The sequence below is a fragment of the Acipenser ruthenus genome, chromosome 42 (genome assembly GCF_902713425.1).
Source record: "Acipenser ruthenus chromosome 42, fAciRut3.2 maternal haplotype, whole genome shotgun sequence".
Lineage (NCBI taxonomy): Eukaryota > Metazoa > Chordata > Actinopteri > Acipenseriformes > Acipenseridae > Acipenser > Acipenser ruthenus.
This window is the reverse complement of record NC_081230.1, coordinates 7,659,663-7,725,232: the sequence shown is the minus strand read 5'-3', so window position 1 is coordinate 7,725,232 and position 65,570 is coordinate 7,659,663. Positions and strand designations below refer to the sequence as shown.

The 65,570-nt window shown below is 41.2% G+C and overlaps 1 protein-coding gene across 2 annotated transcripts; it reads right to left on the bottom strand.

Moving 5' to 3' along the window:
• Positions 1 to 7,567: 7,567 nt before the first annotated feature.
• Positions 7,568 to 64,215, bottom strand: LOC117401073 (zinc finger protein GLI1). Of its 2 annotated transcripts, XM_034001512.3 has the most exons (13): positions 63,445 to 64,214; positions 24,409 to 24,514; positions 20,999 to 21,192; positions 20,455 to 20,556; positions 19,796 to 19,991; positions 18,882 to 19,038; positions 17,333 to 17,419; positions 16,379 to 16,519; positions 15,622 to 15,771; positions 14,981 to 15,145; positions 14,393 to 14,635; positions 13,784 to 14,066; positions 7,568 to 13,176 (listed from the first exon to the last, which is right to left on the bottom strand). In XM_034001512.3, the coding sequence occupies exons 2-13, from the start codon at positions 24,477 to 24,479 to the stop codon at positions 10,700 to 10,702; spliced, it is 4,266 nt and encodes a 1,421-aa protein (XP_033857403.3). In that variant the 5' UTR covers positions 24,480 to 24,514; positions 63,445 to 64,214; the 3' UTR covers positions 7,568 to 10,699. The 2 variants fall into 2 exon arrangements, with proteins under 2 accessions (XP_033857403.3, XP_058867354.1); XM_059011371.1 differs by lacking the exon at positions 24,409 to 24,514 and having other exon boundaries at positions 63,445 to 64,215.
• Positions 64,216 to 65,570: the final 1,355 nt, after the last annotated feature.

Genomic DNA, 65,570 nt, shown 5'->3' with positions numbered 1-65,570 from the left:
AAGTTTTCCTAAGATAATATACTCTACGAATATATTAATTTAGGTAATATTCATTTGTGTTGTCATGCAGGCGACTGAAGGCAATGTGCGGATTACAGCGTTACGAATGACTCCGTTTATGAAGCATCACCTTCTGGCATTTTGTATTGGTAGAATCTCTTTATGACTTTTGACAAAAGCCTCATAATACAATTTAAAAACGGATTTTGGTTGGTCCATTGTGTTAAACGGATTTGACTGCATAAAACCCCCAGTAATTGAAAATGAAATTCAATTAATATTGAAATGCTAGATAAAATATATCATGCGAAATAAAAACTTGTAAAGACTTGAAAAAGTTTAGTCATCAAATACAAATAAAACAAATTAAAAAAACAAACTGCTGAATATAAAAACTTTTTATTGCTTTTATATTAAAATATAAGCTTAATTATAATACAATACACTGCAGAACAATATGTTTGAAACCTTAGAAGTGGGGAAAAAAATGTATTAAGATTTTGCTGATCAACAATAATATATAAAATGCATATTTGTTAGTGTAATAATGCTAGATATTCAACCGGTATCTAAGTGCTATTCTCGCGTCTCGCATTACAGCGTTTCCTGCAAACTGCTGATCCGCCCAATATATTCAAAAATATATCGCTCCAATATGTTCATGAACGCCTAATCGGCATATGCTTGCAGTTATGTGAACTACAGAATTTTTGGCAGTAATATTGCACATAAAAATGCTATAGTTACCAGAATTACAAATATACTGTCTGAATATTGCATAGAAAAATAATTATCCAACAATATATACAGATAGACAGAGACTACACTTTAAGTGAAGGCCGTCATTTAAATGTGTGAAAAAATTGTTTTAACCTTTTTACCCTGGCTAAACGTTTCCTGGACATAGCGTAGTTAAGGACACACGTGTCTTAATCAGGTAATTGACCATTTGTTAAGGGGGCTGGTGCTTGTGTATTTTTTTTTCTGTTAAATGATGTGAGCCAGCTCATCTTTTTGTTCGGAGTGTTTCAGAGATAATCACGTGTTCAAATCGAAGTTACAAACTTGGCCAGCAACTCCGGCATAGGTTTCACGTCATCAGAGATTTAGGAATATTTCACAGAGCCACGCTTATCACCATAATACTGTAGCAGGCTAATATTGTCAGAGCAGCTGTGGAACAATCCATGGACTGGGAATGGGGCTTTTGTTGCCAATAGCAATCCACTACCGAGACTCCTTGCTTAATACATACCTTGGTATCCCTGAATAGATAATGTTCTCCTATCTCTAGGAATGGTATAGGGTGTTGAGGCGTTTTGTCCACTTTTGAGCGAATGCTATAAAAGGCTGTTTTTTTTTGGTGAGCATTGCTTTGTGAGGCATGGTGTGTATGCATATGTATCCTGATGTGGTGTAATAGCTAACTCCACAGTGAGGTTCTCCATGAGGTTTACAGTTTAGACAGGACTATATCCCCTTAACTCCTCAAACAGACAGCACAACAACAGTGTACTTTATCAGGGGTGCAGCAATGTAAGCATTAAAACACTGTTAAGACTACTTCCTAGGTACTGGTATTGATTTGATTACAACAGTGTTCATTAACATTTCTTTTCAATCTGTAGTTTACTTTGCTGTATGTGTACACTGTAATTGAAAGTCACAAAAATGACTGCGCCTCAATATTCAAGTCCAAACAGTTGTGTTGGTGCAGGTGCGTCGGTCCTTAGGAGATTGGTAGCAACAAGTGGACTCGCTCACTGCACTTCTCTGCAACGGGAAAGCCCAACAGTCGAAATTATAAGGTTAAAAACATCTTATTAAATGACAAACAAAATGCAAACGTTTCAGTCCTTTAGACTATCGTCAGTACTTCCGAGTCGAATGAATCACAGCGCTTAAATACCTAACAGAGGTGTCAAATCCAGCACACGTGCGGCCCCCCCATTTAAGGTAAAACAATTAGCAATTATCAAAGAGCCATAATTCAGATTTACAATATTAGACATAAAATAGAAATACTATATAGGACTGAATATTAAAAATAAAGCAAAAAAAAACAGAAAAGAAAAAACTAAAAAAAGATAACAGCAAACGAAGTTCGGGGAAGAAAAACACATTCAATAAACAATTGGAATATCCATCCAAAAATACATAAATGGCAGATAACACAGAAGAAACAAATTATACTGGTGCATGTCTGTGTCAATATTAGTATGCGCACACACACACACGGATTCCTATTATATTCTGACAGGGACATTTCAATGATAATATGCAGTGATCTCAAGCAGGATTAGGGTCAATTCCTGTTTTTCAATTCCAATTCCCCTTTAATCCATTCCAAGAAATCACAGATCAAAATTGCAGTTAGCGGTATTCTGTTAAAGGAGTTTTTCACAGTGGCAACAAGTGACTTGCACTGAAGTCGCTGTTAGTCAATTCAATTGGCTTCCAATGCAAGCAGCTGAACAATCACAACTACTACTGATCTTAAGCCAAAGCGTTTGCCAAATAAGTCTTTCATAATTTGCACCCTGTTTTGTTTCACTCGGAATAACGCCTTACAGAAGATTGAGAAATGCGGGGCAGTACGCCTGCCAATATTATTTTAAGGCTGTGATCAATATAGTTATTTAAGAAATGCATCTAGAGGATGCGTAATGGGACTCAGTGAAGGCACATTTTCCATCACAAAAGAAAGTCCATACTGTATACTGTGAACAAAAACCAACCACTGCTGACTCACAAAGAGAGGAAAGATTGATCAATCCGTTACCTTCTATGTATTTTATAATTCCCCCAGGTCACAGTATGGGTTTGCATGATCGCTAGGGCTTGAGGACGTGATCGTGGAACTGATTAAAGGCACCTTTCTGTGTCGTGACAGCTGTGTGAACCTGTAAAAGAAAATCTAGTAAATCTATTTACTACGCAGTATGAGCTGAGACAGACCTGGACAAATCTTAACAGTAAAAAGTCCACGCAGTATTATCAGAAGCTGAAGAAGTAGGGCCAATCTCACATTTAGCTACAGCAGCAATCAGTTTTGTAACAGTGTGTTCTGCAGTAGGATATATTTTTAGCTGCACACATGTTTTGTTTCGTAGCGCAATAACTGACATCCTTGTGCACGATGGCCGTTAACAGTTGAGTAAAAACACCCCCACTCTCCTCCTTTTTAAGCTAATGGTCAGTCTTTCATTCTTCTGCTGTGAAAAAGACTGACCCTTGAGGGTGTTGAGCTCCAGGTCATTTTCCCATTGTCCACGGCAATAAAATTCAACCCAGCTGCCCAGTTCAGGAGAGTTACCTATTGAGGCCCATGCAGGAATCTCTCTGCTTATTGACGGCATGCAGTGCATACTAAAGAGAGAGAAGGTACAGGGGTCCATCCACTGGTTACCCAGAAAATAAGAAAGGGATTCTGCATCTCAACAGAGGTTGTGGGATGCCTTGCCCTGCTGTGCTATTGTCTATTATCTAACATAGGTTCAAAGCAATAGGGGGGTTCTTAATAGCACATTTAAGGGGAGTTAATTGCTGTCTAACCCGCAAGCAAAGGGACTGCTTTCACTCGGTTTTAAGAGGTAAAATAGAGGGGGGTTGCATTTCAAAAGTAATCAATTTTTTTTCTTTTTTTTTTTTGCATTTTTTGGAAAAAGGATAAATGAGATTGGGGAATGCCCCCATCCCCCCCTTTTTAGGGGTCGTTCTGCCTCCATAGAGTTCATTGTCCGTCCGTCCCTCCAACCAATGACAGGTTGACAACAGGGTCACTGCATGGTAGGTGACAGTCCAAACTGGGCCCATAGTGAAAGTCAAGATGCTAACGTAATTGTTCTTTCTTGGTTAAGGTTCTTAGAACTAGGTCCTATTGAACACAAGCAACAATCTCACTTCCAACAAGTCCAGCTGAAGGAATAATGGACATTGGTTTATGCGTTGTGTGTGTAGGGTAAGCTGCTCAAACAGTCTAATTTGATTCCTGTTCTAAAAAGAGACACTACGCTACATATTTACTTATAAATCATAGAAACGAAAATTGTTCTCCAAACTTGATTTGAAGTCTAAAATTTATAATAGTTAACCCAAGACACTAATTCACTGCTTCAGAGTTTAGAACAAGAGGGCATGAATGAAAGCTGAGTAAAAGTATGTAGGAAGCACTAAATGCAAGTTATGAATGAATGGAATAGCCTACCAGGGGATGTAGTAGAATTTGAAACACTGGGAACATTTAAAGACTCAATTCTGTGCTTTTTAAATTCGGTGAGAACTCTTAAAGATCAACTTGGTATTGGTGTGAAAAAACGTAGCTACTACATTCTTCATTTTATGTTTGTCATCACATCCTGGGAACTTTTTTTAAGTTTAAAGCCCCTCTGTGGATTCACTAGAGCTCTCAAAATCATGTCTAACATATGTCCGGACTCTATTCAATAACATGTCCCCATCCTGTCCCTAGTGGATGTCAGAAACCCCACGTTTGCTCTTAGCGCAAGTGTAATAATTCTTGTATCCACTGGGGGCCGAGTGTTGCAGGGGGGCAGGTTAATTGTTACACTCTGGTGTACCAGAAACACTTAGGGGTCAGAAAGGATTCGGAGAGCTTATCAAGGAAACAGGGGTGCTTTTATTTAAACTTTTGACACACGTTTGAATATTTGTGTTAAGATAAAGTATTTCACAACCAAAGTCAAGTTGCCCTTTTTAAAGCATACTTTCGTATCCTCCTTCCTTACTAAAACTGTGGTAAAGGTCACTGAAAGAAAACGGAGACTTTCCAGCACAGGATTGGTAGGGGCTCATGCTCACCTATGGACAGAGAGAGAGAGCTGTTCTATGAAGTTCCCAGCAGCTGAGAGGTAGGTGCTGTGTCTGATTCAGCTGCAGCGGTTGCTGAAGAATTACTGCAGTGGAATTGCAGGAAGGAGGGGGTGCTGTGGTCAGTGAATCAAGGAATCGGTCTAGTATCCTGTGGCCACTGCCAGTCTGATGGAAACCACACCCCCTCCCCTAGCGACTTGCTTTCCTGGGACCTGAATCACTTCCTTGGCTTGGGTCACGGAGTGAGGCAGGCTGGATCCATCATCGCTGGGGCGAGACGCAACACACCACAGAGCTAGGAGAAGTCTAGAGGGAGTAGTGGCTTAATGCATTAGTCCTTCCACCCCTGGAGATCTGGGGTCTGTGATTGAAATCCCTTGTAGATGTACATGTAAGTATGTATGTCACACCTCACATTTTCCGTATATCTATAGAACCATTTATCCAGTTCTCATAAGACGTCAGGGCTTAGTCATGAGCTCTTTTATTTAGTGTCAGTGTTTATCATCTCCTGATCTCTACCTTTCACAAATACCAATCTCCTCTCCAGACGAAGACTCATGTGTGTCCTGCAGGATCTGTATCGGTTTTGAATGTTGAGATATTGCCTATATGAATCATATTCACACTTCTGCAGATTGTATTAACCTTAGAGAGAAGTGGAAATAAGACCCCCGTTGCATTGCAGTTTGATCCATTCCTGGTTTTACTGTGAGTTTAATAAGACACACCTGCTTGTTACCTATATACTGTAGCCAGTGCTGCCCACGGTTGTAGGTATTTGCAACCTGGGTCAGATTTAAAGAGATTTTATTTATTTATTTATTTATTTTTACCTTGTTAATTAGTAACACTTCACTAGTTCCTGGGTATGGTGCGAGGGGAGTGTGTGTCTTATGAAAACAGTGAGCCTGGGAGACAGTCTGCTTCTGGAATGATGTGCGCGCCCTCTAGTGGATGTTATGCCACACTGCAGTGTTGATCAAGGAAAGACAGCACAGTGATACTAAACCATGTGTTTCCATCCTCAATTGTATTCGATATACCTTCTTTGTAAATTAATAGGATAGCATATTGCAGCGTTTGTGAACTGCAATTAGGCCTAATGTAGCCGATTGGAAACAGAAACCCAGTACTGAACTCAAATTCGCAGGAGCTTATACATAGATAGTTTTAGAAAGCTCTTCAAATGTTCCCTTTCTATTTTTGATGTTTACACTCGGAGCTTGTTTTTGCAATAGCTCTGGAGTGTTCAGAGCGCCCTCTTGTGGAAACTGAAGAGGATAACACTTCTGATGTCGACAGGAGATCCCCCTCTAGTGGGGAATGAAGAGCATGACACGGTCCTGAATCAGAATTGTGTACAGGGGTTTTTTAAAATATGCTAAAACGTGTTCTATTCAACAACAAATCAGAATTTCTCGAACAACCCTTTTAGACATTTTAGTTTTGTTTCAAGGTTTTGATTTATTTGCAAAATGTACAAAAATACCTATACAAATATACCTTTTATTTTCTTTTAAAGAAATAATTTGGCAGTAAAAGTTACACAAGTGTAATAACATACAATAGTGCCACGGCAGCAATGATCATCATGTGTGGAAACCAGCACCTCTGTGCAATTTCTTTACAACTTAAAAACACACGGACACAGCGGTTTGTACTGTAGGCTGTATATATAAAATTATGATTAGTGTAATGACTGGATTAATTTTTGTTATGTTTTCAGATCTCTTCTCTAAAACTGTACAGTAGTAACTCGAATGATGGATTTTGCCATTACAAATCATTTCTACATTGCTGTACTTTTTTTAATGTAATGTAAAATCCAGCTGTTAAGACTATTATAAGCATTTCGGTTGTGGCATGGTACTCAGGCTAGGCCCAGTATATTGCACGGTTCAGTGCTGCCCTCAAACGTTATGCAGTTGGTTTTGTACAATAAAGAACAACCCAAGTATTAGATTTTTTTTCCCCATTGGAGGTAACAAATAAAATGTAGCAAAGCCAAGAATTCCAGAGAATGTCTAATCGGGGTGTTAGTTACAGGGTTCAAAGCAACCGAGAATGAAACTCTGGTTTGGCTCAAACACGTGACCTTCCTTCGCTAGACTATGATTATAATTAAGATCCAATTGCTCCCATGTTAGACATATGGGTTTCCTCCTTTCCTCCCTCTCTTAGCCAATTTGTAATTACAGTCGTCTTTCTTTTCAATACAATTACAGACCTTGTGTCTGTCTTGTGATCTTAATGCATCAAATTCACTGTTATTGTTGAATAATACAGAGCAGATTGTAAAAAAGAGGAGAGTGGGCTTTCAATGTACTGTACTAAATTGTATCTGATATTATGTTAAGAAAAACAAAGTTTGTTTTACATTTCGTAATGCAACACGGTCTCAGCGGTCTGAGGGAATAGGCAGTGATTCACAATCAAAAGACATTAACACACACGCTCGGTCAAGTTTTTTTGAGCCTGTTAATTCCTATTTTTCAAATGTGCTTTTCTCAGCTTCAAAAAGTAGTACTGCTCAACTACTAGCACCAATTACTTCAGTTTATTGATCAGAAGGAGACACTTCGATAAACTCTACTTTCTGGCAACAGCTTGAGCTATTTTTTAAAGTTTATTAGCTACTAATGACAGCCTGGGTCTGTATGTTAACATTTGTTTTAAGGGAAGCCCACAGAAGTAGTAGTAAAAGCTATGAAGATGTATTCAAATGGGAAAGTTTGGCTGCACACAAAGGGGAGATGGCAACAATGGTACTAAAGGTTTTTTTTTTTTTATTAGATTTTTTTGCTGGTGTTTTTAAACCATTTCATTTGTGCCATTTTCATTCCTCCTTCCACAGCGCAGCTGTGTGTTCTTCCTATATTCTGTAAAACCATTAAATGCTGCAAAATATATACATGATGCAAAATGAGCTTAATTACACAATTCCGTTTATATACAGTAAATGTTTACATGTGCAAACATTTTTTGCTGTAAATTTGTCCGCAGTGAGACATCTGCAAAAAAGTTTGTTGCAGATATTTCCTGTTTTGCAGTACAGGTCTGCAGAGTTGGAAAACTTTGACCTCACAATGATCTGGTGGGCAGTGATTTTTTTTTTTTTCTCTCTCCTATATCCCTGGGTTGCAAGATCACATCATGTTTTATAGTTTAACCAATCATCTTAAATCGATTTTGCACATATTTTCTCTTCTTGTATTGTTGCTTTGAAAAATATTTTGTCTTTCTGTTAAAAAGACTAAAATCAGAACAGGCATCTATTTATTTTTAAAGCAGTCAAATATAATAGATATGTAAAAAATAACATGTTCAAAAATATGAAGTCACTTGTGTTCCTGTATGAATGCAATTATTATTATTATTATTATTATTATTATTATTATTATTATTAGGATTCTTTTGCCAGTAGAGTTCAACTGACAAAATGTACACTGGAAAAAGCGATGCTACATGCTGCTAAAAACACACGCAAGTTGACCATTGTCTATAAAGTGGTCACTAGAACATGCCATTCTATAGAAAGTCTTGATAAAAAGTTTTTTTTTATTTTATTTTTTTTAAAAAAGCTATAGTTTGTATGTACATTTATTTTTTTAAATGCTCTTTGGTTTACCTGATACAGTATTTCGCATTGCTAAATAAGACATCGTAGTGAATGGGGAATTAAAGAAAGTCTTGAGTTGAGTTCAGTGCCAAATTGTCAAAAGTTTGAGCCTGGAATTTCAAAGTTAGATTTTTCCACCAATCTACTTGCTTACAGCCTTCCGAGTAGAGCGGACATTCCAAAGCGTTGATTGGTTGCAGAGATCCCCCTCAGAATTCTGTCACCAATGGTTACAGCAGTCCACCACGAAGGTACACCACTAGAATTTTAAACACAACCTGTGTTCTCAAACCTCTAGGGGTCAATCTGAGCTCATAACTGCGATGCAGTTACTGTGGTTCCCATTGAATAGAAGAGGGTCTAATTCAAAGACAGGGTTACAAATTACACCCCATGAACTACCTTCTTCGGATACTGCTAGAAAACAAGCCATAAAGAAATGATAATAAAATGAAAAGTGTTTAGCAGGCACCTGTGGACTTGAACATTACAAGGATACAAAGCATTGTCGATCTTCCTGAAATAATTGATCTATTGCAGAATACAGACTACTACCATGGCATTGCCTGACTGGTAGAGCATTTGTCTCGTACAAAGTGAGGTGGGTTTGAATTGCTTCCTTGCACTTTCTATTAACACTTTATTCCAAACAATTTTGAAAACACTATTTCTCATAGTGACATGTTTTAATACATTTAATACACCCAATGTAGTTACACTGGTTTTGTGAGTTACCAAGCTTAGAAAAAAAACAACCGTTTACATGATCTCCTCTTTTGGTTTTCTTCTTTAGATTGTGCCACTGCCTGGGTCTTTACATCACAATGCTGCAAAAACCGGACACAAAATACAGCAGCAAAGTCCTGTGCGGATCAACCTTACAAAGCAGACAGAGGGCGGGACAGCTGATTCTGCAACGCAGGTAGGAACACGCTGAAGCACTTCCGCCAAGGCTTACAATGAATTGATAAACGTTTTTACACACAAAATGAAACGTACAAAACCAGAGACCGGCAATCTGAAATGCTCTTGTAACAGTATCTGCCGACACGAATACACCTTTTACATACAGCTTCTGGTTCAAGTCCGTATTTGACACGGTTAGGATTGTTTGTAGATGGGTTGCTGCAGAATAATTCTGCAAACACAGTGTTGTTTTAAAGCCCAAATGGCGTTGCTTGGTTCTTGTAACGCGTAAGTATAGGTTTTGCTTTTCAGTCCTCCCTTTTTTTTCCACTGTGACTGCACTTTTTTGCTCAAGTACCTGTGTAGTAATAAAAGGTACTGATTTTGAGGTAGCACAAATCCTGCAGGATGCCCTTGTGCAATGCAAAGGCACTTGGAGTTGGGTCAGATACCCGCCTGCGCTGCAACACCTATCCTGTCAACGGTCCCTATCAAGTCCATGTGCTGCATTTGACATCACATTAGATCTCTATTGAATTTACTGTAATGTACCGAAATGACCAAGGTGCGTCGGTCAGAAGGATCTAAAATTAGATCCAGAATGGGTGGATCCTTAATGAAAAGTATTGTAGCTGAAGCAAAGTCTTCGTGTTGCATCTGGTACCATAGTCTGCAATGGTGAATCCGGGTCTTGGTTATGTGCTGTCAAAGTGTGCTTATGGTTAGCATGATCCGAGAACGTGGGAAAGTGCACGGCTAGGGGGAATATTTTCAGCGGGGATGAGGCACTTGTTCATAAACCTCATTACATTCTGAATGGCAAATGGATCATCATCTTGTTCATCTTTCCAAACCCTCCTTTGTTCTCCCTTTTAGAGGCTTACTTGGTTGTGCTTACCACTGTCTGCACTGGCAACTCCATATTTGTCCACCAGATACATATATATAGATACTGTATATATTTATAGATTTTATTTACATGAAATGCATGCACACTTTTGCCTATGGGTTTGTTGTGGTAAGGAGTAAGCCAGGTCTCCAGTATATTGACACCACCAGGGAATGGATTTGATGAATGCTTCTGTAAACTAATACACCCGTTGCAGAACGTAATGTTATTTGTAAGGGAAAGCAAGCTTGGCCGTTTTATTCAACACGGTCTTCATTATGCTTATTATATTGAAGCCTTGCGTCCCCATTGACTGCTCAACAAGCTTCTGTCTTCCCCTGGCTTTCATGCAGCTCTCATGCTGCAGATTGAAGGGAAAGTGCTTTTATTTGTTGAAGCAGTTCCTGGTTTTGGGGTTGGAGGTTGCAGGGTTATAAGCTGTCCTGTTTCTAAGACATGGTGTTGAGAAACTTGTTTTCCCCCGTTAGTGAAGTCATGATGGATGCCATGTCCATGTTGGACAGCCCTGACTGGAGAGTGACAGAGTTCCTTGGCGTGGTGAGACGGGAGGACGTGTGGGACGAGCTGTGGATGCCATTGGGACCGGGCATCAAGGCAGAGTGGTCTGCATCGTCTAGAATGGCTGCAAAGTCTATCTGGGCATTCTCCAGATCCAAGTTATCAAGGGCGCTGGACATCTGCCCCATCTCGGGATAAGCCAAGGATCCTGGCTTCATTTGGTCCATTTGGTTGATTTGCTGGTTCACGCAGCTCCCCTGCTGGGAGTTTTGCCTGGCGAGCTGCTTGCTTATATCCGGGTGATGCATTTGTATCTGCCCGGAATAGTAGATTGTGCTGTTGTTGCTGGTGCTCAATTCTTGATGGGGTTGCACTTGAGGAAGCTGGACGGTTCTCCTAGGGCTGGTGGAAGACTCATGGCCCGGGCTCAACTGAGGGGGGCTGTCTAGGTACCCTTGCTGGTGGGTCATGCTGTTCTGCCGGCTTATGGGTTTCCTTCCTTGTGGAGGCCTGGGAACCATGTCGTGGCTGTAGCACTGGCTGTTGGGGCTCAGCATGTCTTTAGACTGCACTGATCCACTGTGAGACACTGGGCTCATCAGGTTAGCCTGCTGCTGTGATGGTTGCTGGTAGTTGATATAATTGGGACTCATGTAAGGCTGGGAATGGGGGCTGTGCTGCATGATCTGGCCTTGGCTGCCCAGGTCCATGCTGTCTGCTGGCGGAGGCATTTCGTTTTTCTGCTGCTGTTCCCACATCAGGGCTTGCTGGGACTGCACGTAATTCCGAACCATCATCTCCTTCACCTGCATCATGGGGGTCTGAGACCTTCTCCCCTCCTGTACAGGAGACCCAAGCATGCCAGCCGTCATGCCCACGGAGAAGGAAGCCTGCTGGGTGTCTAGCTGGCCTTGGAACTCGCAGCTCATACCACTTGGACGTACCATCTGAGAAGACCGGTCAAAAGTCTGCTGAGGTGCCATGGGCTGCTGCTGCTTCATATTCTGACAGGGGTTCAAGGTTGACAAGGACTGGTGGAACTGCTGCTCTGGTTTGATGGTCTGCTGGTGCATGACCTTCTGGTTGGTGAACATGGTTGGCTGAGTGTGGCTGTTGTTGGGCATGCTTGACCTTGGGTGGCCTGGGTGTTGCATGGCAGAACCTGTATACTGCCCGCCTGACATCATGTTTGGCATTGCATGCGGGTGGTTCTGATGCGAGTGGTCCATACTGCCTGGGCTAGGCTCTCCCCACTGGCCTGCTAGGTTTTCGCTGGCATTCATCTGCAAGAGGTTAGGGAAGTGTTGACTGGAAGGACTCAGCTGGCATTGGTTCATTCCATACTCTGGCTGTTGAATCATGTTGCTTGCCATCCCTCCTTGGCGCATGGCCTCAACTTGCCTGACTTGTTGGTTGCCCATATCTGTACGCTGGCTGTGATACATATTCTGATGATGCACCCCTGCTGCCTGATAGCCTTGTTCGTTGCAATTCAAAGGCTCGTGATTAGGAGACAAGTTCGACCCCTGGTGGTAACCCATATACTGCCCCATACCATCGGTGGGCATCATCAAGTTGGGATCCCTAGGCTGGGTGGCAGCGGGGTTTTCCATACTGGCCATAGCCTCCAGCATAACATTCTCTGTGATGCTAGGGGGCCGTGGGGAGTAGATGTGCCTAGCAACGTTGGCTTCCGACCCTCCGAAATGCTGGAGTGTGGAGGTGGTGGCGTTTCTTCTTCCCATCAGGGACATGCTCATGTTGGTCAAGCTGTTGAAACGCTGGACTTTGGCCACTGCTTGCTGGTCGACCCCTGACTTCACCGGGTCACTGGCTCTCCGGATGGTGTTCCCAGGCGCTTGGTGAGGGTGGATGATGCCCGTCCCGTAGCTGCTGTACTCGTTGGCGCTGTTCCTGCGTTGGATTCCGTGATGCTGGAATGGAGGCATGGGTTGACCATGGTAGTCATTCATGAAACCCATCCTTGCCCCGGGCTGATCCACGTTGGGTAAGGGGGTGGGGGGAGGACCTCCAGTGGCAGCCGCGTATTTGGCCTTCAAGCTGTACTGCTGTGCTGGGGTAAGGTTAGCCAAACCGGGCAGGCCTCCCCCGCACTGCCTGGCCTCTCCCGCCCTGCGGGTACTCTCGGGAGAGAGGGGGTCGCCTGTGTTTTGGGGGTGTCCGCTGACCTGGGACACGTCGCTGGACCGACGGCTGGAGAGGTAGGGAGAGACGACAGATGACCGCCGGCTGACCGTGTAGGCGGAGCTGATGCTGCTTGTGCTGCTGTTCCTCCGATCGGTCAGCTGGTTCATGGACACGAGGTCATTGTTGGACAGCTCCCTCACCCGCCGATTAGACAGCATCGGAGACGGGCCGCACATGGACAGCATCTCTCCCTGGTTACCTAAAAAGGCAGAGAAAGGAAAAGGACAGAATCAACCCATGAATGTGGATACTAACTTTACATCATCGTGACAGAGGTGTGTTTCAAGATGCAAGACCAAAAGCACTGAATAGCTACTTGTGGTCTACCAAATGGTTATTGAATGATGAAAATGTGGAATATTATTGGTTGGTATGGGCACATACATATTGTTTTGTCTTAACAAAATAGTCCATAATTAATAAGTATCTTTACTGTGCATCTTATCTATCTATCAATCATCAGGACTATAACATAAATATCAGGTCATGACATGCATTACATCATCCCCTTAGTGTATCGCTACTAAAAAATAACCACACCTATGGAGAAATTCTCTGATTTAACTTCTCAATGAAGTTCTTATCAGTGTGTTAAACTCCTAACCTTTGGGAGAGAGTTTATAGACCTTCAATTGCACATGCTTCTGTACTTTCCATCTTCACTACAAACTGATCATCCACTGGACTTCTGCAAAGCAATTGCAGGTTTGCAAATGTCCTTTGTTTTAGCATCTGGTTGCAAGCAAGACCTGCATTTTACAGCCTGCAGTGACAGCGCAGGCGGACCCCCAGCGTGCGTTCCTTACCCGGGATGGCGGGCAGCTTGACGTTTCGAGTGGGTGGGGTGGGCCTGCGGATCTGCTTCAGCTTGTCAATCTTGAGGTTCTCAAGCCGCTTAAGGGCCTGGGCGGACATGCCCGCTGTGCCCGCTGACTCCACGCAGGGCGCGTCCTCCAGGGTGGAGAGATCCTCCAGGCTGCCCCCAGCGTTTGCATTCATCTCCACCCCGCTGTCGTTGTTGTTGGCGCTCCCCAGTGGCGAACGCTCGCTACTGCACGAGGACTGGCCACCAGGACTGGGCTGAGATTTCTGAGAAATAGAGATCGTCATATCATTCAATGAGGCTAGAGTTCTCAAAGTAATACATTTGTAAGTTCTCAGTTGATACAGGATGCTGACCTTGTTAATTAAAAAAAAAAACAATAACAAATTTGGGCTGCTCCATTCAAAAGAGGGGGCCCTCAAATATCAATGAACTACAGTAGATTAAGTCTTGCTGGCATTACTGTATATCTATTATATGGGTACATGCTTTTGCATCACTTGTTTAGAGCCATCACATGTCTATCGATTCTCTGCTGCACTTGCTTCACAGTATAGTATTATGTGCTGTGTGTGTTTGTGTTTTCACTCACCAGTGTATTGTCTGGCACCATCAGTTTGCAGTCCTCTCTCTTGCCCTCCTCCTTCTCCATGTGTAGTTCCTGGCCCTGTCCAGAGGGGGGCAGCCCTGCTCCAAGGGGCCGGGGGCCCGTGTCTCCGCGGTGTTTCTTGGTGATGTGAGCCTCGGGCCCGTGCACGGTCTTGACGTGCTTCCTCAGCGAGCTGGGGTCAGTGTAGCGCTTGGTGCAACCCAGGATTTTACACACGTACGGTTTCTGAGAGAGACAGATAGAAGATAGAAGCAACTATAAAAGATCTGAACTCTGGAACAAAGTCCAAATACTAGAACTAGCACTGTTGGAACTACATTCAGTGTTGCTTCTGTAAAGCAGGGAAGGGATTTGGCTTGGGGATCCGTGTTACTGCAGTGTGTAAGCTTGCTTCTGTAAAGCAGGGAAGGGATTTGGCTTGGGGATCGCAGTGTTTCTGCAGTGTGTAAGCTTGCTTCTGTAAAGCAGTGAATGGATTTGGCTTGGGGATCACAGTGTTTCTGCAGTGTGGGAGCTTGCTTCTGTAAAGCAGTGAAGGGATTTGTGTTTCTGCAGTGCGTGTGGTGCTACCTCGTTGGAGTGGGTGCGGTTCTGGTGCTTGGCTCGGTCCGAGGCGTTGGAGAATGCCTTGTTGCAGGCCTCGTGTTCACACACGTACGGTTTCTCCCCTGTGTGTGATCGCAGGTGGGTCTTCAGATTCTCAAGCCGGGAGTACGCCTTATTACAGCCCTCGAACTACAGCAAAGGAGAGTATTAGGAAGAGTCAACACAGGTGCATCTTAGTAACGCCCCTTACTATTTCTAAACCTGAACTATTGCTATACAGTATTGCTAATCACCCCTGGAAACCCCAGCTGAATTAGTACAGAGTTAACTTTGGTTGATTTAGTTTTGGGTGGGTTAAGTCTATACCTTGCAGAAGTGAGTCTGAGATTGTGTTTGTCCTAATTTAGACAGGGCAGAATTTATAACTGCTGTGTTTAGACTACCCACACTCATGCATATAAGAAAAGGACACCGTTTGCCATTTTAAAAAAAAACCCAAAAAAACAATTGTAATCCTATTTCCACCCCTGATCTTTGTCAGATTTTTAGCTCAGAGTTGTATATTCTTAATGAGACTTAATGAGGGGGGCATTTTATGAATCAAGCACAAAATCTAATTTCACGTAGTTGTTCTAACAGCATGAAATCAGCAAGGTCTCACTCACAGTACACTTGTGTGGCTTCTCTCCAGTGTGTCTCCTCATGTGCACCACCAGCATGTACTGAGCTTTGAAGGGCCTCTGCTCCCGCGAGCAGTCCTGCCAGTGACACACAAACTCCTTCTTCTCCCCGTGGATGTGCTCATTGTTAATGTGCTGGGGAGGGCAAAGCATGGCAAAACAATGTTAAACAACAGAGATTTCCCAAGGCTCGAATCCCACTTCATATGGGCCCATTCTAATAGGGGTAGACCATCCCACATTTTTAGGTTTTCTGAGAGGCCTGGGGTATATCAAATCGTCAGACCTGTTGTAAATTCCACTTGCATTAAAGGGTTCTGTCATAGCTGTCTAGATTGTTTAAGTCATCCAGAGTGGAATCATGTCCCTGTCTCCCTGCAGCACTGCCCCTAGTTCATGTTACAAATACCAGATGTGTTCTAAGCGGTACATCGGGCTAGGGAGCGTTGAATAGAGGCAGGGGAGACTTTTTTTTGAGCTGCTTCAAAAGTTAAGCAGAGAAATAACCCTAAATAAGAAATAGAATACAATGGTTTTAGATCATTCTGATATTGCAGATCCGCATTACAGTTTAAGCTTGTCCGATTTTTACACAGCATGCTAGGGCTCGGCTGAATGGTCAGGTAGACCACAGTTGGCTGACCAGCCCCTCTGATCTATTCTAGACCCATCCCGTCCCATGCTTTGCTCCCAGACTGGTCTCCCACCCCTCCCGCCCCATGCAGTGCTCCTCTCTGCTCACATGCACCAGCTGCTCCTGGGTGTCGAACTCCTTGGTGCAGCCCTCCCAGTGACAGTTGGTCTCATACACGACTTCAGCCTCCTGCTTCCCGTCCTCCTTCTCCAGGTCATCCCTCCCGTCCAGGAGTCCCATCAGAGGGTCCTGTGAACAGAGACGGGCCGTCAAACTGGAGTTCCGAGAGAAGACTCTGAGGATCGCTACTCTGCAGGTTTGCATTGGTCTACAGGATTGCGTTTCATAGCAATGATCAAACAAAATAGTACCTTGATGAAAGTGTTTTTAAATCTTAAACTCTTGCTAAGTTATTACTCCAGTGGCAGATATTTGTTTTACATACATTATTCTCTCTTCCCTAAAAACAATAACCTTCAAAATAATTTCTTATTTCTATTCCTCTAAACCACAGGGATGGAAATAAGACTCCCATTGCATAGCAGTTTGATTAATTCCCAGTTTTTCTATGAGTTTAACGAGACACACCGGAACATGTTACCTGTACACTGGGGCTGATCAATCTCATAGTAAAACCTGGAATGGGCGACACTGCTATGCAATAAGAGTCTTGTATCCAACCTTGAAACCACCACACTTTCTAACTGACAACTTCAAGTTTTAAAGACTTTGATTTGCTATCTTTCCACTTGCATTATGAAATCTGATATCGGTCTGCAATCTACAAATTGGGACAGCAACAGAAATCCACACCTGTGTGTAAAAAATAATAGGGGATTTGAACATGATGCACAATATCTCTGCTTATTCACTTTGACAGTCGCCTCTATGTGCCATTTGCCTAGGTCACTTTTACCATCAAAGTAACTTGGAGAGACGACTTCTAGGATTTCTTCCCATCCTATCTGGGGCTGACAATCTCAATTCGAAATGGGTTTGTAGCAACTGAAACCGGTCTAGGTGGAAACACGGGTGAATCTGGGCTGGGGGTCGTCACTCTACCTGTGTGCCTGCAGAGGAGGGGCTGGGAACGTCACACTCAGACCTGTCCTCCATTCCCTTCACACTGCCCAGAGGCTCCGTCTTCATCTGCAATCACAAGACAAAATATCAGCAGCTTATAACCAAGGTAAGAGACACGGGGTGTACAGTACGATACTTTCCTACAGTGGTTTATTATGGCTAATGGACAGCGTTTGTTATACAGCATGTGTGATCAAAGGTGTTGAAGACTAGATTGCAACAGGATTTCATGCTGTTCTTGTCTTACTTCTGGTTTTTGTGAGGGCATAGATGCCACACTAGTAGCAGCTACAAATAAGCATGATGTTGAAATATCATACAGAGTCACAATAGCTAAAGATATTTCTTATTTCAAAGTGGTTTGTCCCCGATTTAGCTTACGGTAAAGAAAGTATCCATTCTGCGTGCATGGATACATGCAATTTCTTTATTTTTTTCTTTTTTTTTTTTTTTTAAATTTAGTCGTTGCCAATTAGTTCTTATTATTTTCTCCCCAATTTGAAATGCCCAATTATTTTTAGGCTCAGCTCACCGCTACCACCCCTGCGCTGACTCGGGAGGGGCGAGGATGAACACACGCTGTCCTCCGAAGCGTGTGCTGTCAACCGCCCGCTTCTTTACACACTGCAGACTCACCGTGCAGCCGCCTCAGAGCTACAGCGTCGGAGGACAACGCAGCTCTGGACAGCTTACAGGCAAGCCCGCAGGCGCCCGGCCAGACTACAGGGGTCGCTGGTGCGCGGTGAGCCGAGGACACCCTGGCTGACCTAACCCTCCCTTCCCCCGGACGACGCTCAGCCAATTGAGCGCCACCCCCTAGGAGCTCCCGTCCACGGTCGGCTGTGGAATAGCCTGGACTCGAACCGGCGACGTCAATACATGCAATTTCTATATAGTTTTTAATACTTGCAAGTTTTACGTACGCCTGACCTGTTGCATTAGATAGAGTAAGAAGATGCAGCTCTGATTCACTGATGTAGGGGATGGCAGCATGAACTGGGCACATCCCTGCCAGGACAAATCAATGGTATATGCGACAATAACCTGCACAGACAATTTCTAAACAGTGGTTAAAGTGCCTTGCCTTTTACAGTGGAAATGTATATATGGAATACAGTATAGGTAGCCCTTGAGATCAGTATACTGGGACACTGAGTAGGGTGAATAAGCTTGAGTAATGTATAGTTTACATAACTATTACTGAACCGTATATAAAGCTTCTTGAAATGAATCACCTGACACATGCCGTCTAGTATCCGATACATACAGTATGGAATACTGGACAGGGGCTGTGCGATAGAAGTGGATATCCAGTCCATGAGTGGGCTTACTACTGGCCACTCTGATCTTATTTAACCTATACAGTTTAAGAAGAGTTAAACATGTTTAATACAATGTCATTCCCATCCTGACACAAAGACATTTTAGAGGGCTGCATCACATCAGTATCATGCTGTTCTATATTCAACACCAGGCTCTGCTGTGTATTATACTGAAGTCCTGGGTGCGTGGGTGCGTGGGTACTCACGTGGCAGTGCTTGTTGTGTGGCAGCAGGCTGGGGGTGGCCGGGTGCCTGAAGGCAGGGTGGCAGGGCCCAGGGGGGTGGCTGAGGGGCGGGCCGTGCCCGAACGAGGAGCCCGGACCCTTGGCATGACTCATGGAGCCTGGGAATCCCATTGACGGGCTACAACACCAAACACACAGGCAGGGAATGAGACCTGCTTCTGGGGTAGCCTGGATCACCAGAACAGGTACGAACCATTCAACCACAGAAGGTTAGCTTGCACTTAGTGAGCACAACGATTTCCGAAGAAAAATCGGAAGTATTGTTCTCCTTCGTTTGGTTTGAAAAAATAAGTTATATAGCATGTACTTGTACCTGTGATTACTGCTGGTTATTTAGAATAAACAGAGTAAGCATGTTAGTGTGTGTGTAGTTGTTTGTTACTTTACTGTAATTGTAATTACTGCAGCGTAATTGTAACTGTAATTGAACACCATATCATTTTAGTGTAAACCGCTCCACCATAGATGGTTAACTTGCAGTTAGTGAGAACAGCAATTTCTGAAGAAAAGTCTGAACTACAGTATTATCCTGCTAGTCAAAAAATACTCCACCCCCTTATAGACATGTTTATCTGCAGACTATGGTATAATATAAGCTTGCATTTTACACACTATATTATAATATATAGTTATTATTAGTTTATTTGGCAGATGCCTTTATCCAAGGTGACTTACAGGTGTTACAGGGCAATACAAGATTACTGTATTTATTTGCTTTGTAAAACAACCCAGCAAGATTAATTAGATTTACCTACTGCATCCTGCATGTATCTACCTATTACAAAAGTTTACAATTGCATCTGTTTTTGGAGGCTGTGGTGCACAGATCGGGGCTGGCTCAGCCGCAGGGAGTATTGCAGAGGGTTCAGACTCACCTCATGGCCCCCACAGAGAGGTGCCCGTAGGAGCCGGTGGTGGAGCCGCAGCGGGAGTTGATGAAGGCGACGAGGGAGTTGGGGGAGGTGCGGATCATGGTCTGCAGGTCAATGCTGGCGTCTGACATGGGAGAGATGGAGAGCGCTCGCTTCTTACTGAGCTTCATCATCGAGCGAGGCGTGGAGAACCGCGACACTGGAAAAAAAAAATCAAATTTTTCTGCTATCCAAGTGTGCTTAAGTTTGATTCCAATAAAGCAATTGTACACAAACGCCACAGAGTTGTTTTTTTGGCTATTTTATAGATTTAAAAAAAACAAACATTTTGCACAGCATGCTTCCAATAGGATTCAAAGTCACGATATAGCTTTTTCAATCTTTCAGTTCAGTAACTTTTCTTTAAATATTAATTCTTAAAACAAGGTTTCAGTGCATAAATAAGCTGTTTATAAAGCCATGCAATTTAATATAAAATGTATGAATGACAAAAAATGATATTTCACAAGCATTAACGAACCTAGTTTCCCCTACATGAAAAAGCTGGTTTTAAAAGCACTGGTTTATCTGGCTCAGCAGGCATTCATGAGAGAGGTGCACGCCAGCTGCACGTCCCAATATACAACACAGCGCAATTCCAATTGCTATAAAGCCTGTCTTACCATCCATAGAGCTCAGGTGCTCTCCCCCAGCCTGGTTCAAGCCAAAGCCATGGTGACTGGCCATCAGGTTATTCTGGTGGTAGTAAGTCCCTCCATTCCCTCCTAGAAACAAAGACACACAGCACAGTGTTTGACTGTAATGCTGGTAAGACTGGATAGCAGAATCACTGGTCTCCAGTGCAATTTACTATGAAACCTGTAACCCTGTGCTGGGTTTGTAGCAGTAAAAGTTTGTTCCATTGGTTGATCGCTGTTCTTCCTGATCTCTTCTGACCCCATAGTAATGAAGGATGCTCCACACCATGTTTACAAGACTAGTCCTGTACCAACCTGAAGGCTCAAGCGTGTGCCCCAAAACTATGTGCAGAATTCAGGGCTGCTGTTGAGATGAGGTTAAAAGCTCTTAAACCACACAGCAGAGGAGTCTCTTTTGCATAGCGGTCAGAGACACTTGCTTGTGGTGGGCGTGGTTGCTGGTTCATGCTGGTACATATGGCAAACCACACAGTTAAAAAGACCCTGACAAATGAATCACGGCACTCACCATGTGCTGTTGCCACGCCCCGGTTAGCCAGCATGCTGGGGGGTGTCTGTCCGTGAGGTGGCCTCATGTATGGCTCCACGAAGGCGTGGCTGTTGGGGTGGAACAGGGCCTGGCTCTCCCCAGGCTGAGAGCAATGAGGAGACATCCTGATCAGAGACACATCAGAGTACACAGGACTGCCAGACGGTGTGAGGCTACACCCAGGGGACACAAACACACTGTTAGGAAACAACACCTAGAACTAGTGCCCTTAATGTCGGACAGCTAGCCATCCACAATGATCAATGCATTGAGAAGACTATTATTCAAAAGCCATCATCAATTAAGTGATGCATCTCTACAGGGCACATACAAAGGTTCTTCAAGCACGGACTGCACTAATCTAATGTGTATGAAGTTTGAAGCAGATTGGTGAAAATTCAAGGCAGGTACAGTGTTCATCATAGTGTGACAGACAGACTGCATTTCGAATGAGGGAAGAGACACCCAGAGCTGGGATGGAAATAAGACTCTGATTGCATAGCAGTCTCACCCATTCCAGGTTTTACTACAAGCTTGATTAGCCCCAGTCTATAGGTAACAAGCTCAAGTGTGTCTGATTTTAAACTTGCAGTAAAACCAGGAATGGCTCAAACTGCTATGCAACGGGAGTCCATAACCATGTGCACACTTCTTAATAAAAAAAAAATTAAAGATATTTCCACTGCTCCCTAGTTTTTCATGCTGCGCATTCTTCACTTAAAGTCTATGGAAGATACAACACATAAAAAAAAAGAGGAGTCCCTATTTTGCTCCACTCTTGAAGTACCTGATGTTTTTATTTTTGGACTGTGAGAGTTCTAGATGGAGCTTAACAAATCCTGTCCGGGAATCCTTATTTATTTACTGAAACTGTGGGAAAACGCACAGCTAAATATATCCCCCCGTGAGGGAATACGTTCCAAAACAGATTCTTGAGATCCTATGGTCTCTTAAGAGTGTAATGAATGTCTATGTCCACCAGAGGGCGCTCACTTTCTAAGCCGTTGAATCGGAAGCAAAAAGCTTCTGAACCAAGCAAAGTTCAGCTTTCTTAACTCGGCTTCGATTACTTTCTCTTGCAGAAAAAAAAAAAAATACAGCCTCAGGGTTTGCATGTTTTGTAAACACAACTAATTGCATTGTTGTACTGGAAACATTTCTTCTACATGAACTGTATACATATACATATTTAAATTTGTAATTACATATTACTCAAACCCTGTGTTCTGTAGTGTTTAAAATCAAGTAAAAACCAAATGGCACACATATTGCTATAGCTTATGGTAATGCATGGTTATAAGCATGGTAACGGCATATTGAGAAGAAGCCCCTTTTCTTGCAGGAGAATTGCGCTGAGATTAGGTGAGACGTGACTAAGGGTGCAGTCATGCGCAACAATCCGCTGCTGGGCTGAGCCGGGGACGTAATTAGCAGCTGTCATAAAGTGAGCTGACACGGCCCTCACAACCTGGGTGGTATCAGGGAAGGAAAGAGGGGGAAGGGATTGGTCAGGGGGATAGGCTATCCATCTAGGAGCGCGCCACAACAATGCACAGCACAGACATAAAAAGCAATGCTGCGCACTGCAAGAAACAGAGTCCGGCAAAGTACGAGGCCGGCCTTTTTTACACGTTCTGGTTTTTTTTCCCGGCACGCATCAAGAGAAAATCAAAAGGCAGTGAGTCCGAATATGCGAGCCTTAGTACAAGTTACAGCAACGCGTCCTTAAGTCAGTAATAGGCGATTTACAAATAAATAATGACCTATATCTGTATTGCTGGTAAACAGTCAGATAACTTGAAAGGCGCCGCTAAAATGTGCTTCTAAAAGTTTTAAAATGAACAGAGTTATTATTAGAATTGTACTTTCGTTTTCCGTACTGGCCCTTGGAGTTCTAGCTAATTCTACAAATGTTAAAAGCGGTCAGCACGTTACCTTACTGTGGTTTTTGTTTGCTTCTTCTGAACTCAACGTTTGCCAAGTTTTTCTTTGCACGATATTAAACAACTTACACATTGAAATGTTTTTTTTTTCCCCGTAATCATTTGCGTGGTTATTTTTCTATTGAAATTACCTTTTGGCAGCACAAACTGGTCTACTAAATCTAAAGTCAATAATTTGGTTTTCTTAAAAGTTTAAAAAAAACAAAAAAAACAACATGAATTGGTCCACTTCAGTTCTAGGGTTCAACAGTTCTTGATGGTAAAGACGCCTCAGTCATGTCATTCTTCAGAGGGTTCAGTGTGCATGCAAGAGAGTGGTATTTACTGTGTCATTACTGTGCAAGGCTTTTCATAATTTTAATAAATGCTGGGACCCTATGCACGTTCCATCAGTAGACTATTTACTCTGAACAAAATATTAGCGTACATGTAATGTAAATGGATGGATACCGTGCAATGTAATGCAAAAATGTGTTACTGTATTTCCCTGACTGACTGGCTAGGCAGACGCAACCTGGTTCCAGTAAGTTGGTTTTCGGTTCCCACTTTTACAGACAAAGTGGGATCGAGGCAGAAGTTGGGGTGGGGGGGGGGGGGGGAGGGGGGACTGGACGACTTGCTGAGGTCGGACTGTAGGTCACGCCTGGGCTTGTACTGACCCCAAGATCTGCTCTCAATTAGTCATGTGCTCAGCTAGACCAGGCCAGACCACACGGCTTGCCTTGAAAATCTCAGAAGCTACACAGAGTTGTTCTTGGTCAGTAACTGGATGGGAGCCCTCCAATAAACACATCAGCATTGCTGTTAAAATGCTGTCAAATATCACCTGGATGGTAATAAGACTCCCAATGTATAGCAGTTTGATCCATTCCTGGTTTTACTATGGAGTTCCGGCACACCTGAACTTGATACATAGTGGCTAAGCAAGCTTGTATTAAAACCTGGAATGGGTGAAACAGCTATGCAATCGTAGTCCTGTTTCCATCCACTAAATATATGAGTAGTTAATGAACCGATGAGGCGATACAAACCTCATTCAAGTAATGTTACCTCAATAACACGGCTCTAAACTAAAGTCCAGTTTATACTTATGTCTGAAGTATGAACCAGAATTAGGGTTCCATTTTTCTGTACAAGGTACTGAAACAAGTTTCTGCACTTGGTTTTGAAAGAGGCCACTGGTATTTGGTACAGTTTTAAGCACAACAGATTATCTGGCCATGTCTTTTTTTGTATTTCTTTTTTTTTTTTTTAAATCAAGGTTGAATTGAATATTCTTTTACTATAGATTGTCAGATTTGTTGGATAATTGGGATTACCTGTAGGTTGTTTATTGCATTGGTTTTGTTTCTGGGCATTGCTGCTTTCACTGGCAAAACCCCACAGTGCATGGAAAAGTGACCACCACAATGCCCCATGGGTATGACACCCCTAGCCCTGACTTACCCCCTGGCGGGCTGACTGGGGCCAGGCTCGTAGCGATACCGGCCCTGATGGGGCTGCATGTCAACTGGCATTGGAGCTTGGAATCCTGGGAAACCACCGTCAAGCCCTGGGGAGGACAAAATCACAAACAGCCAATCAGCCAACAATCTGAAACACTGGACTCAAGCTTGTCTAGCGAAAGTGTCCCTAGCTTGCTGACGCCATTATCAGTTACCCTCAGTCTCCATTTATATACCTCACTGATATTGCTAATGTACCCTCATCTAAACTAACAAATAAGCTGGTGTCCTGGCTTGTGCGCAATGCCATCTATTACCATTTCAGGACTGATGATTTTTAACTCTGTTATTATATTTGGCTCTCAACGTGCCCTGGCTTCTTGTGCTCCCAGTGCATAGCAGTTTCATCCATTCCTGGTTTTGCTGTGAGTTTAAGAAGACATTCCTGAGCTTGTTACCTGTACACAGGCTAATCAAGTATTAAAACGTGGACTGGGTGAAAGCGCTATGCAATAGGAGTCTTATTTCCATCCCTGTGATGTGATTGTTCACATCACTAAGTATTTTTTATAGGTAACATATATAAACCAGGTGTCTCCGTATGCTCCCAGATTCTTGATGATCTCAGTAACTTGGTGCTAAGGAATGTCCTGACCAAGTTTCATTTCAACTGGAGAAGCATTTTTGCTTGGATATATGTGAAAATGTAATTGTGGCAAATTGTTTCAACACACCAAGCTTGCCTGACGCCATACAAGACCGGATTTAAGACTAATATGACTAGTCAGCTGGCCTTCTCTAGCCCAGGCTGCCTGTGTTTACCAATAATGGAACAGCTGACAGAGGAGAGTGCAATATCACAATGGAAAAAAAAAAAACGTTTTATTACCAAAGCAATGGAAAAGGTATTTTTTTTTACTTTTTATTTTAAAATAAAAAAGTACAGTATTTTGAAAAAAATTGCAACACTTCAAAATTGCCCGATGCAGTTTGACAATATTTAAAAACATACATTTACTATGGTAATGCTACCGTTTAAAAAGACTGCTCTGTCTTGTACCAACATATTTAACGATTGGCACTCGATGACTGCTTAAAACAAACAGGACTATTATTTGAACGTCATTATTCAATTCTTTGTTTGCCAAGTAAACTTTTTTTTTTTTTAGAGTTCACCCACACACACAAAGAACCGCACGCTTTCACAAGCGCTAATATTTAAAACGACAGTCATAAAAAAACAGATGTCACTTCATAAGGACTTAAAGATACAGCCCGGCGTGTCAATTATAGAAGAGTCATTTTTCCCAGTGATTTTTCTGTAGGAACCCCCTCGGTTTGATGGTTACAGCTGCGGTTCAGACTGACTCTGACAGTGCAGCGCGACTCTGCACACTGAAAAGCCACCCACCTCGCGAATGAAACACGTGTGAAGGGGTACTTGTATGAGCAATCGGAAAAGCCACAGCATTCACTTGGTAGGATAGCAATTGGACTCACGTTAAAAAAAACACAACAAAATCAACTTCTGATAGAAACGTCGCAACCACATTATAATTACAATAAAGACAACAGCTGGAAAAGAGTTCCGCTTCATTTCAGTAATTAACACACGGAAAACAATGGTCGGTTCGGGTCATAAAAAATGAAATATGCATTGAAAAAATAACAGGCAAGTACTATTGGAAAACCACACAGTAATTTAAACCTATGCGTTTTGTCCAGGCTTGCTATACAACTTACATTTATATATGTCTGTTTAATTGCAGAACAGTAAATATCAATTGAGACGCGTGATTCTTTAGCATTGCTGAGTATTCTTAACGCTATAAGTAAAGTAAACCTCGGAACAGTTAAAATAACTCTTGAGTTATTAAGCCGCGATTTCTATCATTTTTTATGGCCTGTACTAACTAACGAGGTGATGGGTATCATTTAGTACTGCAATTGTAACGCCGGCTTATACAGTAATAAACGTTTTTGTAACGTCGGTGTTAGATTTGTGTTATGTGATCATTACGACTTCTACTTGATGCAATGCTAAACCAGACGTTTTGAACATAAAGCTTACTGAACACCAGAAAGCGAGCTACAGTATGGACTGTATCCATTACGCACTGAATACGCACAACGCACGTACTGATGTCTGTCAGTCAGTAGGGTGTTATAAACTAATCAATCATAGTTATCGGATTGGGAAACAGCGCTTTAACCCAGACTTAGAATTACAGATCAGCATCACCAGTCCTTCAAAACTCAAAACGTGATAGTGTGATCTAGTGCTAAAACTGCGCTCAACAACACAAATATACTACAATTACATTTGATCACCTCAACACTTACAGGGAGTTAATCCGGTGACCCGTATTTTAAATGCATATTAGGGTTAAATGTTTAGCGCTAACTGAATTGTGTACACGTTTAAATATCAACGTCCACATTTCTAATTGACACATACAGTAAAAGCAACAATTCCCCATGCAAGCATTAACAAACTAATCTAAATGTCTTCTGTCTGGTGTTTTTCCTTACCTTGGGGTTCCTAAGTGGACCGAAATAGATTCTTAATGCAAGCTAATGAATTGTCCTTCTGAAAATACAGCATACAATTCTGGAACAAAAGCTAGAAATCAAGAAAATAAAAAAATATATATATATAAATAAACAAACCTTTTGAAGCAAAAGTGGTGCAAAACCCCATTAGTTCCTGCTTTCACCACCAAAGATGAAAAAAAGGACATCCGATAATCACAGTCCAGCCATCACAAATCTCCTTTCAAAAACATTTCTCCAAAGAAGGTGGGAGACCCATCAAACAGAGACCCGTTAAAACTCTAAATGAAAAGGCTGTTGGAAACAATTTGCCAATGTACTGATTTCAAATGAGGTGATCGCTTTGTTTTAGAGAAAGTGCTTTGAAATTCTGTGTTGAAAGACGCTATATAAATTCCAGGATCCATTCTCTTCAGGTTTATAAATCTCTTGACCAGTAACTAATAAATGGCTAATAACTCCAGTCAGTAAAGCACAGCGATAGGCAATCCAACGGCAGTCTCCATACAGTACCTCGGTGGTCCCATTCCTTTGAATGACACATGCCAGTTGGAAGAATGTCACCATTTCAAGGTATTAGCCTTCAACCAATGAACTGCTTCCCTTCGTTCCCCTCACCCCACCTTAGGTCGCATTATTGGTATATTCCATTGACCTTTTGGACCACTCAAGCCACAACCAACAGCGGGGGAGGGGGGTGTAAATGGAAGACACAACTAGGAGTTTTTGAAGTTTATGTAACTGCACAGTAGCGCAGCCTGGAAGTGTTTACGCATTAAAATTCATAAATAAAAAAGCGCGGCCACTTGGTGTTATTGTTCACTACTGCAAAGGCGTGCTTTGTAGGCTTTTGTGAAATGAAAGAGCCCTGACAGAAGCATACACTGCCTTCACCAGAGACTATAAACAAGCAGTGGTGTGTGTCAGTCAGTCTAAACAGGGAGCTCATTGAACCAGACCTACTGCTAATCGCTATGGGTTTGTCAGCACGAACAGAAAGCAGATTCTAATTTTTACTGCCCCCCCCCCCTCAGCTTATTATGTTTACAATCATACCACTCTGCAATTAGTTTGTTATAAGCTTGTCTTGAGTGCAGAGCCGCACTTCAGTATTAGTTGCCCGCTATAAACATATGTACACAGTCTTTATATTATTAATTATCAGCACCATCTAGTCCACAGGAGTGTATTACAAGCAAAACTAAAGGAAACTTGATCCAGAGTGATCACTAGATGGCGCTGCAACGTCTATGAAAGACACAGGTTGATCTAGCCTATGTTGGGAGATACTTGGAACTTGAGGAGCAGCACCCGAACTCCTAGTCAAAGCACCTTTACATACAATTATAAAATGAAACACTTTGAAAGTATGAAGCACTACCGACGCTTGCAAACATCATAAAAAAGGTAAGGGGGCTGAAAAAATATCTGCAAGTACTAGTTTACAAATAAAAACACACACTCAGCATGTAGTGCTATTCAAAAACACTACAGCTTCTTCCACTACACATTACAGGAGACTATATTGTTTTGGAAGGAGTATTTTCCCTGTGGGTCTTTGTACCAATCCCAGTATTTGACTAGCTCTTAAGTGAGGTGGTAGATATGTTTACAGTTGCCTACTGAAGTCTTTTCACAGCTAGAAAGAAACTGGTTGATGAGTGTATCTATGTGACCAGAGCAAACACACACCACTCAGGGATAAGTGTTTAGACACAAACACATTCACAGTTTGAGGCAAACACACACACACACACACTCACACATAGACTGTCCCGCATTACAGGACTTGAGAGGTACTTGCTACACTTGCATGGATCACTGCAAGCACAAAAGTTGGGTCTAAACGAAAAAGTAGTTTGGTCTTAATCCTTTAAGGACTGTAAAGGATTATCGTCTCTGCTGTCTGTGCCTGTGGGATGGGGGTTGGTTGGTTGGTTGTGAAAATCGCCTTTTGTTGTAAGCCACATTTTTTAGGTGGTTATTAAATAACTTATCTGATTTTCAACTGTACATTTACATTTCTTGCACGCACTGTTGATATGACATAGCGATCACATTTTCATCACACTGATTGACAGCTCTAATTTTGAATTTACAGCAGTGGCAGGAATGTGTTTAATGGGTTATTGTAGAGATTTGCAAAAAGTTACTTGGTGCTGAAAATGTTCATTCATATATATATATAAAAAAAGTAGAGAACTTATCTTTCAGTGCTCATAACTTGGCCATCGCCATAGATAGATTTTCACAGACTCTCAACCTCACTGTACATTAACTCATTAGTAAGCGTACATTTACTATTCTTCAAATTCTCTTTTTAAAAGAGTTTAGAATGGATAAATGGATTTGGGAGCGAGACTAGATTTCACAGGTCCTCCTAAGCTGTCATGCTTTTCTATCTCAGTGACACACACACGCACACACATGCAGAGAATCCCACTCCGGCTGCCTCCTGCATTCCTTCTTTCCCAGCCACCAGCACTCCCCCGTGGAGTGAAATTACAAGCGAGGTGGGTGTTCTGGGGTTTGTTATGACTTGGAAGTCGATAATGGCTGATATTATGTAGCCAGCCATTCCTAATGTAGCTCAGCCTGTGGGGGTTGTGTTTTGCTTAGCAGAAAGAGGGCGGGGTTTTGGGACATGGCCAATCAGAGGCCAACTTCGTCCAACTGATTTTTTTTTTTTTTTTTTTTTTCCTCGTTTGGCCTCAAGGCACAGGCCTAATATTCTGTGGTGAACCCAGACATGACATTATTTTTGTTTTTAAATAAATCCTTGGTAACTTAAGTAAAGAATTCCCAACCTCCCATAAAAAAGCTGTATAATTCTTTCAGTAACAGCTAATATTTACAGGCCTGTTTTGGTGGTGGGGTTTCTAGACTAATATTTACAGGCCTATTTTGGTGCGGTTTCTAGGATACTTCCTGCGTCGCCTTGTGGCAATTCTGGCAGTGGTTTCAAGAAGACATTTTGGCAAGAAACTGGGCAGGGAGGGAGAAATCCACCCTCTGTCTTTCTGCTTAACCCTTTAAGCCACAAGGGGCAAATGTGTCCCACAAATAAAATGATGCTAACGTTTATTTTTGTAACGAGGTGCACAAAACAGGGTTTAAATATACCGACAGGTTGGGTCGTCCGAATTGTCAGCTTCCTCCTCGGGGAAACTTGAGCCACTCTCAAATGTATTTTAAGAAGAAACCTTGGAACCTTAAGGGGTTAACTACAGGTCTCAGGACTTCTTGAAAACAAACTGACAAAAGTGACTGTAGAGCCTTGAACTGAAGTAGCTTGCTTGCTGAACAAGTTTCAACCACCATTTACATAACTTCCTTTACTCTGAGCTACATGCTGTTTGAAACCATTAACAGCCACATTAAAAAAAGGCGCTGTTGGTAATTTAGGTCTATGATAATCACTAAGCAATCACGATTAAGATAACACTTCTATATCGAATGCTATTGTCTATAGATCCATGTTGCTTGCTGGCAGCATATATCTGTGTATAATTTATGACCTTGGGTATTTATATAAGCTTATCCATTTTATACTACCTTGGAATCAGAATTATTTTAATTAATGCAGACTTAGGACAGAGGGTAGGACACACTTACACAAAGAGTGGCGAGGGGATGGAATGGGTTATCTAGTGGATAGTCTGATATCTCTGACTGGTAAGTCCTAGATATCTGATAAATGGCCCAAGATTTTTGTTCTATGTTCAAGTCTACACTAATATACAATCAGTCTGTATTAAATGTATATGCCTTTGCATAAACAAATCGCCCAGGTTTCTTATATTACCTATAGGAGAAATCCACATTTGTGTTTTTTTTCCATGTGTGTAAAACTACAGCAGAGCTTAATGGTCATAACCTCACTAAATAACATTGTCTGTACCTAGAGAATGACTGGATCACAGTGAAACTAGGCTACACATTGAGGGACAAACTGGCAAGTCTGGAATCAGATTAAGCAGCACAGAAGGGTGAAATATGAAAGTCGTAAATTCTCTCAAAAGCTTTACTTCTTCCCCCTCGATTCCTAATCTCCCCTCCTCCCATCCTCTCCGCAACCCTCACGTGCATAACTGTGGCTTTCCCCTTCCATGTGTGTGGCTCTCTGCTCCCTGCTGTACTGTAGCACACTGTGCCTCTTGCTTTGCTGGCACTGCCCGCTAACCACATGCAGTCCTTTCATGTTTTGCCCTGTGAAAGTGCTGGAGCCAGCCTGCCGATGGCCGTCAAGGCGGTGGATCACAGCGTGCACACAGCTGGCACACAGCTGCAAAGAGCACAAACTGGAGGAAACAGGAAGAAAAAAAACAAGAAAAAAAGGAGCTGCCGTCGTCAGAAATCCACGTTAACCCTCGAAGGTGCCAAACACCAAGAATATTCTCTATTCTTCATGCCCTTTCTTTGGCACTCATTTTTCAATCTGTGATTCAAAGTTTGGGGATGTTAGATTTTTGTCAGTTTTTCGTTAAGTATATGGAAAACTGCAAAGGGGTATGTAATTCAATATGTTAACGTAACATTATTCAGCACGGTTCATTCGACTTTATTAAGCAAAATGTGTTCATTCTATAGGGTGATGCAACACTTTTGACCACAGCTGTAGTGTCTATGCCACACCAAAGCAAAGCAGGGGCCCTACATTACTTCTACATGTAAGAAAGACAGCCACCTTCTTATATCACCCGATGATGATGCTCTCAATAATAATGTCTTAACCACGTTTCAGTAACAAATGAGTAAGCGCTTCTACTGGATAGAGAGCCACAGCACAGCTAGCTATACACACGCACTGCAAGCTTGAAGCTTCAGTATTTGTGTGTGGTCTACAAACATCATAACTAATACAACATTTCCACTGGTATACAGATGTTTGGAGAGCTGCATATCCGGTACTATTAGTCTTAATTTGACAGTACCGTGACCTTGTGTTGAGGTGTGTGGAGTCAGGACTGGGCTCCGGTCTCCAAGTGCCATGCAAAGAGTTTATGAAATAGGAGTTGTCTACTTATTGTCATAAATAATTTGAAATCATGGAGATGGGAGAATATACCAAAGACATTCCACCCACAAGAAAGTTTCTCCATCTACAAAAGGGAGGGAGCAATTCAGACTCCATGCCTCAAGCCTGCCCTGGACTGCATGGAGCACCCTTTCTCAAGAGCTGAGAGAGCAGTTCAGTCTCCATGACTCAAGCCTGCCCTGGACTGGAAGGAGCACCCTTTCTCTTAGGGAGTGAGGGAGCAATTTCTTAAATTTCTTAAAGGTCTCTATCTAATAGTGTTAATAGTTTTATGCAATAAGAACTGTAATTAAGCTTTTTTTTGATTTGGAAAATCAGCAATTGTTTTTTACCCCATTTTCTCCCCAATTTGAAATGCCCAATTTTAAGCCTGGCTCACCGCTAACCTCCACGCTGACACGGGAGAGACGAAGACGAACACACACTGTTCTCCGAAACGTGTGCCGTCAGCCATCCGCTTCTTTTCTCTCTGCAGGCCCGCCATGTAGCCATCTGAGAGCTACAGTGTCGGAGGACAACGCAGCTCTGGGCAGCTTACAGGCAAGCCCGCAGGCACCCGGCCAGTCTACAGGGGTCGCTGGTGCGCGGTGATCCGAGGACACCCTGGCCGACCTAAGCCCTCACCCCTGGGAACTCCCGTCCACGGCCGGCAGTGGAATAACCTGGACCCAAACCGGCGACCTCCAGGCTATAAGGCGCATTGATTGGAGGGTCAGTGCATCTCAGAAAGGGCTGGCCAGTGCCAAGCTAAAGGCCAGTGTTGATTCCACACAGGAGTCTTTGACAATGCTCAGACTCCCCACCCTGAACTGCAGATCCCTACACCTGTAAGCAGCAGGCAGCGCATTGACTATGCTCTAGTACAACAAGACTTAGAGGTGACGGAAGGGCAGCCTCTACTGTGAAGGCATTGTCTAGGGTCAGACTCTGTGAATGCCATTGTTCACACGCACCCCCCTTTTCTGATCCGCTGCGAATCACAATGGGACCCTAATTAAGTGGAATTTGCATATGTGAGATGCAACAAATCGCCTAATCAGCCCATACAATCAAAGCCCGCGAGAACCAAGAGAGGATCTCAGGGTGAGAGGATATCATGCTCTATTAGGATGTACAGTATCTTCACAGAAGTGTTTGCTAGCCTCTTGTCTGCGAAATTGAGTAACCCTGCTTATTTAAGTCAGTTAAAAAAATAGTGTGGAGGTTGGGAACAGGACTAAGGCAGGGTTTACTGACAGACTCCACCAACATCTACAGCTGCCCAACAATACCGATTCAATTAAGTTTCAACATCCAATATATACTGGTATGTTTGTAAAAAATAAAAGTCTGGCACTAACTGTTGCATAACACACTGAAAACTTGCAAACAATACAAACTCGTAATTCTTTTCTCAGTGTTCCTTCAGCTGATTTTGCCTTTTCTAATAAAAAAAATGCCTGTAGAACAGGGGTCTCCAACCCTGGTCCTGGAGGGCTCCAGTCCTGCAGATCTTATGTCTTTACATCATGAGTGGATAAAGATCTGGAACACCTGTTAATCTTGACTAATTAAGCTAGTAATTGGTGCATTTGAGTAACAGAGCTTGGTCGAAATGAAAACCAGAAGACTCTCCAGGAGCAAGATTGGAGACCCCTGCAGTAGACGGTGTTGAATTTGTGGTTTGTTTCAGAGTCCTGCAATACACATCTCTGACAACAGACCTGCGGGTTCATTCAAAGCTCTCGTTAAGCTGAACTCCGGTGGATGCAGCGCATCGCATAATTGCAGGACGCAAGCCGTTTCCATGCAGAGTTTAGCCAAGCAGGGAAACTTATTACTTCTACAGCCTCGCTCTGAAAAGATCAGTGTGTGTGTGATGTGGGAATACACAGAGATACAGCCAATCCCAATGATCTCTACATTGTGCACACCAACATGGCCATTCATTCATTACAGGCAGACAATACAATACAGCTCATTTAAACCAAGCTAATTAGTTAACAAGACTTTTTATGAATATGGATGCAATAGCCTTTATTATTATTATTATTATTATTATTATTATTATTATTATTATTATGGCCAAAAGTTTTGCATCACCTAGAATTTTAGGATTAAGACATAATACAATGAATAAACTATATGAACATCATTTAGATCTTTTATTTATCATGTAAATCAAAGAAAACTACAAAATGATAAATAAAAAAAAAGTCTGCTGGAAGCCATAATAGTAGTACAGTATTTCATGTTAAATTTAATATAACATTATTTCCGCAGGTTTCATTTGACTTTGTGAAGCAAAATTAGTAAGCAGTAGTTAAACACAAATATCTTTACTTCAGAAGAGCAAAAGTAGAAAATCAAAAGGAGGAATTTGTATTTAAATTGAAGAAAATGCTGTAAATAATAATAATAATAATAATAATCACATTTAATAGGAATGGGAGAAACCGAAGAGACTTATCAAATCTAAATCATAAAAAATAAAATAAAAAAGTACTGTGCATTCAAGCGTAAAATGCCTCATAAAACGATGTTTTCAGTTTGCTGTTTACAAAAATACTTCGTTGGATTGTTAAAAAAAAGGCAAACTATTCATTACTTATTTATTAGTTTAACTAGTGCCGTAACTAACACAAACAAACCAAAAAAAAAACAAAAAACAAAACCCTTGTCCTTTTTGTTACGTCACTTCTAGTCTGCGTGCCTTTGTGTGTTTCCACAAGACCGACAGCAACACACACACACACATGTGCGTGCACTACACCCGCTTGAACAGAAACACAAACAACTGCACAGGCAAAATCAAGCAAATACACAAACACACATCAGAAAGGATATGCTTTCATGCGGTGTACGCACAAGCAGCGAGAGAAAGCAACGTAAAACACACACACACACACGCTGCAAAGCAACTGAAAACAATCTGGATAGGCAGCGTCTCTCTCTCTCTCTCTCTCTAAGTCTGTGTGTGGTATTCCAGACCTCACTGGTTCACAGCAGGCTCTCTTGATGCTTGGGTCATAAAAAGAGAGGAGAGAGAAAGAAGGAGCAGTAGAAATCCCTATTGAAGGGCAGGCCGGGTGAAAAGAAGAAGAGATATTCTCATGCATCAGCTCCCCCATTGAAACACCCCGGCTATGCAGCATTGTAACCCTACCATTCTCCACTTTATTGTCCGGCCTCATTAAGGTAAAGGGGAGGCTGGGATAGAGAGCCGGATAGACTTTTTTTCTACACCCCTTCAAAACATTCACTGAAAAAAAAAAAAAAAACACATCGTTGCCGATAACGACCGCTGAGCTTTATGACCCCCTACAAACTTATTTCTGTATTGTTTTTAGCAAACATACTGGTTTGTAACCAAATCAGAAAAGCCACTTACTGCTATGTAAAGATTAAAGCCATGGTTTTGACAATAATTAAATGTTTAGGCAACATTTTAAAATGTTTAACTGTTGGCTAACATTTAATCTCTGAGCTGTTAACAACCTGGTTTTAATAATTTCAATAAACACTTGTCGATTGTAGTCCATTTATAAAAACGCACCTTTTTTTTTTTTTTCAAACAATTAGAAACAGTATCAAAAGTTATAGTAAATGGATCATGCTAATCAATCTAAAACATATCAATTCTAATACCTGGAGTTTTTGCAGAGTACAGATCAGATTAGGTCATTGTGACCTACAGCACAGGTACTAGGAAAAGAGCGGTTTGTGATTATTTAATCTATAGCCCTGTGGTGGGGGTTGCCCAATTAAGTAACACAAACTGGTGAGAAACTTAAAGATTTCAGCACAATGAAAGGGTTAACGGTGATGAATAGAATCCTTTAATCTGTATGTATTTTTGTTAAAACCTTTTACTAAATAGAAAAAAGGTTAAACTCCTTTAAATGACGTCAGAGGAAGCAGTAGCGAAGGCATCTGAAGAGGGGCAAACGTTTATTGAAATTACAGTTTGTGCAAGGCCCTTTAAACTGCTCCAAGTAACATAAGGGCTCTTGTAGAGTTTGTCTAGTAATTGAGTCCATTGTTGACCCTGTTCAGCGAGTTCTTTCTAAGGCCCAGGAGAGTGGAATAACTGATGTGCTTGTGGTAGCTCTCGCTCTCTCTCTCCCCAAACGTAGGCATTTGTAAAGTGAGTCAATGACACTTTGATTTAGGGCTAGACCACTGAGGTACGCTCGCTACCAGAGAGGCTTAGACCTTTTCACAAACTGTCCTTTCTTCTCCTTTTGTGACGGCCGTGGGATGAATTTTAAATCATCCTCTCCAGCTCCAGAGATTTAGAAGGGCCTTCCCCTCGGCAGCGTAGCTTTAAAATGAATCAAATATAGAAAACATCGGGAAGGGTGGCAATCAGGGGGAAATTAGCAATGGCAAAACACTAATGCTATCCAACAAATATCCAACAATGGAGCCTGTTCAGTTGATCTTAACAGTTGTGGAACTAAATGCAGTCACTGGGTAAACAGTTACCCAATACTGTTTTGTGACAGTTCCATTTTCAGAATCCTCTTTAAAACTAAAACCACATCCAGCTAAATTAATTAAAACTCTTTACTAAAAATGTATAACATTCTGTAAAGGAATGTTTTGTTAAAGACTTTTTTAATCAAATATTAGAGAGGATTTATTAGCATTCTGTAAAGCACTGTTTAACCTTATAGAGGCCTAAAACACATTGTGAACAGTGCCCTTTTATTTACAGAACTACAAACGTGTTCTAAGGACTGTCTGCAAACACATTCTATGAGCTTGGAGTTTTAAAACATGACAATAAAAACTCCAAGGCAGCTGTAGTCCAGAAATGATATCGAATCTTACTCTGTCCATCAGGATAAAAGTAAAGCATGCTGGGAAAGGTCCTGAAGAGGGAAGCGAGCTTGGCGATTGATGTGGTCAGAGTTCAGTCAAGTGCGGCGTTCGCCTGCTGCCTCAGTATATTGTATAAAATCCAGGCTCACCACTTTCTCCCAGACTCGTGTTTGTTGGGAAATCCTGAACAAACTCGAGGTGTTTGTTCTTGTTTTGTCGATTGATTTTTTTTTTTTTTTTTTAATGTTGACTAACGGCGGTCTGCTGTTTGTTTGGTACACCCAGGACAACACTGTGCAAACACACACACACACACACACACACACACACACACACACACAGCTTTGCTGGCGAGATCTACTGCTGCAGTATCTCTTTCTTTCGTAGCAACAGGCAGATTCAATTGAAAAAAACAGCAATTTTGTCCTAAAATTAACAAATAATGGTTTTAACTTACAATAAGGTAATTAGCATGAAAATAATCCAAGTGCATCAACATTTAAAAAATTGAAGCAGTTGAAATTGCTCGAGATCTGCTTATTATAACGTGATATTCGAGAGCTATACTCTATCTGAAAAAGAAACCTCAGACCCACATGCACCTCTCCACTCAGTCCATGCCAGAGGAAGTCGGAGATGAGGGTGGCAGCGAGTCTGTCATCGTTCTCCATACTACAACGCCCCAGTGCATGCTGGACCTCCCAAGCAAAACCATCATCTGCCATTATCAGATAATCTTAATCTGTTTCAGCACTGCAGCTGGGGTAGATTTGAGGCACAGTCAACAGTGCAAAAAAAAAAAAACAACTTTCTTGCAAGTCCTTTCTCATTATTTTTTTTCCTGTTTACTTCTCCAGGTTTTACTTTCACGCTGAATCAAGTTCACTTTTCTTCTTATTAAAAGAGGTTTAACAGACGTGTGATACATTGGGAGGAGTAAGTGGAGCTTTAAGGGAGGGCTTAGGTCGGCCAGGGTGTCCTCGGCTCACCGCTCACCAGCGACCCCTGTAGATTTGCCAGGCGCCTGCGGGCTTGCCTGTAAGCTACGTTGTCCTCCGACGCTGTAGCTCTGGGTTGGCTGCATGGCGGGTCTGCAGAGTGAAAAGAAGCTGACGGCACACGCTTCGAAGGACAGCGTGTGTTCGTCTTCGCCGCTCCCGAGTCAGCGCAGGGGTGTTAGCGGTGAGCTGAGCCTAAATACAATTGGGCATCTAATTACTTCAATTTAAGTCACTAGTTAGTGAATTAAAATTGGCTTCAGAATCAGATGAAGCAGTTGAACAAATCACAAGGAATTTGAAATGGAATTGGAATTGAAAAACAGGAATGGATCCTGTTTACATAGCAGTCAGAAATCAGTTCTGTAAAGACTGAATCGTGCAGTGGCCTCATCACAGAGGTGCCCTAAAAGCAAGACACTGATTAGCCAGACAGACACTTTTTATAGTTTGACCTGAAGTTTCCAGTGACCCTGGAGACCGACTATTAGTGTCCCTGCCAGTTGAAAGCAGGATTGGCTACAGCATTCATTCTCAATTAAGCAAGAAATCAGCTCCTACCGGGCAGTCATTGCATGGAGCTATTATTGTTAATCGTACAGATCATGGACAGCCACAGGAGGCATTGTCCAGCACATAATGGGACCCAAGCTGAGCGAATACCCGAAATATTGATGCGCCTCCCTCCCCATCGCACGTCATTTCAAAGTGCTCGCAGGACAATGCTGAGAAGCCTTTCACTAGGCTGCAAGATACCTTGCCATTGTGTATTGAAGGACAATGATGGACAATAATGACGTCACATTCCCTGGTAAACACTTCCTCCTTCCCAGTAGGAGGGGGGGTCTCCCTCCCTCCCCCCGGGACATTCCTGAACACAGTACTCTATCTGTCACCCGACAGTAAAGAAAAAAAAGTTTTTATTATACATGCTAACTTTCTTACTTATTGTATTGTTTAGTTTAGGATATTAGAAGTACAGCACTATGTAATTCTACTGCTGGTTCCTGGGTATCGCTTCCTGTGCTGTAGGTCACATCTGATTGCAGTTATTGTACTTCTGAAAACTCAAGCAAAAGCAATAATCCCAAACTAAAAGCTGATCAACAGTTCAATTACAATGGGTAAGTGATAGTCCTATTCAATTGAAAAATATAATGCCAGTGCTAATAAGGCAAGACTGTTGTATGGTTTTGGAAGACACATAATGAACCAGAAAGCAGGTAAAAACAAAACTAAAAAGAAAATATCTTCAGCACACCGTCAGTCGTAATGTAGCTTAAGCCAAATTCATTTAAAAGCCTTGGTTGTCACCCATTGAGCGTACTGTATTAAACGCGTTAGCTTAGGACGGCTCAGCACACAACTACTCCAGCCGCATCAAGAGTCACCTGTCTGGTAACGATTCAATGGCTTGTGTCCGCAAAACACTCCAGTTAATTCACCCGATCCCTCCGTAAACACAGAGAACAAACCTCCACTTTTCTTTTAAAAAAAAAAAAAAAAGGAAAAACTCTGGAGCGTACCGTCGGAGTGTACTCTGCTAACTGACCTAAACTCTTAAGAGGCCTTATTGCAGACATCCAGATTGGCCTTTGTAATGCAAGAGAGGGTCTTTACATAACCCGCATAACGAATCCCATTGTCTAGCAACCGGGCCGGGCTGAAGAGCCTGTAAAAAAAAAAAAAAAAAGAAAAAAAAGAAGGGCTTGTTGTTCACCAAGGCCTCATTCAGGACCCAGGCCAAACATTTAAAATGCAAATGTTTATCCAGGAAAACCCCAGGCCAAGGCGGCCTACTGCCCATTTTGAACCGAACAGAGGTCTTCTTTCGGGTTTTAAAGACACAGGGAGAGTATTTTGTGTGGTGTGACTTTGGAACACATTTGCTAAACTACGAATAAAACCACTTGGGAGGAAAAGTACTGTGCAACCACTAACTAGTTAGGACAGAAACTGTGTACAGACTCCTCAAGGTATTGTACCAGTAGTGGGTAAAGTCTTAGGCCAGTTTATCAACACAGGCTTGCTTTTTGTGTTTATGTCCTGATTTTATGGTTGGTTTGTTTATTTCTCTTTTAGATACTGTATTTTTTTTAAAAACATTTTTTGTAAAGAGCCTTGATGTGCAGGTCTGCACATAAGGCACTATATAAAATCAAACTTGTTGTTGTTGCTAGCACAGGAACTCGAACAAGACATTTTACTGTTTGGTTCCAGGAGATGTTTTCATGCAGCATTTACAATGGGCATAGTACAAAACATCCTTGCATTCAGGAAAGTTGCTTCAAAATGTCACCATCATCCAGTTGTTTCAGTGAGTGCAAGTTGGGTTTCATTTGTGCTAGTTTGTTTTGACCTCCAAGCATTGGACCTTAGAATTGTGTAAAACGTGGATTCGAACCAGCAAGCTCCTGATAGTATGACTCGCCCAGCAGTGTCTTTACTAGATTAACCACTGGAAAAGATTTTCATGATCGGAGGCGCAACCTGCAGAAGAATGGCCATTATCTAAAGTGAAAGCGACTAAAGGTCTTTCCAGTAATTTGGAATTGGAGACTGCAGCCCCTCTGTTAACCACACCGCCTGCATCTCCTGTGAACCCCAGGAGTCCGTCCCTCCCTTTCTTTTACATCTGCTATTTTCCATTCCATCCCTGCATGCTGAGAAAGGTGGTCTTCAGTTTAACAGCCACAGGATGATGACTAATAAAAGAGCTATTCTATTTACTTGCTGTCTCCTCCTGTGTTATTGCAAAGCATTAGCTTGGTCAGACTGTCCACCCTCATCCCTGACACAGAGAAACACATTGAAACAAAGCATTTAATAGTCAGGACATATTAACATGGATTATTTGTACATGACCACAGCCAAACAGTGTTTACTGTAAGGCCATGGTCTTTGTTCTGCAAGGAGGGAGTCATGTACCCCAGTGCTTTGATGACGCTTTGGAATCTGGATTCACTTAATCTTTAGTGGCAATGCATGCAGTGGTGCTACAATGGTAATAGGTCACCTGTAATAAATAGCAATGCTAGCACAAGGGAATGAGATCACTGCCATGCGCAGAACGCTACCACAGTAAGTTTGCATGGGTCCCATTTATCATCCCCAAGCACCTGGATATGTAAAGGCTATCTGTCTATGTAGATCTCTTTAAAAGAGGGCCCTTGTGGAGTCATTATTAGCAGGTTTGATGGTCTTAAATCATTGTTTTTCACCCCCCTCCCTCCAGCACTGTTCTATCCTCCATGCACGGGCCACACCTTGTAATTCCTTCACTTGTGAGGTCTTGGAAAGGATGGCTCTTCATAATCGTGTAACTGTCAGAGGGGAGCAGGCCAGGGCTTGTACTTATTGTTCTAAATGAGCCACAGCCATCCTCCTCTGGTTCTCACAGCTTCTACGCGGGTTTTGATTAGCAAGCTTTCACCTTCCAACCCTTCAAAAGAATTTTCCCTTATTTTTCCAGTTCAATTTAGAATGTTCCTTCACGTAATCCTAACTTGTTGCGTCCTAGTTCCTATCGTATTTTAGTTGTGCTATTTGCATTGCTGTAAACGACACTGTATTTAAATATTAAGCTTGCACTGTAACCCTGTACTGCAATGAAACAGCTGTAAGGTCACCTTGGATAAAGGCGTCTGCCAAATAAATAAATAATATTAACTCCCCACAACAGCTCTGGAGAACTGAAGGTCAGTGGGTGTCCCCTGCTCCTAAATCTTTACACCCAGGATCTTGACGGTGGTAAGCTGCCAATCCTAGAGGACACAGGTCAACCCCATAGGTATCTGTTTGAGTTCAACAGGCCTGACCAATAGGGGCTGCTGTAGCACAACGAGGCAATGCAGTCCTTGACGATTTTACCCGCAGCAGTGCCAATACAGAGTTTCCAATTGGCTCTCCAAGCCCCAAGACCCCAATGTAACTACTTTAACATTAAACAACATCATCGTTTAATATGCATCACATCCCATAATGCTACACAACATACTGAAGACCGACGTAAGTCCTGCGCAGGATTCTATGCACATGGAAAAAATAAAAAAGTGGCAAGAGACAAGTTCATTAAAATATACCCTTATGATAGTTCCATTAAAATGTGGTCCAGAGTAAACACTTCCTTTGTGGTCATCACTTGTAGGCAAAACCCATTGTATAGACCCTTGTCCTGGCTGTCATAAAACAGCAGTTAAACATCTGGGTATTTGAATCATGGGTGGGTATCCGCGTCTACCAGTTTCCACTACGTTTCTGGGAACAGTGACCTGGTGAACAGAGACAGGCAACCCCACAGTGCAGCTGACCTCAGGGTCAGGTTGATTCTGGCAGCCCAGGCTTCTCGGTGCAGCCGTGATTTACAGGCAACTGCCTTCTGGCAAAGCAGTTTGAAAATGTTACTCCAACCTATCCCCTAAACCGCTGACCTTCTTTGCCTCCAAACAAACAGCTCCTTTGTCTGTGGATAGCACTATGATTTCGAACGTAAACATTTATCATTAGTGCGGGCCGCAGACCCACTTCCAGCCCTGCAGATGTCCCAGAGAAAAAAACAAAAAAAACAACACATGTTTATTAACCCCTTTGGTGCCTGAGAGTTAGACAGCAATGCCGTTTTCAATTTTTGATCACACACATGTTCACAATAAAAATCGGCAGTCCTGCACAAAATGATTATTTGCATAAGCTCTCCACAGGTGAAGCTCGTTGGTGTTGATTGGGCTAATTTACCATTCCAAGTGAAACAACTGACGAGACAGCTGCTGGGATTGGTGATGATTGCTGCTTTTCTTAGACTGTGGAGAAGAGCGATCCACACAAACCCAAGCAGCTGAATTCATGCCTCATTTATGAGCAGTTTTCTATTGGAAGCGAGACAGGAACAAGACATCCTGGAAGCATTGGCACTGATCCTTTCTAGCGTTGGATGACTGTCAGAAACACCATCACACAAATCCAACTGTAGGGTGGTGTGAAAGCTGGTCAGTTGTTTTAAACTTGGACGTTTAATGAAATAGCTAGCGTCCGGGTGTTTTAAAAGAAGACTCTTTGCTAATCTGAAATTGTGGGTGTTTTGTTTCCTCACGTTTACGGCGAGAACGTATTTTCAAATCCATTCAGCCACAAGCTTTCATTGAAACAAACCAATATCCACACAAGAAAACAGATAAACGTTATTTGTGCAGCAAGGTTTATAATATATACCTCTCTCTCAACGCTGGATTTGTTTTAGTTGAGCGCAGTACAGGCATGCTGCTTGCTGCAACAGACTGTACAAGGTTCCCTTGAAAACCAGACCTCAACACGTGACTCTACCTGTATGAAGTTGTTAAGTCACAGTCAAGCGATCCATCAAACAGGCAAAGTCAATCAAGCAGTGTTTCTCTCAAGTGCAATTCCTGTACCACCCACAGACAAGCTTTGCAAAATGGGCCAAATCAAATCACAGTGAGAAATCAGTCTAATACGCTTGCATGTGTTCCTGGCCCTTGGGCTAGTTTCATGTAGAGCAGAATTACTGTTTACAGAATGATGCAAGTCTCAATGAATCTGTTTCTGTAAGTACGTGTGTGGGCGGGTCTAGCATCCATTCAGATATCTTTAGAAGTAGAGCATTGCCTTGCACACATGTCTATGATGATATGGCATTATAGTCTAGCTCAAAACTTTGAGTAAAATAACTTTTACAATAAAAGCTCAGTTAATACATTATCCGGACAGTTTATATTCTTTATGTGATGATGTGTGCACCTGCAGGGGCACGTAAACAAGCCAGGCAGCCCACAAACTAATTAACTTCAAGGCTCTCAGAGTACTGCAATACATCAGAATGATCCCTTGCACATCTCCGCCCTGTGGGTATAGACCGAGCAAAGTGAGATCAGTTTAGTACAATCAGTGCCATCTTGTTTTGAAAGAACCCAAATAACCTCCCACAGTCGCATGCTCTTCCCCGGGTTCAGTTCAGGTCAACACGAAGGGATTACAAAGTTCCCGCAAACACTAGGCCTCCACTGGAGCCTGCCATTTTATTTTTGGCGCTTGTGATTGTTATGAAATGTCACGGGCAATACTGGGCAGAGTCAAACATGGTGCCGGCAGACAGGCAGCGTAAGAGTTTCCCCTTGCAGCTCCAAGTTAGTGAGCGCACCTCAAACCTCAATCCTGGGCCTTGTGCTTGTTTGTAACGTGAATTCCATACAGCCTTCAATAGTTCACCCAACTAGTCTTGTTACAAACTAGCTGTAACCTATATTCACAGTATGTAGGAAAACTTAACTTGTAACAATCCAAAACTTTAAAAAGCAAGTGCGTTTAACGTTTTACCTTCCCTTCCCTTTTTGTGATATTTGTTCTGGCTGCCATTGCTAAAATATATATTTTTACTAAGACCTGGGGTAGTGCTTTGTAACCGTTTTGAATGATCAAAGTTGCCAGAACGTCTACCGTTTTTAAACTGCTTACTCTACTCACTCTTTAACCCCTCAATCATGTAGTACTTCTAAAAATAAATGCTGAACTGTACAGCTGGTTTCACACACACACTTAGGGCTGATCTTCTATTAAGAGCTAAACAGAGCATTGGTAATAGGCTGGTTTTGAACCCAGGACTCCAGAGGTGGCAGGCATGTGAGTTAGCCCCCTGCCCCTGCATGCCTGCACGCTTGCCTGGTATTTTGGATCTCCAGTCGCTGCATACGGGCCAAGGCAATCATGTGACTAAACCGGGACGAGCCTTTACAAGGTTTTACAAGTTTACCACCAAGGATTAAAAACACCTGCAGAGGCAGAGAGGGAAACTCCCACCTCAAAGCAGAGCATTAACTGCAGCGACCGGAGACATACCTGGGTAACAACCCAGCATGTAATCCCACATTCATTTCTGAAGCTTCAGTGACAAGGTAAACAGAAAGAGAGGTTTGCAGATTTAGTACGAAAGGGAAATTCGGGAGTTGCATTAGTGCGAAGGGTTCTGACTCGGCGACATGATTCATTCGTTCAAATTCAGGTGGATTATATAAAAGAGCGAGACGTTTAAAAGCTCTTTGAGGCATAACATTGTAAAACCGCCTTAATCTCCGACATCCTGTCTTGCTAATTGAAACCCTCATCTCCGCCTTAGATTACCTCTGGATTGATTTGACAGTATATTACATACAGTATATAATTATGTATATATAAAATATACAGGTGCAGTGTGAAATATACATTATATAACATATTTAAAGGAACGCTAACCTAGGTTTAAAATCTTCTAACACTGGCAATATTTATTTTACTCCTTAGAGATTTACCGGAATACGGTACGAATTATTTTCAGCCAATTCCAAATTTGCATACTCATTTGAATTTTTGTCACAAAGTTGTATTGTATTTCATAAAGGTCCCCCTCTAAGGTCATCCACACACATATGGAACCTGCTTCTTAATCAGTTATATCTTGCTTGCTGCACCTGTCCTCCTTGCTGGCAAGTTAATATTGTCTACCCTACCTGTCAGTGTTTATCCAGGTGCCTGACTGGCCTCCCTCCCCCTTCTCCTGCCCACAGACACAATGAAGCCATTCTCCAAACAAGCCAGTTACATACACACTCGGCCGAGAACATACAGAAGTGCCATAAAAAAGATCTATAGATCACTATGTGGAATACAACTACAGCCAAAAGTTTTGCATCACCCTATAGAATTAACTTCTTTATGCTTCATAAAGTCAAATGTACCTGCTGAATAATGTTATGTTAACATATTGAATTACATACCACTTTGTAGTTTTCCATATACTTCACGAAAAAATGACAAATTGAAAAATGACATTCCGAAATCTAACATGAAATACTGTATTATAATTATGGCTTCCGATAATATCATTTTGTAGTTTCTTTGATTACATGAGTTTACATAAAAGATCTAAATTGTGCTCATGTATAACTGGTATAAATTAGTTCACCAACCCCCGATATTTCCAGGACAGTATATTCACAGCTGTCATGTTCACCCTACATATTTTTTTTTTTCTGCAGTCAGTCACTTAGAAGCTGCCCCCTGCTCATTATTGGAGTGATCGAGTTTTGCCAGCCCGCAATCTCAGTTCACATCAATCTGATCTTGAGCCACTGCTGATGAAAATGAACCTGGTTTTAAACCGCTTTCAAGTCAATCCCAGTGGCAGATGGGATTAAATTTAACTAGTGCTAATCAGCATCTGTGAAACCAGCCTGCAGGAAATAATTTAGACAAACGTTATGTTGTGAATGAAACATGCAATGTAAACGTATCATACCATTACAGTTAAGGTGCAATTAGGGCAATACCATGACTGTATCAAAGAGAGAAGAGGCAGCCAGACAAATGCTTGGATAGAAGTTTGTTGTCACTCTGTTTAGTTTATAGCTGCATCTGTACTTTGGAAATACTAAACCAAACTTAATAAATTAAATAAAAAAACGTTGCCACAAATATGGTACAGTAGAATTTAGTCTCTGTATTTTCAGCATAGAATGACTTCTGTTTGTCAGGGTTTGTCATATTTGTTTCTTTACTGCTGTAATTCAGGTTTGTAAATTGTTTAGACAGGCAAGGAACAGTCATACAGTACAGTTGGGTAAAGTTAAAGTAAACTGATGAAACACTGACGTACCACAGATACGCGCCATTTATCATTAAAGACCAATACAGCTAACCGGTTAGGATTAGCGCCTCTACAAAAACGCAACAGAAAGCACACACTAACAAACAAAACACCTTCAGGGGCTATTCCATTACACCGGGCTAGAGCCGCCCTCCTCCCCAGTATGACAGCCCAACAGGTGTGTCCCCGTCTTTAATGAGGTCCGCACTCCAGCAGGAGACAGAGAGGACCCTCCTTCGGTCAACAACAGCTGCAGCATTCTGTCACCTCCATTTGTTCAGACTTCAAGCAGGGGTCTCCTCATCAATGGTGTGAAAGCAAATTAGGAAGCTCTGAATTGGCTCCTCACAGCTGGCATCGCTTTGGAGGATCCTTGCTAACCCCCCCCCCCCCCCCCCCACCCCGCATAATATACCACTGCTAATTAGAGCTCAAATCCATTATAAATTAAAGCTTCTGTTTTTCATTAAGTTTTCGGTGCTTATTTTTAACTAGTTTTGAGATTTACATAATTTTTTTATTTTTTTATTTTTTTTATATACTGTATGAAATTATTGGTTTTCAGTTACTTTCCAAAATTCTTTTTTTTTCTGTCACAATATGTACAGTAACTCGACAGTACTTGCACACTTCAATAGTACCTTCCTTCCTTTGCTGTTCTCCACAGTGAAATCCTTCTGGTCACGGGCATATACTTCTGGGGTTTTTGTGTGTTTAGGCATTCCTGTACATTTCGCCACAATTTGCAATTCTGTTTTAAACTCCACATGTGTGTAAATACTCCATAGCGAACTGTAATGTAGCTTTAAAACGTTTTAATTGTAATCTCGTTTTAAACCTTGCAAGCGTGTTACAATCCTCCACTCAGTAGTTGCTGTGGGTTTGAAGTATTCAGAACGAACCAATGCGAGCTACATTGCCCAAATGCACTGGGAAAGTCTTATTTTTTTTGGTATTTTTTTTTTTTCCCCCCACGGGAAAAGGGGTGATGTCAACGTGAATTGCGTAACCATTTCCAGTGTTTTTCCGGTGTTTATTGGATACACACTGATTTAATTTTTTTGTGTCAGGGGTGTTTCATCGGTTTTTAATCATTTAAAACCGAAAATCAAAAGCCCTAATTATAATCCATTATAATGTTGACATTTCTCGTAGCTTTCTGTCATTTTACAGGATAAATCACGGGTAAGGATTCAGAAATTCCAGTACATCTCATCTTGTGTACAGATGTCAAACGGACATATGACAGAACTCTCATTAAATACCCCCAGCTTATCTCCATTGCAAGTGTCACGGGCAGTGCTGTGTGATACACTGCCGTTATGGATTCTGTCCCGTCGGTGAGATAAGAGGAGGGTGAAAGCTCGATATATAATTGGCTCTTTTGCATAGTGGTTGAGGTGCTCGCTTGCGGTATATATCCCTTGTAAGTGTGTTTTATAAAATCATATTCTCTTTATGTTGTGGTTGTTGCTGGAAGATGAACAGTTAACTCACAGTGAATGGGATGGGAAGTTTGAAGTGATTACAGGGAGCGAGTGGGAGGTAAGGCTGCATTCACAACTTATCAGATTTAAAGTGACGGAACCCTTTTTTAGAATATTTACATACTCTTTTTTTTTCATTTTCTGATTTTGTTTTATATTACCATCTTGAGTCAATATATTTTGAGTTTAAAAATGTATTGCAAAAACGTTTGTATTAAAGACAACAGAAATCCTCCTACTTAAATCAGACCATCATTGTTTGATGAAACTTTGCAGATCTGTGAATTCAAAAGTTAAAAAAAAAATTAAATGTAATAAGTTACTCAAAGTGGTAGTACATCACCCTTTCTCAAAACTGTTTAAAACTTCAAGGACTGTTTTCTGTTACAAAAAAAAGATGCACTTTTTTTGGCATAAGGACCTTGAGAAATCTAGCCCAGTATCTCAGTTCAGAAGTTTGACCTCATTACAGAACACAGAAACCTTCTTCCCCCCCCCCCATTTAACTAAAACAAACAACAAATGTAAAATGATATGTTTTTAAAGGTTTTCAATGGGAGAGAGAGAGAGAGAGAGAGAGAGAGAGAGAGAGAGAGAGAGAGAGAGAGAGAGAGAGAGAGAGAGAGAGAGAGAGAGAGAGAGAGAGAGAGAGAGAGAGAGAGAGAGAGAGAGAGAGAGAGAGAGACTGGAAGTTAGTTAGCTGTGTTTTCCACAAGTTTTCAAAACTGAAAAAAAGAGGAGGGGAACTTCATCAGGGAGTCAGTTACATTCCCCAGCCTTCATCTCCTGCTCCCCACAGCCCACCCAAGTTGAGGCCTATGGGTATGAATTTGAGAGTTTGACTCGCTGCAGATTTAAAACAAATCTCTCCCTCTCCGCCTTCTTGCCATGCCAAGAATCTCAACAGAAATTAAACGAAGCGCCTTGCTCGCTTCGAGCCAAAAATATTATTTTTGTAAAGACCCTCCAGTCTAGGGCAGGCCTGAGGCACGGAGACTGAACTGGGGCTGCATTTCAAATGCAGCCAATGAATGCATACAGTATGCTGGGTATCATCATGGTTTTTTAAAAAGGTGATGAAAAAAAAAAAAAAAAAAAAAAAACACAGACGTGATAATATTTCATTTCCAGATAATGGTCTAAACTATTTTTTTTTTTAAAACTGTATTTGGCCCCTTTTGAAATCCATGCCATATGGTTACTATGGTTACAAAACATTAATTACATTTTGTGCTTTTGTATTTTATATAAAGAAAAATACTGAACGCTTGCCAATTGTAACATAACTTGAACATAATGTATTTCGGCACTACAAAATTGCTTTACAAAAATGTATGTAAAACAATAATGGAATGCTTTCATTAGTGCTAAAGTATTTAATATATTGCATTATGATTACTTATCTAGAAAAACACAAAAATGTACTCCAATGTGCAGCTAACATATATACTTATGTATACAATATATAAGAAAAGACGTTTTTGGTTGCTTTAATGTAACTACTGTACCATATTCATGGCAATGGAAAAAAACAATAAACACTGCCTCCAGAGTTCTGTTTTAATAGACATAATTTGAATCAGGTTCTGATGTAATGCTAAATGATTACCAGCATCATCACACTCATACACAACTTCCTGCAGATTTGGACCTCACACACACACACTAACTGTTGGATAAAACAAAAGACTACAAAAGCAACATGTCACAATTTTCACTTCAACACCAAAATAGAAATCCTAGAAGCCTGCTTACTTCTTTCTCCATAGCCTTCTGTGCGTTCCTCTTTAGCACAGAGCAGGCACTGTTGGCAGTCCAGTTTGTGTACACACCCCACTCCAAAAAAAACAAAAAAACGCTTGTCCTCCTTCTTTGAAAGCAGCTTGTTATTGTTAGCTAAACAGATGCGATTCTGTTTCTGCGCAGCACCAGTGAAGGGGGTTATAAATGACATCTTCAAGAACCGTTCAGGAAGCAAAACAAATTAAAATAATTAAAATAATTGTTTCCCACCCAAATGGCATTGTCATTATACTGATAAAAATCAAGAGAAACTTACATTGACTTTCTTATACATTATGTATGGTTAGGATGTGTAGAAAAAATAAAAGGTGTACATCAAATTACGTTTTAATATCAAGCAGAGGGTATTTAAAATCGGAGGTATTTTAAGAGGAATTAAACCTATTTAAAAAGAACCCTGTTATTTTATTAGGGAAGAAATCAATCTCTCCGCAGCTCAGGAGAACTGTGTGTTAGCTGGGTTTCCTCCGATCCCAAGATCAAGCCAACTGCCTCTCTGCAGCGGATGTTGGAGAGCTATGTTTTACCCTCCTAACCCACGGGAGCACCAAAGCCAATGTCCCTGTGGAATCCTCAACTTGGCACAGCCAGGACTCAAACCTGCGCTCCCCTGACTGTGTGACTTACCCTGTATACCCCAAGGCTCTGCCGTTACCCAATGTTGAGATCTCTTGATAAGTTTTTGCTGTTCGGGCTAATTATCAACGATCTGTAAGCAACAGGGATATGAAGCCACATGAAGGTGACAAGAAATATTAGTCCAAAGCAATGTTTGAAATAGCTGTCTTACACAGCAGGAAATTACGGATACAATTCTAAATAAAACATATACTTAACATACACTTGGAATAGAAACACATAATTGCAATGGCAACTAATGGTAGATACACAAGCCATAATTATAAACAAGTAACTAATAAATGGTAAATTGCTTTACAATAAAATCCTTATTCCACAGAACATAAACATGAAATAAAAACAAACGGCTTTAATAGATTTGAAGTGAAATTCTATTCAGATAACATGTTCAGGGTAAACCTTATTTATCAAAAACGGGTGCTTTTTAAATTTAAAAAGTGATTAAAAAAAAAAGTCATTGTGACGTGCAGAGTTAACATAACAAGGAAATGAAAAAGCATCACTGTTGCACTAGATTCCTATTTTCCCCTCAGCTGGTTTAAATTAAAAATCAGTGGTTTTTATTATAAAAAGGAACACATGAACCACCCTCATACAAAGGAAGCCACAAAAAGACTGCCTAGTGATAATACAGACATCAATATAGAGAAAGGCCAAGGATTCGATGGGCGTGGAGACTGAACTGCTCCCTCACCCCCTAAGAAAAAGGGTGCTCCCTCCAGTCCAGGGCAGGGTTGAGGCATGGAGACTGAACTGCTCCCTCACCCCCTAAGAGAAAGGGTGCTCCCTCCAGTCCAGGGCAGGCTTGAGGCACAGAGACTGAACTGCTCCCTCACCCCCTAAGAGAAAGGGTGCGCCCTCCAGTCCAGTCCAGGGCAGGCTTGAGGCATGGAGACTGAACTGCTCCCTCACCCCCTAAGAGAAAGGGTGCTCCCTCCAGTCCAGGGCAGGCTTGAGGCATGGAGACTGAACTGCTCCCTCACCCCTAAGAGTCACTGGAGGATCTGACACTGCCATTGTTAGTGTTATCCCAGCTCTTTGGTTAAATATGGTGACCGATCAATACAGAGCACAATAACAAGAGACATGTGGAGATTGTTAAAAACCAGCAGACTCTGGGTTAATGAAGAGCTTCTTACAGGCAGTGTGTAGGTGAGATGCCACATGGATTAGTCCACAGAGATAGACAGAGAGATAAGAGGAGAATTTCAGGTTGCGTTTGCGAGATAGAGCCGTCAGTCATGACAGAAATGATAGATTAGACTACAAGCAATGCATACCGCCAGACCATTAGTCTAGCACACATACCTGTAATCTCTCATGTGCTCAGGAGGATTGGTTTTGCATCTCTTGTGCAAGGTTTGTTTAAAATAGAGTGAAGGGATTTACACAGTGTGTGTATGCACGCTTATGAAACTAGCCTAGACATATTTTATAAATCTAACCAGAATATTATAATATCATATCTAATAAAATATCACAACACACACACACACAAAACCATAGCAGCTAACTTTCCCCATCTGGAATAGCTGAACTTATCAGCAGTCCAGGACTCCAAGCCCCTCCCCCCTCCCAAAACCAAATGCTTGACCTCCAGGGTCACAGTAAGTGTCCGATTGGTTTAACCTTACAAGACGATCCAGTTAGACCCAGAAAAAACAATATAGTGGAGTGCAGGCATTGGGAACTTCCATATGATACTATGACCCGAAGGTCAATTCTCCAGGAAAAGAACAACCATATACACATCAGTAATTCTAAGCAGATCCTAATGGTTGTCTAAGGGGCAATGGTAGCACAAGGGCAGCTATATTAGGATGAATCAGGGTGGTACCACTGGCATCTTATTTTGACATATCAAAGGTGGCAAAGCAGATATCCACAGCTTTACCAGACACAGCCTATTTGTTCCCAGTCCAATGTGTTGCTGGTAAAGTTGTGGTCCACTAAAGGGTCCTGGAGTTCTCAACATTCTGGTATTGTAATGGTATCTCATAACTATTACTGACTTTCTGTTCTGGAAGAATTACTTTATCTGTAAATGAAAAGATTTTAAAATCCGTTCTCTTACTTATTTGCACTACCAGATTTATTTAGATTTATAAATATAATTACATGGATGAAGGCTATATTTGCATCCATTCAGAAAAAAAAGGCATAATACCACAGTAGTGATTCTAGAGGAAAATATACTTGAACTTTGACCCACCTGACTCCGAGACCATCACTTTCAATTCAAACACAAAATGTCTAGTTTTCAATCACTCGACAACACCCACAATACAAAAATGTTCATTAATGATCAACAAAATGAGAATATTTAAAAAAGGGTATCCATGTATTATAAAAAAATAATAGACGGTCCTCTTCAGTGAGTTACATGAAAAAATTCCATCTAGGGTTTCTGTGACAGTTTATAAATTACGAGACCGACTGTCACAGAAACACGAGATGGAATTATTTTCCTGTAACTCACTGAAGCCCATCTATTATTATTACAATTATATAAAATGGATCATCTTTTTTGCCTTGAAGAATTTTTTATTGTTGCTGTTTAATTTATAATTGGGATTAGCAAATATTTCAATGTAGAACTGAGTTTACTTCCTGGTAACTGATCACTTCCTGTGTGCTCTGTCAATTTCTGTCCAATGGCCTAGCTTGACATTGATAAAGTTGCCCCGGCTCAAAGGAACATTTGGATCCAGGAATCAGCTAAATGTTTGAAATATACAGTATAGAGTTGTATTTGAAATATCTGCATTGAATTCAAATATAAAAAACAGGCACAAAAACCTACGACCTCAAAATAAACAAACAAAAAAAAGGGAGACAAACATTGCTAATGCTATGGAAAAATGGATTATCAAACCTTGGTTAGCAGTCCTTTAAAAGGTTAAAAAAAAAGAGAAATTTAGAAATACTAAAACAAGTGACAAGATGACACGCTTTGACCAGAAGTCTTTCAATGTCTTCAATTAAATGACACTGAAAAAGACTTCTACATCGATGTCGTTGAATTCGTTTAGCTTCATTTAGCACTTCTAAATGTAGTACTATTGAGTCTTTAACAGTCAAGGAAGAGGAGCGAGAAAGAGAGTGAGAAAAGAAAACCCTTTTATTCTCCTTGTTTTCAGCAAAAAATGGGGGGGGGAATTGGAATAAATAAAAAAGAAGAAAAAAGTAAGACTTCATTGTCCCCGCCTTGCCTAATCTATATGGATGGACAGCTGGTATTAAAACTCCTTTGTCTCAGGTTCAGGGAACTTGAAAAGGGAGGACGGGAAACTGTGATCCCTACATCAGGGAACAGAGCGCTGCGAAGCAAGGGTGGTCTTAGGGAACTGTGGCCCCTGTGCTTTGGACAGTCGTGTGACGTGGGGTGGGGGCTTGCTTTGCATGCCTCGCTCAGTCACTGAAACTACAAGCTAGCCCTGTGAAAGCGTTAGGGAACCTCCTGCACTGTTTACAAGACAAACCTTTGGTGTATGCCGGGTTAGTGGCATCACTATGATTCTGCTAAACGCTTTTAGATCTCATAAGCCAAACGTGATCAAAACAGGAATCTTATCTAAATAAGATGGAACGCTGTACTCTTGAGTGTGGACAGCTGGTCTACATTCACTGCTTGTTTAGTAACTGTTTATAGTAACCTATGAGACGACAAAACAAGCTCACAATAACAGAACAAAACAATGAAAATGAACTTATGTAAGGTTGCAGCAATCAATGCAAAACAGCAGCTACTGTCAAGAAAAATAACTAGTTTAATTCGCACTCCGGGGGAATAGAAACATCCCACCACGAAAAGGGTTGTGAGGACTTCTATTACCCCAGCAAAGGAAGGAGACTCCTCTTCACCTTAAAAGGGATATCACCCAAACGCTGGGTCAATTAAAAGTGAAGGCAGCACCATTTGGCTTTAACAGGGCGTTGTTAGTCAACAATAATGAGGGACGGTGATGAATTAGGAAGGGAGGACGGAGTGGGTACCTCATACAGAGGGTGCCCAAATACAGACGACAGCCCTTTCTGCTAGGACAGGACCTGGTGCTGCCTGAAACAATAGGCCTCATCTCAAAGCAAGGCACTTATCTCCCCTCCTCAAATGTAACACCTAGCCCTTAGGGGGGCTTGGAGGGGAGGATGTTAATTAATTACATCACTGCTCACACTTCTCCATTGTTGTCTTGTATAGCACAGGGCACACAATGTGCTAACAGTACAGGAGCTCAAAATCAGAACAATGTGAATGGAGGTGGGGGGGGAGGGGAGGAGGGGAGGGGGTGAGACACACACTGTACAGGTGTTTAGTATTACCTAATTAACATCCTATTCAGCCCCTTGCGATTCCTGATTCCTGACTGCCGTCAGGAAGCAACCCCTGCAGGGATGGCTTTTGATGACCTCAGGGGAAGATTCGGCACATGCTTGCTTGTCAATTACATACCACTGTACCGCTGTGTGGTTATTAATATCTACAGTTCTTATCAGCCAGTACAGTATAATAATTGTTAGGTTACTGTAACCCAACCACAATTTTAACTTTTGCCCAAATAACTTTATGCACTCTATTTATGCTCATGTTATTCTTATTACATTGAATGAAACATACAGCCAGATTCTCTGTATCTTGTTTTCAATACATATCAGTGATGGGAATAAGACTCTTACTGCACAGCAGTTTGATCCATTCCTGATTTTACTATGAGTTTAATAAGACACCCGAGCTCGTTACCTATACACTGTGGCTAATCAAGCTCATAGTAAAACTTGGAATGGGTGAAACTGCTATGCAATAGGAGTCTTATTTCCCTCGCTGTACGCTGGAATTTCGGGTGTGGGTTAGCCAAGGACAAGATTTAAAAGTCTTAGTAAAAAATAATGACTTTAAGACTTCCATTCTCTGTGTTGCTAACCTGTTTGACCAAGACACTAATACAGTAAGCTGACAGAATGGAGGGTTAAATGAGACTTAATGAGGGGTAATTTGCTGGGATTAGTTGAGATTATGCAGGTTTGACTAGTTTCTAGACTGTTTTGAATGCACGAGCGGGACAGAGGGACTGTCACATTTACACACCAGCCTCCAAGAAGTAACGGGACACTCCGATACCAATGCTGTCCCATTTATTTACTCCTTTATTTGAATCAAATATAGATTTTTTTTTGATTGACGAACGTCACTACATTAGTACTCTCAATAACTTAATGTTTTAGCAGTTATCTTGATACAAATCTAGAAATGTGATCCCAGTGCAAGTCAACTGCTTCTTTACACCCAGGAGCTCGACAGTGGATTCTGACGAGCAATCAGCCCCTGGATGACAAAGGCCTGCCCTGCAGGTGTCCGCTTGGCACCTGGCCAGTTGGGGGCGCTGCTGCGGGATGAGGAGAAAAGGTCCCTGCTCCCCTGAACTCCCCTGACTGCATGACTCCCCCAACACATCACAGTCATGCCTTTACCAGGAGAGCCACTTGGGGACCCCTCTTTAACACCTTATAAAACTTTAAAGAACGCATCAGCTTTAAAACGTATTATCTTATCCAATGCTTTGGGGTTGCTGTTAATACTTTCATATTAAAATGTGATGAATCAATTAAACCCACGCTCCGATTAGAAAATAAAACACCATTTGTAGCAGTAAATCACTAATGGATCTTCTGCTGTGTGGAAGAGACTTGTAACTGCACCGGACTTCAGTGCATTTCAGTGCCCTAAATCCTCCAACCACAATTCCGTGTTCACATCCAGACCGCACTGGGATGCTATAGCCCTAAGCACACGTTGAAAAAACTGTTTTGTACTTACAAGACCTTGTACTTACACGCAATTCAAGTCAGCTGACTGCTTTCACAGCAGCTATTTACTGTGTGTGCGACCCCATAATATAATCAGGTCTGGACAAATAAACTTCCGCTACTGCTCTGTGCACTGGCTGATCTCCCCTCTCAAACACTCTGCTGTCTGCTAAAACAGCAATGCGCAGCTGCCAAGACCCCCAGTTTAAACCACCAGTGTGAAGAAAGACTTATTATGTAAAGGGTGGTTATACAGCCTGACCTAAGCACCATGCTACTGGATCCTCAGCTGATGCACTACTACATTACTAATAAATCCTAACTTGGGGGCTCCCGAGTGGCGCATCCAGTAAAGGCGCTCCTCGCAGGATGTGCCCTATAGCCTGGAGATCGCTGGTTCGAATCCAGGCTATGTCACAGCTGACCGTGACCGAGAGTTCCTAGGGGGCGGCGCACAATTGGCTGAGCGCTGCCCGGGTAGGGAGGGCTTAGGTCGGCAGGGGAATCCACGGCTCACCGCGCATCAGCGACCCCTGTGGCCGATAGGGCGCCTGTGGCTCTGCAGCGGAGCCGCCAGATCTGTGTTGTCCTCCGGCACTATAGGTCTGGTAGCATTGCTGTGGATCTGCAGTGCGAAAAATGACGGCTTGGAAGGAGCACGTTTCGGAGGACGCGTGTTTCAGCCTCCGTTTCCTGAGTCGGTGGGGGGGGTGAAAACCGGGGTAAAAATAATTGCCGACGACTAAATTTAAAAAAATAAATAAATAAATAAATCCTAACTTGTTGCATCCTAGTTCATACTGTATTCTAGTAGTATTATTTGCACTTCTTGTAAACTGTACTGTATTTAAATATGAATCTTGCATTGTAACCCTGTACTGCCCTGCAACACCTGCAGAGACAGTGCAGGGGTACTCTGACTGAATGAGACCCACAGGGTGCCGTTTTTTTAACCAAAGCTGTTCAAAGTGTTTTCCATTTGCTTCAATCACAGCCTCTTGTTACAAACCGTTGATCCTCACTGTCTGCAAGATCCTGGTGGAATTCTGGATTCCCGCAGCTGCAGCAGAAATGCTCTTGTTTGTATAATACAGCTGTTTTAAGGTTATTTACTGTTCCAAATTAAGTTTTCACTTGCTTGCATGCACATATAGATTACTGCAACATGTATATGACAGAATGTGTCCAGCATTTAAATGCATATGAAAAAGAAATTAACTGGTGAACAATTATAAATAAATGGGCTAACACTGTAAGCTTACAAGTAAGAAGTAGCACTTATACTTGCATCGTTTAAACTAAACTATTAACATTCCTAATTCAAAAGGTCAGTATATGCTGCCGGAAATGCCTAACATGGTAACGCACTAAGGCAATGCAAGTTTAAGTAAATTGGGGTTGCACAGACAGCACCCTCTATGGGACAAAGATACTGTAATGGAAGAAGAACAGCTGAACTTAGTACAAAAAACACAACATTTGAGCGATTGCAGCAGGAACCCCTCGCAATTGTAAATATCATAACAATTTGAGGGGATAGTAAAAAAGACAAAGTAAATTACATTTGACACTAAGAACTCTGCAACACAGTCAATTTTGACAGTGTTTAAAAAGAAAAAAAAACACCTTTCCAAAACTTGCAGAGAACACATTTCTATGTTGATGATCATTTCCAAATGTGCCTGCCAGATTCAATAAGACTGTATTGTATTTATTTATTTATTTATTTTTTTTTTACACATTCAAGACCTGGACCACATACTGTGATGTACTTCAGAAAAGTTAAGATCTTCACACAATCTATTTTAACACAGTGGCAGAGATTAATACACCCGCTCTAATTAATTCTACTGGGGTTTTGACCCACTTGCTACCATTACTGCATACAAGAAAAATGCATTCAACTGAGAAAAAAATCAGGTTTTTAAATGCAATGGCCGTGGTATTAATTCGCCACTGTGAAGGTCATTAAAAACGACCCCCACAAGTTAAACGAGTTTGTATGTGACAACGTAACGCACAACAGTGTGCACTAGATGGCGCTGGCTTTTATTTCTATAAAAGACATTTTGGTCTGGGTTACGTTGAAAACAAACATAGGCTTTGAGTAATTGCAATAATAACCACTGTGAATGACTGTAAACATGATAAAGTAGTAAAGTAAAATATATCTCCTGTTGACTTCTTAAATCTTCTTAAGTACCCCTGTGGCCTCAATGGAGCTCTCAAACATGTCTTCTCTCAAAGTGCAGTTGGTATACCATAGTGCAACCACTAATCTGTCCCCCTGAAACACCCTACTGATGCACACAATACTCAGGTAACACACTGAACAAATGCCATCCATAACTATTAAAACACTCAACTGTACTGGATTTAGAAATTCTACAAGAAACTTAAGCTCAATTACATATTGAATTGAAGTTTCTTTTAGTATTTCTTACATCTGCTGAGGGCAGTGTTGCAGGGGGACAGGCTAATGGTTACACGTTGGTGTACCAGCTCTACTTACAGATGTCTGAGAGCCCATCTGAGGCTATGAAGGTGCTCAAACTTTCTGGGTTTTAATGATGTGACGAAACAGAAAATTATATTCCAAGTAAATCTATAGAACAATTGATATGAGAGATGCACCACTTTTTTTTTTAAATGCCAAGTCTAAATTTGCCTCGGGTCTATCTACTCAATTCAGGAAATGAGAGACCGCAATCACAAACAGATAGCTGATAGTTCTGTGAAACTCGAACTGACCCCTCCTTGCCATATCTTAAAAGATATCCCTCTATCTCTGCGCCTTGCCAGTTCCCTGGAAGCCTCCACACTCCGCTAGCCGGGGGCTCATTAAAAAGAGGCTCTCTCGGCTCATCAATCACTCCCCTTGACAAAACAGGTGAAGAGAAGCGACAGAGTGATACTGTGTACAATCAGGACCTGGATCCTCACTCACCCCGCCCACCGCAAAAGCAAAATCACAGGTCAGCCATGTCAGGTTTCACACTCAATCATTGCTGTCCTGAACTATAATGGGGAGATGGTGTCCAGCAAGAGTTGGACATTGGTGCCGATTGACTGGTCTCTGTAAAAACCCTGCCCAGGTTTAAAGGAATTATTGCCTTGTTCAATTACGCTGCAGAAATTACAATATAATTTTAAGAAAGTAACACACACAAGTGTACACATTAGCATGTTTGCTCTGTTTATTCTGAACAACCAAGCAATAATCAGGTACAAATACAGAAATATACTATATAACACCCCCCCCCCCCCCCAAAACAAATGGGGTCACAAAATAGGTTTGAAAATACAAGAATAAATGACAAATAAATGTTTAATTGAACTGTATAACAACGAACGATATGGTCTAATTGCAATTACACAGATAACTACAACGACATCGTAATTGCAATTAGTTACGAATTGCACTACTACAATTGTATTTGACCCCAGGTCTGATTTCTCCAGGGTCAAGAAAAAAACAGACAAAGCCATTTAAAAAGTAAGAGCTCATAAAACTAGACTTGTCTGGCAACCATGAAAACATTGTAAACCGAGTTTCACAATAGCATTTAATAAAGTAATAACAAACACTGCATAAGGCTTGACTGCTGGTTTCTGTTCAGTACATTTTGCTTGAATTCATTTGCAATATTATAAACAGGCTTCAGCGCCTTAATATACCGTGGGTTAAAACTGAGAGAGTCAATTTGTTCCTCAGAAAAGGGGGTGGAAACGGCACAAATCGAAAACAGCCCCTGCCTGTCATTCAGTCCTGGGCCTCGCTGTTAGGCAGACTGCTTGGTGATGTTGACAAATGTTCACTGGGGGATATGTTGCGTTTACCAAACATTTGTATACAAGAAACAATTCAGTACTGGAATATTCTGGATAAAAACAGAAGTCTCTGTGCTAAATCTTTTAGTGTTCTTTATACATGAATAAATCTGTGTATGCTTGACAACGGGTAAACATTTAGGCAACATTTGAAACGTTTTATGCCTGGCTATGAATTAAACTCTTTTACAACCCTTAGCCGGTATCAAATTCTGTAACATGTCAAAAACGAAACAAAAACAGAATCTGAAAGTCATAAAAGGGACAAGGTTGTGAGTTCTTGAGAAGTAAGGAAATTGGTTTAGAAGTCTTGGTTCAACACTCCTCATGATGACCACAGACATGTGGAAAATTGGTATAAAAAGGTCTAGTCAACAGGAATGGCCAAACAGTCTGATGGTGCCCCAGAGCTGCATTCTTGCGTTGGTTTTGGACGAGTCACTTCTTGGCAGTAGTCTTCCCTCATGCCAGGGAATGGCGGTTTCATTTTCAAGGTTTTATTTTCTGACCTCTTCAAAGAGCTCTGGGGATGCCAAGTTAAACTTTTCAAATGCATGTTTGGTAGAATTACCCAGCAGTGTAATTTGTTTTTGTATTTAATAATCTGAACCAACCGCTTAATAAAATGTTTTATGTAAAATATTAGTCTTTAGTTTCAGCTGAGGAACAGTCTTCAGCTTGCTCTATGCTCTGTCTGTGGGATTTCCTGGTTGCTGGAATTGGAGTAACAGATTGCACTCTTTCCCAGTAGCCTGTGCAAGCAAGACTCGGTCAACTGGATGTGATTTCAGAGATTATTGTGATTCCGACAAGCAAGGAATTACAGGTGCAGGTAAAGATACACGCGAAATATTTTCAAATATCAAATACTGGATTCCAAGACTAACTTTCAGGGTGAGATTTACTAAATTATCTGATCAGTTCCTATGAAGCCGTGTTAGCCCATACACATGCTGCTTTCCTCCAGTCTGCCAGTTGTGGTTTGAATTTTAAAATGTTTATATTTATAGTTTTTCTGAACTGGGCTCCTCGTATGTCCCAGGAAACTACCCAACAGCTCTAATGCAATTATCACCCAGTTATAAAATGCACACCTTGGACTACAGGACAGTATTTGGGGATTCAAACTTCAACGAAATATAGAATCACAATTTCTTCATTTTACCCCGAAAATGTTTTCTACAACGCTGCTGGTAAAATGCATAACAAATGCTCCAGTACCTGTTAGTTCTGCATTGGTAGTAATGTATAATATCGCAACGGCAGAAGCTCGAAAATACGTTTTGCAAGTATTATCTACTCAGGGCATACCTAGATATTTAAGAGAGAAAGTGTGGGATACAATGGTCAATAAGTGGGCCAACCAACATTTTGTGGTATCACAGCAGGTCAGATTTCTCATTAAAATCTTTTGCAAGTATTTGAAGTGGAGATGGTTATTTTTCAGAGGGTAAAACGGCAACACATGCTCCAAACGTCCAAATATACATGTATCTGATCCATTATCCCACACGTTTGTTTGTGGTTTACACTTTTTCTTAATGTAATTATGAGTGGTACATTGGATTAAAAATATGTTATTTTATCTGTCGAAACAGTGTTGCGTCTTACTGTTTACAATGTATAAACTTCATATAATGTATGGGGGTATTGAGCACAAATATTATGTCTATCAGTTATTTTGTATCATTGTAAATACTTACAATACTTACGTTTATATTATTAGTACACTTCTCACTATTCGTTATAATTAATCGTTGATAGGATCTTAAAGAAAGTACGCTTTTGCTGAACTACTAATGAAAGTTAGTGATTTAGAATTGGTGTTATGGTCAAAAACAAACCAATACAAAAAATTTAAAGCTTAAACTGGTGTTCGAAAATGCGATTCAACCATCTGGCGTAAAATAAATAAATACTTAAATAAAATAGATGTAAGCAAATTGCTCTGGATGAATTGCAAACAAAACGTAGAGCTAGGCGAATGGCTGTTTAGTCTTAGCAAACGGGAGCATAGCAAAGAAAACCCGCAAAACATCCTAAAGTACAGATAGCTCGGCGCTGCTTTTAAAATGAGAGTTTTGCAGTGGTAAGGTTCAGAATGGACGAGTTGTGTATTTACGATGTCTTAGATTTGCTGGCTGTTAATGACACCTCATGTTCGCTACTTTTGTTTAGATGTAAATTAACCAAAAAAAAAAACAAAAAAAAAACAAAAAAAAAACACAGTAAAGAGGTGTACATATTAGGAGCGACAACTTCCATTGTTTGACAATAACTATAATCGCTCTCCACTGGATATTTTATATAGCTTAGAATATGTTGCATAAGGATGTGCTATTTATTGAATTAATCATTTTACAATGTGTTGCAGTTATGCTACTGTATTTTCACAATATGATGCGGGTTACACGCCATTTATACAGTTTGCATTGATCCAAATCATGAAAACGTAATTCAGCAGGAAAAAGAACTACCTTTGAAATTATGTGTGTTACTCAAAAAAAAGAAAAGTTAAATAAAAAGTCTGAAGCATTTACACAAATATCACACAAGTGCAAACAAAATTATAGTAGCCTACTTTAAACCAGCTATAAATGTTAGTAGTCTTCGCTAGTGTTTAGTGGGGGGGTCTTGTCAGTATGCTATTGAATGACCAATTAGCACGTTGACAGATTTCAACATTTGGAGAAGATATTTTCGTCCTTCACGCATTTCAGGTTACAAAAAACATCTGTCAGTCTCGAGACAATGATGACGTTCTGCTTCCGAGTTATTTATGTTTGGTTACATATTTGTAAAAGAAGATAGTTTAGACAGTTCACGACCTACAAGTGACCTAAGAGAAACAAACTGTTTTTTCCCCCCGAAACTGCAGTTTAACCGCATGTAAACACGTATTACAGCAGCTTCTCAATGCCAACTAAATGAATCAAATTGCTACCAGTATACTGAAATCTGTTTCAGTTGTCAAATCTCGTTTAATAAGCTGTAATTTACAAAATGTGTGGAGTTTCCCTCAAATCATTGCTGTGCGGCAGCACATTAATTCCAATTAAACTTCATAGACATGCATGACAACGTTCAAAACCTTATTTAACGTTACACATCTTTTATCAAAATAAATCCTTAATTTAAGTTTTCAACACACACTCAATCACCTCGACAAAGTAATCATCAACTAATACCGTGTGCACACGTGTTTTCGCGTGAATTGTTTAAATCAATTACTAAATTGATTCCATGTGTGTCTCCTTATACATCAATAAACTTTCTAACGAACAATATATAGAAACTAAGTTTATGTTTGTATCAGAAATCAAATCAATAAACAACATCTTATGCGTCAAAATCACAATTTTCAAATGTATGCTTGTTTTTAACTTGGAGTTTACCTACTGCAACACAAACGTAAATGCATTTAAACATAAATAAAGTTATTTACCTCTGAAAACTGTAGAAAACCGTTTTCATCAGTTGGTGGTCGGAATTCGATCCAAAAAGGTTAAATCTCTTGGGGGATGCAGACCTTTCAATAAGACTCCTGTATTCGGAGGAACTCTATACTTACAAAGTAATATATACACATTCACCAGATCATTTTTATCTATATAGAAATGTAAACTCCTTTTAAAAACACGTCATTTAAAAGAGAAAGTCCATTCCCTTTACTTTCCAGTCACAGAGCTCAGTTCTAAGTACTGTATTCCATTCTCGGTCTCCGAGCGCCTTGGACCACCCTGAAACAGGAAGTCAAGTTTTTGTTTTTCATAAACTCACTTTGCTGGCTCGTTCCTGGAATATCTCACTCGGTCAAAAGTTACACGTAAGACGCAGGCGACTCGAAAGGTAGCCGGCTGTTTTTGGAAAGTTTCCGTTTGTTTTATGAAGTTTGGTGCAGCTTCCAGTGAGAAGCAGTCTTGGTTCAGTTCTTGTTGTTCAAGCTGATGCTGTGTGTGGTTTGAGATGCTCTAAAACTCCCAATTGCAGAATCCCAAAGCAGGCGCTCTGAAAACCCGGACTGGATTTCGACGTGTCTGTTTGGGTCGAGAGTGTGTGTGTGTGTCGGTTTCCAACTTTCTTCACCTCTGTGCAGGCCCTTGAGTTAAATTTGCTGAGCATTGGCGTAAAATAGTAAAAAGGTAAATGCTATTATTGTTACAAAATGTATGGTATTGGCAATATTGGACGGCTTTGAACAACTTTGTCATTGGAAGGAACACGTAGTTTTGTGTTCTGAATTGCGTCTTGCCAGTTTCGTATCTTAATATATCTTAATATATCAATCAATCCGTTGATAAAATGCATATTGCCAGCAAAACATCACTGATGACGTTAAGCCTCTTCTACGGCTTGCTATATTGAAGGGTGTGTTTGAAAAAAAAAACCCCTAATAACCCACAATTTCATTTTCTTTACATTTTTTAGCCACTCCTTTGGTCTTATAACCAACCGAATGCCATTTTATGAAAAATAAGTATTTCCGCTTTATTTGCATTTGTTTATTTAGCTTGTATTTATTTATTTAGCTATTTGTTTGTTTATTAATTTATTTAAAGATGTTTCTTAAGGTAAGATTTAGTAAAAATAATGGAATACGAAACTATGGGATACACAGTACATTTTTAAGGATAACATTTTCAAGATTAATTTATCATTTAGAAAATATCTTTATTATGACATTAATAAGTTATTGTATACATCTCATGTTGGACACAATACGTTAAATAATATACAGGATGATTAGGAAGTAAGTTTACCACATAAACGCACCATATCACTGATGCGGTAAACTTAATTTCTATCACCCTGTATTTACTGCAGACCGATAGACATGTAACACAAACGAACAAGATTAACATAATACCTTGACGCAGGAAACCTGTAATTGTAAAGTCACCTCAAATCTTGTACCATAAATAACACGCACCGCTATTCCTTCCCTGAGAATCTTTTAAACCGTACGTGTACGCGAGCATTTTATATACAGCAGACCGTTAGTGATGTCATACAGGCTTCTGGTATCAGATGCCTTACAGCAGATAGTTATTATCAGATGCAAATTAAGTTAAGATTAGCGCTGCTATTTAATCGTTCGCATTCTTTAAAAAAAAAAAAAAAAAAAAAAAAAAGTCTACTGAAAGCAGATTTCAGAACACAAGCTCTATTTGTGTAATTTGATACATTACATTTAGACTTAACATTTGCGGTCAACAAAATCTATCCTAACAATGTAGTTAAAGAGAAAATTAAGTGCCAGAAATAAACAAAATCGCCTGTCCTCAAATGAGGACAGTGGCACTTAATGGGTTAAGGTCAGAAAGCCAGGTACTCTATCAAGGTCCTTATACTATAGGTTCATTTAGAATACTGTAGGCTAGGAATGGTAATACAAGCCCATTCGTTTTTCACCTGATAGCAATGTCTCGTTGTGTGCTCTCTTACGACTTTATGAGGAAAGCACCTGCCGCTTTCGTCCGTTAAGTTTCAAATCCTTCTTAATCAAACGCGCATCTGCCTCGCCACGGTGAAAGCCCAACACTGCAGGAGGTGCCGGCTTGCGCTTGAGAG

What these genes read in the sequence shown, in the direction of transcription:
- LOC117401073 (XM_034001512.3), bottom strand. Translation starts at nt 24,479, where the DNA reads ATGCCAGTTGACATGCAGCCCCATCAGGGCCGGTATCGCTACGAGCCT. An exon ending in GCACCTGAGCTCTATGGATG is followed by an intron (nt 19,992 to 20,454) that starts GTAAGACAGGCT and finishes TTTTTTTTCCAG; the next exon opens with TGTCGCGGTTCTCCACGCCT. An exon ending in CAAGCTGCCCGCCATCCCGG is followed by an intron (nt 13,177 to 13,783) that starts GTAAGGAACGCA and finishes CTGCCTTTTTAG; the next exon opens with GTAACCAGGGAGAGATGCTG.